At 37.5% G+C, this 72,089-nt stretch overlaps 3 protein-coding genes across 3 annotated transcripts; all 3 read right to left on the bottom strand.

Moving 5' to 3' along the window:
- Positions 1 to 25,820: 25,820 nt before the first annotated feature.
- Positions 25,821 to 28,949, bottom strand: LOC131606495 (uncharacterized). The gene is made up of 7 exons (XM_058878717.1): positions 28,716 to 28,949; positions 28,418 to 28,622; positions 28,078 to 28,168; positions 27,436 to 27,825; positions 27,236 to 27,340; positions 26,745 to 26,927; positions 25,821 to 26,662 (listed from the first exon to the last, which is right to left on the bottom strand). The coding sequence occupies exons 1-7, from the start codon at positions 28,933 to 28,935 to the stop codon at positions 25,970 to 25,972; spliced, it is 1,887 nt and encodes a 628-aa protein (XP_058734700.1). The 5' UTR covers positions 28,936 to 28,949; the 3' UTR covers positions 25,821 to 25,969.
- Positions 28,950 to 35,072: 6,123 nt separating this feature from the next.
- LOC131606493 (uncharacterized) lies at positions 35,073 to 38,201 on the bottom strand. The gene is made up of 7 exons (XM_058878716.1): positions 37,968 to 38,201; positions 37,670 to 37,874; positions 37,330 to 37,420; positions 36,688 to 37,077; positions 36,488 to 36,592; positions 35,997 to 36,179; positions 35,073 to 35,914 (listed from the first exon to the last, which is right to left on the bottom strand). Exons 1-7 carry the CDS (start codon positions 38,185 to 38,187, stop codon positions 35,222 to 35,224), a joined length of 1,887 nt encoding a protein of 628 aa, XP_058734699.1. The 5' UTR covers positions 38,188 to 38,201; the 3' UTR covers positions 35,073 to 35,221.
- Positions 38,202 to 44,291: 6,090 nt separating this feature from the next.
- Positions 44,292 to 47,406, bottom strand: LOC131606492 (uncharacterized). Its single transcript, XM_058878715.1, has 7 exons — positions 47,187 to 47,406; positions 46,889 to 47,093; positions 46,549 to 46,639; positions 45,907 to 46,296; positions 45,707 to 45,811; positions 45,216 to 45,398; positions 44,292 to 45,133 (listed from the first exon to the last, which is right to left on the bottom strand). The coding sequence occupies exons 1-7, from the start codon at positions 47,404 to 47,406 to the stop codon at positions 44,441 to 44,443; spliced, it is 1,887 nt and encodes a 628-aa protein (XP_058734698.1). The 3' UTR covers positions 44,292 to 44,440.
- Positions 47,407 to 72,089: the final 24,683 nt, after the last annotated feature.

Below are 72,089 nucleotides of genomic sequence, written 5' to 3'. Positions count from 1 at the left end.
CAGAGATTCAATATCGAAATTCAAGGATGGAATGGTGATTCAAGGATGGAAGGCAGAGATTTTCATGGTAGGTTTACGTTTGGGGAAGAAGCTCTAGAATGGTATCCTGATTTCTGAAAAACGTAATAACCTGGGAATGTTTTGTTTAAAAAAATTTAATTGTAAATACCCTACGAGAGCGCTTTTGAAAAACGCTTTGGTACCCCAGCCCTATACCAGCGCTTTTTGATAGAAAGCGCTTTGGTAACCTACCCCTTTACCAGTGCTTCTAAAAGCGCTTTGGTAACAAGCCCTATACCAGCGCTTCTTTAAAGCGCTTTAGTAACCAGCCCTATAGCAGCGCTTTTCAAAAGCGCTTTCGTAGGTACCCCCTACAGGAGCGCTTTTTTTCCTTGATTTTTAGTTTTGTTTTTAGCGAAGGCCTATAGCAGCGCTTTTGCCAAAAGCGCTTTTGTAGCTGCGTTGCTAAAACTTAAATTTGGCGTAGTGTGAGTATGTGTTCCACAAGATACAACAAAGTGATAGAATTTTGGGGTCAAAAAAGATTACCTTGCCCTCTGTCATGAGAGGGCTATTTATAGGATGCCCTTGTGCGAAATCGGCTCCGTCTTCTGGGGCGGAGATTTTGGTGACGCGAGGGCTGGCTGTTTACCGGGCACGAGTGTGTCTCGTGGTCGGTTGTCCAAATTGTCTGCCCAGAACGGTCTGGAGGAGGTCGCCACGCGTGGTCCAAGGCGCCTTGGACCGAAGGTTGGGTTGGCCCTATTAGATCAATTGGGTCGGCCCAGAACAGGAGCCCCCTAAGTCGTTACTTCTGCTCGCGGAAGCGACGACTTAGAGGAAGTTGATCCGAGGGACCTGCAGGGGACGTGCGCTCAGGGTTGTAGCGGGGAAAATATGATATCGAAGCCATAGGATTGACTCGAATCAATATTTCGTTTGAAATCGCCACCGCGCTTTATTGTTTCCAAAGGAAAATGGAAAAGAACGTAAAACCCCAAAGTTTGTTTTTAAAACAAGAAAGAGAACTCAGGTTCGGGTGTTGATTATATGAGGGGAAGGTTTAAAGCACCCCTCATATCTGTAGTACTCCACAGGAACCTTTTTGAAAATCTGTGTCGTGTGTGCTAAAAAAAAGGGTTTGTTTTATTTTTAAAAATAAGCTCGGCAAGACGTTAAGCCTTGGGCCTACATACCTCCTCGGTGCAATGGAGAAGTCAGAGCTAATGTAGTTCCGCTTAAAGGGAAAATGGTTTAAAAAAACGAATAAACACTTTATCGTCGTCGGAGAGAAATACTCAGCCATTGATCTTGAGCATGAGAACAAACGAATTCTTTGCATCGCAAATGAAAGAAGGGCTCCAACTCGGATAAAATCAACGAGTATGCCACTAGCTCTCTCACGCGGAAAAGATCTCAATATATCAATCAATTTCAAAATCGTGGGGTATAACCACTCGTTCTGACAATTAACAGTGTCTAAACTTTTGAAGAAGAGCCACTAAGGGCAAAAGATATTTTTAAGAAAAGGTTTTGAAAAGATTGCAAACATAAGAAGGTTTTTGAAAAAGGGAGAAGATTTTGAAAATTTAAGAAGTGGGAGGAGATGAAGAGGCTAACCTAATGCGTAAAATAAAAGCTAAGGAAAAGAACGGTCTAACCAAATAAGAAGCCAACACTTGACATTAAGAGTCAAGGTAGATTTCCCATCCTTTGGAATTATCAATACCAACACATTAACACTTGGGGATCCAGATGAACTTATTATCTTAGCACCACTTTGCATTAAGCACATTAGAATTCTGACAAAAATCGGGCAGAGTAACGGGTGTTTTCGGGTAAAATCCTTATCTCAATGCCTTGGAATTAACCATCAAGGGCTTTCAAGGAAATACCTGCATACACAAACAGACAACATTCCAATGCCAGACAGACAGAATAACAGCAGAGTAATAGCAGAATAAGGGTCCAAAGGCACTGAGTCCATAAAAGTAAAGTATGGTCCAAGTGGACAAAAGAAAATGGCGGAAACATAAACATAGTGTCCAGATGGACAAAGAGAAAATAGCGGAATTATAAACGTCCAAATGGACAAAGAGAAAATAGCGGAATGTAAATATGATGAAAGGATAAAATAAAGCATAAAGCAAAATATAAAGAGCAATATAATAAATTGCGGAAATTAAAGTCAATTGTTAGATGTTAAAGATAACCATCTTGAAACTTGTCAAGTATGTTATCAAAGTTAGTAATGAAGATCGATGGTGAGTGAAGGATGTACTCGGATTTAAAGTCAACGGAAACTTATTAGAAGCTTGATAAAATCATAGCGACTACACGATAAATTTCCATAAGTCATAAATCAACCGCATACAATTCTCTTCCATATTTGATCTTTTTTATTCGGGACACGAAATATTGCGCTATGTTAAGCAGATCGCCAAGTGATTTATGTAGAAATCACCCTACAACGAGGCCGTTCAAAACTTTATGTGCTAATGCATGCGAGAAGAAAGATATGTAGATCGCCTTCCGAAAGCAATACCGCACAAAAAGAAAATAGGTAACGATCTAGTCTTTACTAAGAATCCATAAGAATTCTCAAAGTATTAAGACTTTCATCGATCAAAAGGAAAAAAAGGAGAAGAAGAAGATAAAATGCATAAAGCAAAATCAACTCACACTATCATTAATATCATTCATCTAATATTATGGATTTGGTCCTTTCAAACCTATCAACATCCTAGATCCAATGATATTAATGAAGTGGAGGAAGTAGGAAACCAAAACAAGCATAAAAAAGGCAAAAAACCACATTCTGCCAACAGGAAATCGATTTCATGCAGGGGGAAATCGATTTCCATAGTGCAGTTTTCAAAAAAAACAAGTTACGTTCAGCAGGAAATCGATTTCAGCCTTAAGGAAATCGATTTCCTCAGTGTAAATTTCAGCAAAAACAGCATTTAAAGGCATGAAACTTGACTTGAACAAATATACAAACACCTTATGATCACACATCAATTGGAGCACGAATTTTCCATCAAGTCACCATCAAATAACACCAATATAGCATCAAAGATGCATTGAACACAAGCAATAAAGATCTACATCATGGATCTAGCAAATTACCACTTCTTTGAACAAAATTCTTGGATTAGCTTCAAGAGCAAGCACAAAGTGTGTAGATCCTTCAAGTTTGGGGATGAACAAACAAAGAAAAGAGTGAAATGTAGGAGGTTTAGTTCAAAATTAGCAAGATTCAATGTGAATCTCACTAATCTTATGAAAATGAGCTTTGGGTGAGGGTTTTGGAAAGGGTGAGAAATGAATTTGCAAGCAATTTTTTGGCTCTCCAAGCTTGAGAAATGAGAGAGTAGTGGGCTCTATTTATAGGATGAGAGCAAGAGTAGTGGTAGTTTGGTCTTTTTGCATTTGGTAATTAGCTTGTGTTTAATTGGTGATTAAAGTGGCATTTAAATGGTAAAAATGGTAAAATGAGGTTAAAAGGGAATTAATGAAGGGAATTATTTTGATGAGGTGGAAAATTGGTAAAATGATCAAATAAAAAGGTGCCAAAATGATGTCAAGCTTCCCTCCTTATATTTTTTTAATTTCGCCTTAAGGAAATCGATTTCCCCAGGAGTAAAATCGATTTCACTCTGTTCCAGAAGAGAATTTGGCGCAAAATACACTAGGGAAATCGATTTACCCAGGAGGGAAATCGATTTCATGCTGTCCAGAATGTGATTATGGTGAAGATTGCTGCAAGAAAATCGATTTACCCAGTAGGGAAATCGATTTCATCAGTCAAAGATGTGAAAAATGCCTTGTTTATTGCATGTCTTGGCTTGGTACCTACAAAACAAAAGTCTACAAAGAAACAAAGCAATGTTTTTGGTATTTGGGTTAGTATAATATGCATACAAGATAAACAATCATTGGTGCTTGATGGTCCCTCTTATTGATGAGGTGAGTGCAACACCATAAACAAAACTTCCAAGTGAAGCTCTTGATTAGTGATTGGGATATGAATGATATAGGATCTTAGGGTCAAAAATTGGGGTATGACAAGGGCATTCGGGGGAATAGGCCCGAAGCTTCCGAGGAGAGGAAGGGTCAGGCCGGGAGTCAGGAAGCGTATCGTTTTGGAGAAGTTAGTTGGGGGACGTTTCGCATTTAATGCGAACTGATGGCTACCCTATACCTAGGCCATTAGGGTTAATGATGGCCATGCCGTTTCAAAGTGTTGCACGTGTGGCGCATGTGACATCCTTAACATGCTATAAATACCAGGGTCTGCCATTTTCCCCAAAATTTTCAAATTCTTCTACTTCGTTTTCTCTTCTCTGCCGCCGACCGAGAGTTTTGCTGTTGTGGTTTTCTTCTTGTTCTTCATTTCATCCGTGAAAACCTTACTTGTAAGTTTGTTTTTGACTTTGTTTTATGGCTTTTCATGCTTTGATGTTTGTTACGAATCGTTTGCATGTGGTTAGGGTAGATTTTAGGGATGATTTTTAACGAAGGTATATGATGAAACTATCGAGAGGTGGCGGAGATGGAGGATTTCTCCGTCACTTACGGCGGTGTACGGTTGATTTTTCCCTGAGGATATCGTTTAGCCTTTTGATGGCGGTTTGGGACTATTGATCAATTGTGACCGAGTTTTTAGTGTTTTTATAGGAGAGTAAGCCGTTATGGTGCAGCGTGTGTCTTCCCTTTTCTCGGATTATGTTTTCTGGATAGGGGCAAGGTCGCGGGCTGTTCGGTCTTTGGACCGTTGGTGCGCCATTTCACTCTGAACGGGGGTGGAAGGGTGAATTTGATTTAACTGCCGAATTCACTATTCTCCCCTGTGTTTCAGGTGAAATATGGTCGAAGTGGAACTCCCGTCAGCCTCAGGTTCGTCGTCCTGTACTCTCCCGGCTTGGCAGGAGGTGCCCCTGTCGGCCTGGGTGGTCCAGGAAGCGCTTGACATCGAGAGTTATTTTCTAGAAGATGACTCGGATATCTTCACGGAGATCGGGGGTTACGTGGATCCTTCCGGGGATACCTCCAGGAATGGGTGGACGATTCTTATCCCGGCCGAAGGGGATCGTATATGTGACGTATATACCCCCGATCTGCTCCTCATGTACGAGGTAGTGTTCCGGGAGATGGGGTTCCGCGTACCTTTTTCAGAGTTTCAGATGGCCATTCTTAACCACCTGGAGGTGGCCCCTACGCAACTTTATCCTAATTCGATCGCTTTCATCCGGGCGTTCGAGCTGGTCTGCTCTCATCTGAAGATAGGGGCAACCATCCCTTTGTTCTTTTATATATTTTGCGTGCAGCGCACGGTGAGGGACGGTCACTTTGGATGGGTGTCCTTGAAGCAGTCTAAGAAAATCTTCAAGTCTTACTCGGATTCCCTGAAGGGTTATAAGCCCCGCTTCTTCCTCATCCGCCCTCAGTCTCGGGAGGCCCGAGATAGTGTCTTTGCTAGGGTTCCGACCGTGGATGTCAATGGTCATCCAGTACTTAACGATATTAGGGAGCCAGTCACTACTCGGAGACATAAGTTTAGATTTTTCTGGTCTCGGGATCACTTTGAGTATGGCACTGACCAATATATTACCAAATTTTCGAATTTGGATGAGGATGCTCGGGGGGACTATGCTCTCCTTCAAAACTTCGTGCAGGGCCTTCCTGCGGTCGTCAAGGTGGACCGCTCGGGGAAGCCTGTTGTGGATGAAGATGGGGAGATCATTAGGGAGCCGGGCGTGATCAGTATAAAGGAACTCCTGGCTAGTGGGACTGATGAGGGCGCATTTGCCTATCTGGGTATCTTCCCCTCTCCCCTTTATTTTTTTATTTTAACTTGTCATTTTGTCGTTGTAACTTTTGGTAGTGGTCTTATGACGGACTGATCCTCACGTTTTTATTTTGATTCTTTTTGCAGAGTCGATGGATCGGGCTCGTCACGAACGGATGCTCAGACAGGCGAGCAAGGCTGAGGGGATTGTCAAGAAGAGTGCAGGTCCCAGGTTGGCTGCGGTGCAGAGGTCCCCGGCAACGGGCTCGGGCACTTCGTCTTCCTCCCCTGCTGCAGTTGATTCCCCGGCGCCAGCTTCTGGCCAGGGTGAATCCCTGAGGCTGGTCACGGTGCTTCCTTCCCCTCTTTGTCAACAGCCGAATTCGGACGCACTGGTTCGTCACAAACGGCAGAGGGTTGAGCCCGTGGATCTGAATCAGGAAGAGGCCGGTGATATCTTTACCATCCCTTCATGCTTCTTCCAACCCCAGTTCTTTGAGGGAGGACCCTCCCTGACCATTCCTCGGGCTGAATCTCTTCACATTGAAGGTTTGGAGCCCTCCGTTTGGCAAAGATTCTTTGTGCAGGATGCTTCGGCTGTGCTTCGGGTGCTTGAGCTGGCTACCCTTTATGTTCGTTCGGTGCCCTTATCTGCGGAAGCGGTGAGGCTGCTCGAGGAGGATGTTAAGTTGAAGACGTCTGCTCTGGCGGAACGAGACCAGTCGCTGAGGGAGCAGGGTTAGGAGCTGGCGACCGTGAGGGCTCAGCTGAAAGCGAAGGATGATGCCCTGGTGGACGTGCAGGGTCAGTACACTTTTCTCTCCCATACCGTGTATGGAGTGATGTTATCTTCCTCGGTGAGGGAGGCTTCTCTTCGCCGATCTTAGGCTCCTGCTGAGGATGAGACGAAGGAGGAGAGGATTCTCTTGACCCGGGCAGATCTGATCAAGTACATTAGAGTTTTGGGGGGTGATTGTGTCGCAACTGCCGAGGATACCTACAATTCCATAGTGGCCCAGCTTAGATTGGAGAATCCTGGGGTGGAGTTGGTGACCGAGGGCACCGGACCGTACCATCGTGTGGAGGGTGATCAGATTGTTTCTCCGGTCTTCGGGGATAGGCCAGCGACTCAGGAAACTGAGGAAGTTCAGATGGAGGAAGGTGCTTGAAGGTTTTTTTATGTTTAAGTGTTTAAGTGTTGGGCCTGTGAGCCTTTTGTTTTGTATTGCAATTCTGGGGGGAATGCCCCCCGTTTTGATTCTGTAAGCATATTACCGGCTCGGTCTTCGTGACCGTAGTTGGGCACATTTTCGGGCTTTTTGCCCGTTTTAATTAAAAGTACTTAGTTTTTAACGCCTTTGTTTTTTCGAAGTTTGTGTGCATGCGTTCTGATTTCTTGGGTGGCGTTTCGCCAGTTCCCAAAGTTCATTAATGGCTTGTTTATTTCCCAAGGGCTACCGTTCCTTTTCCTTTTCTATAAATGGAGGTCTCATGGGCCTTCCTTTTTCATTTTTACGCAGGAATGGATGGTGCTAAAGGAGGAAAGGTTTCTTCAGCCTCGAGCTCTCGCAGAGTGAAGAAGGTGAAGGAGAAGAAGAAGGTTTCGACCAGCTCTGCTTCTCGTTCTCAAGGGGCCCGGGGCCCGGACGTTCGAGCTCGGCTATCTGGCGTGAGGGTTGTGGTTGACGCTGATGGCTCCGAGACTGAGTGGAATGAAGAATGGTATCAGTATCTTCATTCGGAGGAATTTGCCCGTCGGGAAGAGTGAAGCGTTTTTTTTCTCTAGTGTCTGTTTTGTAACCTCCGTGAATGATGAATAAAGTGTTGCCGTTGTGTTTTTCGTGTGTTTATCTGTTTTTTATTTTTCTTATTTGGAAGATTTTCTCGATCGTAACGTATTGATTGCCAAGTGTGTGGAACTGTGGTCGATTACCGAGGACTTGTGCCTGGTAGTGGGTGAGTCTTGGATTTCGTTGTGTTGAGTTCCAAGGCTCATGGCGTGAACGGTCCCCTCGCGAGCGGGGTGTTCTGCCGACATGGTACTTATTTACGACGGGGGTGCTCGGTGTTCGTGCCCCTCGAAGGACGAGGTGTCCGCTCGATTAAGAGAGAGGATTTCTGTCTTTTTGTTTCATGAACTTAGGTGCTCAGCGTACCCGGGCTGCACCTGTGTTTTTAGCTGTAATATTGTTTGAGCTTTTCAGCATTCCAAGGTCGAGCAAGTTCTTCTCCTTGCAAGTTTTCCAGATAATACGCCCCGTTTTCGGTATTTGCTCGGACGCGATAGGGGCCCTCCCAGTTGGCGGCCAGTTTGCCCTCTCGGGAGTCTATGTGGTTTCTTTTGAGTACTAGGCTTCCTACCTCGAATTCCCGTTTAATGACCTTTGCATCGTGACGTAGGGCAATTCTTTACTTGAGCGAGGCTTCGTGGAGCGCGGCCCCCGTTCAGATTTCTTCGACCAGATCGAGCTCTTCTCTAATTGCTTCGAGGTTTCCTTCTGTTTCGAGGGGTTACTCAGTGCGCCTGGTGGGCAAGTGTATTTCGATGGGGATCACGGCCTCTGTTCCATATGTAAGTCAGAAGGGGGTCTCCCCGGTGGTGGAATGTGGGGTGGTGCGATAGGCCCAGAAGACGCTGTGTAATTCTTCGACCCATCCTTTCTTTGATCTCGTGTAGTCTTCTTCTAATGCCCCGTAGGATCACTCTGTTGGCGGCCTCGGCTTTCCTGTTCGTCTGAGGGTGTTCGACCGACGCAAAGTGTTGTTTGGTCCCTAATTTTGTGACGAACTCTTGAAAGCGCCCGTCGGTGAACTGGGTACCGTTGTCGGTGATAATGGCCAGATGTACGCCGAATCGGGCGAGGATGTTCCTTTTGTAGAAACGGAGCACGTTTAGGGACGTGATCTTGGCCAATGGTTCGGCTTCGATCCATTTGGTGAAGTAATCGACCGCGACTATGAGATATTTGTTTTGATTGCTCCCGGTTACGAATGGACCGAGGAGGTCCAAGCCCCACCAGGCGAACGGCTAGAGGGACGACAGAGACTTGAGTTCGTTTGGCGGTGCGAGGTTCGTGTCCCCAAAAGCGTTGGAATTTGTCGCATTTTTTTACGTATTCTTTAGCGTCGTGCTGCATGGAGGGCCAGTAGTATCCGGCCCGGAGTGCTTTCCGAGCGAGGGATCTCCCTCCCAGGTGTTGGGAGTTAATTCCTTCGTGTATTTCCCAGAGTATGTGGGGGATCGTGCCCCCGTCGATGCATTTGAGGAGGGGTATAGAAAACCCTCGTCTATAGAGTTGATTTTTGATTAAGACGTAGGAGTAGGCTCTCCTCCGGACCGTGGAGGCTGCTAGGACCTGTACTTTGAGGGCATTTCTCCCTTCGTACTTGATGACGAACTCTGCGAGTTCTAGCAACCAACGGAGCATCCTCCCGGCCATGTCTGGACGTGCTAGCAGTTGTTTTATGGGTTGCTCGGTTCGCACAATTATAGTGTGGGCCAGGAAGTAGTGTCTGAGTCTTCTCGCGGCAGTCACTAGTGCGAGTCCGACTTTTTCGATCTGCCGGTATCTGACTTTGGGTCCTTGGAGTGCTTTACTTGTGAAGTAAATGGGTTTCTGGCCCTCCGGGGTTTCTCGTACTAAAGCTGCACTAACGGCCTCGGCGGCCACGGAGAGGTAGAGATACAAGGTATCTCCGGCTTCGGGTCGGGACAAGACTGGCGGGCTCGAGAGAGCTTGCTTGAGATGGGAGAGCGCGCGCTCGCATTCCTCCGTCCATTCGAAGGCGGTTTCCTTTCGTAGGAGTTTGAATAGGGGCAGGGCATGCTGAGCGGATTTGGCCACGAATCTTGACAAGGATGTGAGCATGCCGTTTAGCGTTTGGATTGACTTTTTTGATTTCGGAGTGGGAAGGTCCGAGAAGGCCCTGCATTTGTCTGGGTTTGCCTCGATTCCCCTTTCGGTCAGGTAGAAACCGAGGAATTTTCCTGCTCAGACACTGAAAGTGCATTTCTCGCGGTTGAATCTCATTTTGCATTTTCGGGCTTGCTCGAAGACTTTCTTGAGATGGGCGGCATGGTCGGTTTCCCTTTGGTATTTGACGATCATATCGTCCATGTAGACTTCGAGATATCGCTAATTTTGGCCTGAAACACCTTGTTCATCATGCGCTGATATGTTGCACCGGCGTTCTTTAGACCGAAGGGCATTACGTTGTAGTAATAGTTGCCCGATTCGGTCATGAAGGCCGTGTATTTCTTGTCAGTTTTAGACATGGGTATTTGGTTATAACCGGAATATGCATCCATAAATGATAGTAATTTAAAACCGGCGGAATTATCAACTAGTTTGTCTATATTGAGCAGGGGATAGGCATCTTTTGGGCAAGCCCTATTAAGATCAGTGTAGTCAATGCACATGCGCCACTTTCCATTTGATTTTTTAACAAGTACAACATTGGAGAGCCAAGTGGTATACATGGCCTCTAATATAGATTTGGCCTCAATGAGGTCTTTTACAGCTAGTTCGGCGGCGGTTGTTTTCTTCTCCTCTAGGCAACAGCCTTGCAAGCGGGGTCGATGGTCAGGTGATGGCAGGCCACCTGTGGGCCGAGTCCGGGCATCTCGGCTGCGCTCCAGGCGAATAGGTCAGCATTCTCGCGGAGGCAAGCTTTGAGTTGTCTTTTGGCGAGTTCCAGTAGGTCTGCTCCGATCTAGACTCCTCTGGTCGCATCTTCCTAGAGGGCTACGAACTCGAAGTCCCCGTCTAGAATCGGCCGGAGGCCCTCCTCAGATGTCGCCGAGCGGGTGCCCTGCTCGGGATCATTAAGGAAGTGGTTGTCTAGGTCGACAGTGTCGATGCGCGGGATTGGTAGGTTGGGCTCGGATGTGGCGATGGCCGCTGCATTGTCTCGAGGGCCATTTTTATCGAGCTTAGGCCTTTGGCGGAGGCTTTGAAGCACCTTCTGGCCGCTTCGATGTCGCCGTTAAGTGTCGCAGCATGTCCCTTTGTTGTGTAGTACTTGAGTTTGAGATGCACGGTTGAGGGGACCGCGATCAGTTCGGCCAGGGTCGGGCGTCCTAGGATGCATTGGTAGATTGAAGGGCAGTCGATGACTAGAAATGAAATTTGATGGCCCTGGCTGTTTCCGCCGATCCGATGGAAACGATGAGCTCAACGAACCCCCATGGTTTCGTCATGGTGCCGTTGAAACCTTGTAGGTCTGATCCCACATAGGGGGTAAGGTGGTTGTCGTTGAGTTGCAGTGTTTTGAACAGTTGGGAGTACATGATGTCCATCAAACTCCCCTGATCGACTAGAATGCGTCGCACGTCAAAATTGGCCATCCGATCCCGGATGAGGAGGGGGATGGTCGCGTTGGGCACTCCATTGGGCAGTTCTTCTTTGTAGAAAGATATAGAGGATGGGCTGCCTTTGGCTTGGTCGAGAGCAGCGGCTTTGCTCGAACTGGCCGAGAGTAGCTCGTCAAATTTTTGTTTTACGGATCTGATGGTGAGCTTGCTGAATCCCCCGCCGGATATGACCATGGCGGAGGAGAACATTTCCCACGGGCTGTGAGGAGAGGGGGCAGTCGCCGATTTGGTCCAATCAGGGAGGTAAAAGTCTTCCGGCCTGGTGATGCTCATGGCTACTTGCATGGCAGGCGTATCTTCCGTCGGTTTTTCCCCAGTGATTGGTTTGGCTTCTTTGGCAGCCTCTTGCTTCTTCGCGTATTGCTTCAGGTGTCTCTCTCTGATTAATATCTCTATGGCGTCCTTTAGGTTGATGCAGTCCTCTGTGTTGTGCTCGTGGCCTTTGTGGAATCGGCAGAACTTCGATTTGTCCACGTTCGGTCGCGCAGGCATGGTTTTAGGGAAGCGGACCTTGCCCGTCTGGAATTCGGCATTCGCGCATTCGTTTAGGATGCGTTCCCTTGAAGCGTTGAGCGGGGTGTATTCTCGGAACTTTCTGGTTGTGGCCTTGTAGTCCTTGGGATCTCGGCCCTTGTCGTCCTTCTTTTTGTCCGTTCCGCGTCGGGAATCGTCTTGGCGACCGCTTTTACTGCTTTCTTCCTGTCTGGAATTGCGTACCGCATGAGCGGCCTCCTTTTCCTCATATTATATGTATGCCTGGGCTTTGAGGAAGAACTCGTCCAGAATGGCTGGTGTTTCGATCCCGACGGCTTTGGCAAAGTCTGAGCGTGGTCGGAGGCCTCGCTCGAGCAAGAACTTCTTCAAATGGGCAGTTGTGGATACTTACACGGCTTCCTTGTTGAATCTTTCTATGTAAGCCCGTAGGGACTCGTGTTTTCCTTGGATGATGGCTTCCAAGGAGGCTTCTGATTTTGGGTGTTTTCGAGAGTCCATGAAGTGTCTGGAAAAAAGTTTGCCGAGCACCTTCCATGAGGTGATCGACTCATCGGGCAAACTCTTATACCAAGTCATGGCTCCTTTGCGCAGGGTGGTAGGGAATAGACGACATTTGATGGCACCGGGCACTCCTCTGTAGTCGAGAAGGGCGTCGATGTTCTTTATGTGTTCGTCTGGATCGGTGGTCCCGTTGTACGTGCCCAGCGGTGGGGTTTTCTTAAGACCGGTTGGTAGGGGCGTTTCCAAGATTGAGTGGGACAGAGGGCCTCTGCGCTCCTCTTCATCGTCGCTGGCGGAAGGGGTGGAAGAGCGTCTCCGACTCCGTCAGTGTCGCCTCCGATTATCGTTGTGCCCCGTCAGGGGTGACCGAGATCTCTTTTTCGGTCGAGGGGACTGTGACCGGTGTCGGGAGCGGTGGTCGCTTGACCCTTTCTTGGAGGATGGATCTGCGTTCTCCCTAGGGGGGGAGACCGAGGGCGTTTCTTGGGAATCACGTCGCGCTGAGAGCGATGTTTGCGACCGGGGGGAGTCTTCGATCGAAACTTTTGCTCGAGCGCCCCGATCCTGTCGTTTTGCTGTTGTATGAGCGCGTTGGTCTGGGCAAGAGCGGCCAAAACAACGTTCATGGTCTGGTCCTGGGGAGGGAGATGTTGTTGCACTGTCACGAGGGACGATGTCCCTGGATGGAGGCACGACGATGGAAACGTCGTTTTTGGTGAGTATCGCAGCGTCTAATGAAGAGGAGTCTTCTTTATTGTCAGCCATGAGTGAAAGTTGATTTGAGCTTTGGTTCCTGGGTTCTTACAAGAGGCAAGAATGGATCAAGAAAGTGCAAGAAGAGGAACGGGGAAGCTGGATTTCCCACAGACGGCGCCACTTATCTTACCAAGAGGATCAGATGGCCAGCAACAATAAAGGCTTGAAGTTCGGACGGTTGAGAGGGAAAAAAAGGGGTTGTACCTACAAGGCACTCCGATGCCAAAGTGAGTATGTGTTCTACAAGGTACAACAAAGTGATAGAATTTTAGGGTCAGAAAAGATTACCTTGCCCTCTGTCATGAGAGGGCTATTTATAGGGTGCCCTTATGCGAAATCGGCTCCGTCTTCTGGAGCGAAGATTTTGGTGACGCGATGGCTGGCTGTTTACCGGGCACGAGTGTGCCTCGTGGTCGGTTGTCCAAAGTGTCTGCCCGGAACGGTCTGGAGGAGGTCGCCACGCGTGGTCCAAGGCGCCTTGGGCCGATGGTTGGGTTGGCCCAATTAGATCAATTGGGTCGGCCCTGAACACCTATATTATCAGTTTAATGATGATAGGATTGATTATGTAGGTTATGTATCTCAATTGAATGTATGTTAGGTTTTGGGGTTTTGGAATTATAGAGTGTGATTTGAAGGATTTTGATGAAATTGATAATTATTGAGTATACTTGATGTTAGATAAACCCCAAGCATGTTAGGAATGTGTTAGAATGTCGAATTTGACACTATTTTGATGATATAAATGTTTGGGCATGTTTTGGTGTGAGTTGGGAAGGTGAAATGCTGTTAAAAATGGGATTTTTTTGGTTCTGGTACAGTGGTAACCGATTACGCTATATGCGTACCCAGTTACCACTCAAAAAATGGTGTTTCTGGGCTTTTTAACACGGCGTAACCGGTTACCAGCCATGCCGTACCCGGTAACGGCTGAGTCTGACAGTTTTTGCTAAACTTCTAATATTCATAACTTTTTAACCGTAACTCCGTTTGGGTTCCCGTTCGAAGCGTTAGAAAGCTAAAGAAATGCTCTTTTTGATGAAAATAAATTGATTAGAACTAGATGACTTAATTATTATATGGTTGTGAAAATGACATGTAATTATATATGTGTATGTCATGGATTAGTGTTATTCAAGAACAAGATGTATTGGTATTGTGTCCTATGTGCTAATTGTGATACATGGAATTGATGAATGCTAATTTCTATGCATTGTTGTAATTTTTACATGATGAATGTATGTTGTACAAGCGGTGGATAATTCAATATGTTGAATTATGGTGATATGCTTAAATGTAAGATTATATGGATAATTCTTAATTGCATATGTTTTTGGTAATTGTATGTATACATTAGGCTTAAATTTATCAAATGTAGATGTTGTTTTTGGTGGTTGTTAAGAATGACATTGGTTGTCTTGTGTGCAATATGTCATTTGTGATATGTCTCACCCTTACTGTTGACCATTTTTCAGATTGAGGAGTAACAGCAATTGTGCTTGGTAAGGATAGCTTGTAGGCTAGTCTAGTTATTCTCGTATCAGTGTCATGCTCTGGTCTTGTAACATTGGGGAACTTTTTTTTGGAGTTATTTTGATAAACTCTTATTTTAATGGTTAGGATAATGTTAGTTGATCGAGACGCTGATTTTTTATGATGATGATAGATGTTTATATTATCCAATAATGAGATTTTGTTCCGCAGTGTTAAACATGTTTGGTTTAAATATGTGATTATGTTCCTCGGAAAAGCATGACAAATATATGGTTTATTTTATTTAAAGAGTTGTAGCATCATTGTACATATTTTTACCCTGAATTTATTTAATATTCCGTCGGGGTTTAGAAAAGTGTTACATCCGGAAAAAGATAGCCTAACTCCCACAGAAGAGTAAGAAAAGGTGTAGATCGACACCAAAGTTTTTAGACTACCCAAATCGGCTCAAACTTGTCTCAAGAGGAGGTGTCGTCATCATTAAAATATTGAGGTACAATATAGATCTCTTCGCATGGACCCCCTCCAATATGCCTAAGATTTACCTGGAGGTGGTATGTCATCAAATTTTCTTAGAACCATCTCTGAAGCCGGTGTCCTAAAGAAAGTGAAAAGATGTCGAGGAGAAAAGGAGGGCAGTAATCGAAGAGGTGAGAAACTAATTAAAGCCGGATTCATCCGAGAGACAAAATATTCGACTTGTTTATCCAACATTGTCATGGTAAAGAAAAAATCCGGGAAGTGGCGCATTGTAATGCCTCAAATATTTTATTTGTTATTTTAATCGGTCGTTTTTTATTTAATTGATGCAATTGTTGGTTTGTCTATGTTTTATGCGAGATAGTTTTGAATAAGAATTTTTGGAGAAATAGTATAATTAAAATAATGTTGTGGAAATTATTGGTTTAGAATATAATTATATAGAAATATAGTAATTATTCAAATAGGATATTATGAGAAAAATGATGAGGACATGATGGTCTTTGCAAGAGGTTTAATGGGGGTAAGATTGGAAGTATGTGTAGCGGCCGACCAAAAATACTCGAACGTTTGCACATTCAAAATATAACAGAGTCGCCACCAAATTTTATTTATTCCAAAAAGGAAAGGGAAAATATCGATAAAACCCAAAAAGATGGAAAAAAGGATAAGATGGTCATCGCAACCACATTTGGGATCAGGAGTCGGTTAAGCAAGGGAAAGGTATTAGCACCCCTCACCTTCATCTTACTCGATGGGACCCATTTAGTTAATCTTGTGATTGATGTTAGCGTGATATTTACTTGCGTTCTTTATTAGGCTGGAAAGAAGAAAGGCACAAAAAAGTTTTTTTTTAATTGTGCTCGCCAAGACATTTGTATCTTGTGCCTACATATTCCCTAGTGCAATGGGAAAGTCAGAGCAATCGTAGTTCGAGGTAAAACTACGAGTTTGTTGGTTGCTTGCATCATTACAAGAATGGATAACTAAATCAAGATTAAAACGAGATTTTGGCTATCATCGCATTCGAGTGGAAAACATTCGATCTTCACATGTGGAAGTATAATTGCATTTGAATTTGACTAAGTATCTCATTTTATAAAAAAAGGTTTTATAATTAAAAGGTCAAGGTGACAAAAGGTGTTAATTAAATTGAAATTGTTTATTAGGAGACAAACAAGCATTCAAACAAAGGCTTAACAGTCATTGCCTAAATGCTTTAAAGAGCAACTTGCACAAGTACGTACAAACCCCTATTGGATGATGAAATGGATTTGATGAGTTGAAAGATATTTAATTGGATCCAAGTATTTAAACAAAAGCTTAACGACCATGCTTAAAATAATTGAAAGAGCATTTGCCAATTTGAGTTTACGAAGTCTTTTAACAGAGTTTACGCACTCAAACAATGGCTTAACGGCCATCGCCTGAACGCTTAAAGAACAACTTGTACAAGTACGTACAAACCCTTCTTCATTATCCATTATAGACTAAAATTATCTGATTAAAAGAAAGTGTTTTATAAAAAAAGGTGAATTAAATTGAGTTTGAAAGAGTCTTTAATGGAATCTAAGCATTCAAACAAAGGCTTAACGGCCATCGCCTAAATGCTTTAGAACAACTTGTATAAGTACGTACAAGCCCTTCTTCACCCATTAAAAACTCAAAATTTGATTCGATTAAAAAGTATTTTAGAGTCTTTGATTACGAGAGAAAAAATTATTTAAAGAAAGAAGACCTAATTAAAAAAAGCTAAATAAATAAATTGATCATTATAAAAAAATTAATAAAGAAAAGAAAATAGTAATTAATATTTTAAACAAGTAATAAGTAAAATAAATAAAGAAATGATAGGCCACGGGGGTGCTAAACCCGGAATTAGAGTGTGAGGCCCAATAACAAAAACAAAGATAGAAACTTATTGAAATAAACACACAAGAAAAACTGGAAATTGTTGGGCCAAGACATAGATCCGGAGCCAGTGTAAGGCCCATAGAGAAAAAAAACAAAAAAATCAAATGCTAAAAAGAATAATGGGCCGGGTCGGATTGAACTGGATCCAAAATATCTCCTTTAACCCATAAACCGGGTTTGATTGAAAGAGGAAAAGAACCATAGCCCCTTTCCTGAGAACGAAAAGAAAGCTCTCCCTCCTCTCTCGCATTTCTCTGCGAAACAACAGTAACAAACAAACACAAGAAGAACTCTCAGCCTCTCTCGATCTCTCGCTCTCTCATTTACCTCTGCTCTCACGATCTCTCTCGGTCTTGTCTCTCTCACTCTCTCTCTCGCGATTCGCGGCTCTGCTTCCTCTCTCTCGATCACGTTTCCGCCATGGATCAACATAACTTCTCTTTCGATCTCTCTCACGCTCGGTTCTCTGTTTCTTATCATCAAGAATAACGCAACAACATTCAAATAATCAAGAAACCTTTATCCCAACATAAATCCCTAAACCCCTCATGGTTCTCATTATATCTGATTACATATTTACAACTACATCATTGATCGGAATAGGCAAAAAATACGAAACAAAAGAAACAAGCAAGATCTACATAGTCGAAATGACACTGAAGGTCTCAACAGTGATTTACCCCGGTAAGTTTTTCAGCCTCTCTTTGTCTTCGCCTGCTTCCTTTTCTTCCTTCCGATTTCTGGGCGCTGTGATTATGCTTCTATAGTTGTGTAACTGCGGTACAGCTGCGATTTGAATATGTTGAGGAGAAGTTTCTGAGTTGCGGTTTTGAGGTGAGGTCTGCTGCTGTGGTTGAGTAAGCGTGGTGGTGATGGTTTTGTTGTGTTGAGTTTTTGTGAGGTTTTGAGTGAAGAAGTTTGTGGCTGCCTCTTGTTGTTTGAGCAAAGTTTCAGCTGAGGTTTTGTATTAGGTTTTTTTGGTAGTAGAATGTGGCTGCCCTCCTCAGTTTTCAGAGATTTGTCTAGGGTTTTTTCGTGGTCAACTGGGTCTGCCAATTCCCTTTTTTTTCTCCTCTTTTTATAGATGGGATGAAATAAATATTGTTTACAATTTTAAAATATGTCTTCATATTGTTAAAGTTTTTATATTTAAATTCCATGATGAAAAATTATTTTGATTATTTCTCACGAAAATCATTTTTACGAGGTTTATTTAAAGAACTATGTAATTTTATGTTAAAATATCTTATAATTAAGAAAAAAAATTTAAATAACTAGGTTTAATAAAAAATATACGAAAAAAACCATGTTTTCAGGGTATTTACGAAATTGTCTAGGTTTAGGACCCCGGGGAAGTGGATGCGCCAAATGAAATGGCGCATAAATGTTGTTATTGGGTGTATGCGCCAAACCATTTGGCTCATCCTAAAACTATAAGTGTTTGCGCCAAATGGAATGGCGCATTAGGCTACTTTTTGCCCTAATAGCCATTGCATTTGGCGCATAAGTGTTGTTCCTTTTTTTTTCATTTTTTTTAGTTAATATTTTGATAATATATATATTATAAAAATTCATTTTTTATTTAATTAGTTAAAATACCTATATAAACAAATTTTCAAAATAATTTTTTACTCTTAACAATGAGGTACACAAAAGGTAAATTGACATTTGTTAACCGAAAATATAAACTCGGTGCATTATATTAAAGGAACGAAACATCGATTACAGATAATTAGAGAAACGATACAGCGACACAATTGATTAAAGAAAATACAACAATATGATCAATGGCGTCCATCGCCAAGATAGCCATCCATTCCACAATTTCGTCTTGTTATGACCTGTTTGCCGCGATCGTTGATCCCGCCGCGAATATTGGCACCACCCCTTTCCCTAGCTCTGCCCCTACCTCTGCCCCTTTGTGCTTCTTGCTGTGTTTGTGTTACTGGGCCCGGAATTGGGATGTCTCATGGATCGCTGTCTATGAATTTGTCGACGCCCCCATAATTATCCGGAAAACCGCTGTTGTAAAGTCGGTTACCCATCCCCTCAAATGTGTTAGGTCGTGGTGGTGGAGTGGGTTGGGAAAAGACTTTGGGTTCATAGCATCCAGCAGCACTAGAACTACCTTGATTAAAGCTGAATTGGTTTGAAGGTGTTGCGAAGCCGGAGGGGGTGCCACGGTAAGAGGATTCACCATGAGGACCATCGTCGGGACTAAGATGAAGGCTAGATGAACCGGGAGTTAGGTTTTGGCCGAATCCCCTTGTGGACCCTAAAAATGCTGCAAAACCGAATGATTGTGAATGGGTCTGATATTGGTCCGAGGAATGATGGTGGTCTTCATATTCTTGTAATGGTTGAGATTGGGATTGGAAAATATTTGATTGGCGGAAGTTGCGTGCGGAACGGGATGGAGTACTAAAAAGATTTTGTTGTTGTTGCTGGAGTTGTTGTTGTTCCTGGAGTTGTTGTTGTTGTTGCTGTTGTAGGAGTTGTTGTTGGCGTTGTTGTAGGCGTTGTTGTTGTCGTTGCTGTTGTCGTTGTTGTTGCCGGAGTTGTTGTTGTTGTTGTTGTTCCTCTTCCGGTTGTTGTTGTGGCAAGTTGTAGTTCTGTGAAAGACGTTGTGGACGTGGATCTAATGTTTTGGACACACAGTGGAGAAGTTAACCGAGGCGTTGAAGATCCCCTTGTTCTTGCAGTGACACTTGAGTAGTTTAGATTAACTGTTGTTTTATTTGTTGCAATGAGTGAGCGTGTACTACCAGTTGTTCTGTGTTCTTTTCTTTTCTGCAACGTAACGTCGTGATTTATCGATGGTTTTGTGTTGTCAACGCATGGTCATTGAATTAAAATAAATGTGGTTGTTGTGTTAGTTGTTTTCGTCATTGAATTAGTAATATATATTATTAAATACATATAATTATTAATTACAAAATTTACATTTATTAAATAAAATATATATACGTAATTATTATTTTGAATATGTATATATATTTATTAATTAATATATATATATATATATATATATATATATATATATATATATATATATATATATATATATACACGTAATTATTAATTATATGTATAATTAGTAATATATATAATTAGTATTTTAGTAACATCATTATTATCTATATATATACACACCTAGATCAGTGTGTCTGTATTTTATAATCAATTCGGAATCTGGTGGCAGACCTAGAACAGTGTGTCTGTCTTTTATAATCAATTCGGAATCTGGTGGCAGACCTAGATCATTGTGTCTGTCTTTTACAATCAATACGGAATCTTGTGGCAGCCCCAGATCAGTGTGCCTGGCTTTTATAATCAATTCGGAAGATAGTGGCAAACCTATACTAGTGGGTCTGTAAGAACCACCATACATTAATATATATATATATATATATATATATATATATATATATATATATATATATATATATATATATATATATATATATATATATATATTTATATATACATAGATAAAGATATATATATATATATATATGTATATATATATATATATACCTAAATAAAAACACACACACACACATGTGTATATATATATATATATATATATATATATATATATATATATATATATATATATATATATATATATATATATATATATATATATATATATATATATATATATTTATATACACACATGTGTGTGTGTTTTTATTTAGGTATATATATATATATATATATATATATATATATATATATATATATATATATATATATAAAATTATTGCAGAACTAGCTGCCAGATAGGGTTGCATGCATGTTCTGCTTAGGGGAATCGTTACAGGAATCTTATCAGGAATCGTCTCAGACGCGTGATGGGGTACAGGACTTAGATCAGCGTGTCTATGTGTTGAGATAATGCAAGGATGTAAGAAGCACAATTTATAAGACATCCAATATATTCCATTTCATTACAACTCACACCAACAATTTTACCTAATCTGACTTGAGCTTACAACACCCACACACTTTCCCCGTCAAAATGTCTTCATCTACCCAGTACCTTGTGCATGCCCATCTAAACGGTGAGACTTACTCTCATGAGATAGCCGGTTTTGTGATGAGAAACACTCAGGTTGTACCATTGTTGTTAAGCAAAAGAGCAACATTTTCGTACTTCATTCAGCGACTATACTCTAAGATTGCAATGGGTCCTATTGCAAGCGTTTTTTTACCAATGTCCCTCTTTCAATGAAGACAACACGCTCAAGTTTTACAAGATGGAGATTGCCACTGACGAAGACCTACAAGATATGTTTATCACCCACGAATACTCTGGGTTGGATTCCATCGAGTTGTACGTTACTCTACAGGTTGAGACACAAGAAACTCATGTTGTCCAGTCACAAGTTATTGACCCACCAGTCAACGAGCAAGACGAGGTTGACGTCATAGACGAGGAAGAAGATGATCTGGAAACTGAATTCGACGACATGGTCAACGAGGAATCCGACGACGAGCAACAAACGTTGGTGCCTCCAGCTCATGCGTACGCACCTCCAGCACATATGAGTAACCTGAACTTGCAAGGTGACGAACCATCATCTGACATCTTCTTCACACCCTACATCCAAAATGACGAAGAATTAAAGGAAGGAGACAAGTTTCCTTCTAAGGAGGCTTGTCTGAGAAGAATAAAAAAATGGCACATGGCCAACAGCGTTGATTTTGACGTAGATCGTTCAAACCTTGAACGGTATGTAATCACTTGTAAAAATCCAGAGTGCGAGTTCAGACTGTTGGCTTCTTATAGGAAGAGAAGTGATGCATGGAAAATAGTGTCGATTACGTAGAAACACACGTGTGTCAACCCTAACAATTCCCAGGATCATACAAAACTCAGTGCCGATCTCATATGTCAGGAGATCTTGCCTCTCATAAGCTCTGATCCGTCTCTGAAGGTTAAAAATATAATATCACACATCGTTACAACCTTCAACTACACTCCATCTTACAGAAAGGCGTGGGTTGCAAAAACAAAGGCAATTGAGACAGTCTACGGCAACTAGGAGGAGTCATACAAAATTCTTCCCTGATACCTCAATGCGCTACATAGTTACGCACCTGGCACTGTTACTATTCTAGAGACACTGCCTGCGCATGCCCCGGATGGAAACCCTGTCCAAGGAAACGGAATATTCCATCGGCTTTTTTGGGCGTTCAAACCTTGCGTACGAGGGTTTGCACACTGTAAACCCATACTTCAAATTGATGGGACATGGTTATACGGCAAATACAAAGGAACCATGCTCATGGCGGTTGCACAAGACGGGAACAACAACATATTTCCAGTGGCGTTTGCTATCGTCGAAGGTAAAACTGCGGCGGCTTGGAGTTTCTTTCTAAGGAACCTCCGAGAACATGTTGCTCCTCAGCCTGACATATGTTTAATCTCTGATAGACACGCTTCCATAGAGAGTGCTTACAATAATCCAGCAAACGGATGGCATGACCCCCCTTCAAAACACGTCTATTGTATTCGCCACATCGCCCAAAACTTCATGCGGGAGATCAAGGACAGACATCTAAGAAAGGCCTTGGTCAATGTTGGTTATGCATTGACCCAACCCACATTCCAGCATTATCGGAGTGAGATTGTAATGACAAATCCAGAGGCAGGTACTTGGGTAGATAATCTTTCCAGGGACAAATGGACAAGGGCTTACGACAATGGTGTGCGATGGGGCCATATGACGACCAATCTCGTGGAATCCATGATTGGCGTTTTCAAAGGCATTCGTAACCTTCCAATCACAGCACTGGTGGAGGCCACATACTTTAGGATGGCTTCACTCTTCTCAACAAGAGGCAGGAGATGGGGTGATGTTAGGCAAGCTGGTCAACTATTAAGTGATAGTTGCATGAAATTTATGCAACAACAATCGGCAAAAGCAAACACTCACCAAGTAACTTCTTTCGACCGATTCAATCGCACGTTCATTGTGCGCGAGACAATTGACCACAATGAGGGACTGCCAAGGCAACAATATAGGGTTCTTCTTGACGAAGATTGGTGCGACTGTGGAAGGTTTCAAGCATTTCGTATGCCTTGCTCGCACGTCATAGCTGCATGTGCGTATGCCCACCGCGACGCTATATCACTACTGTCTCCGATTTACAAGACTCAGACATTGCTCAGAGTTTACAGTGTTGCGTTTCCTGTGGTGGCCAAGGAGGATTACTGGCCTGAGTATGATGGAGAGGTAGTTTGGCACAACGACGCAATGCGGCGAAAGAAAAAAGGGCGTCCCAATAGTACACGGATTAGAACCGAAATGGACGTCCACGCCAAAATGGAACGAAAATGCAGCATTTGTCGTCAGGTGGGGCACAATAGAAAAAGATGCCCTAATCGTGGCTCGACCTCGTCGCAAGTTTAGTATAATCTGTATTTTTTTTAATGCAATGTATCAGTTTCGCTTACCACCTCTTGTAACCGTTCATCAGTCTTTCATCAATAAATTGAGCTTTAGTGAAAAACCGATATCGATAACGCAAACATTATAGAGGGTTACTAAAAATTTTACGAACTCGATTTCTCAGACGTTTTTACGAAAATAAAAGACCTGAATAAAAAACGGTGCGCGAAAATACCCAAAGGGTTTTTTTTTTTAAAAAAATAACCCAACACATAGGAGCCATATGAAATGGCGCCTATGTGTGGGAACCAAAACACATGCGCCATTTGGAATGGCATGTAATCCTTGCCTTAATTTTTTCTTCTTTTGCGCCAAATGATTTGGCTTGCAACACATGAATGCGCCATTTCATTTGGCGCATCCACTTCCCTGGGGTCCCAAACCTAGACAGTTTGGTAAATACCCCAAAAACATGGTTTTTTTTGTATTTTTTTTATTAAACCTAGTTATTTAAATTTTTTTTCTTTAATTAATATATCTAAATTAATAAAATTCAAATTACTCTTTTAATGGATAAAAAATAATATTAAAATCACATGTTAAAAATTTGCAACCAACCAACTTTATAATATATTATTGACAGACCTTTATTATTATTTATAATTTATATTTAACAATCCTTTATAAAATTTTATTAATTCGAGAAAATGAAAACAAGTATAAAAGGCTATCTATTCATATTATTATAATTATTATTGTTATGTATATTAAAACTTTTTATTATTAAAAGAACTTTATATAAGAAAACAAATATCTTTAGAATTAATTCTGAAAATTAAATTGAATTACATGGGGACAATTTTGGCTTATATATTTCATTTCATGATGATAACGTGGATTATCTGAAGGTCTAGAAAATTAATCAGATGGATACCGTGCTAGATGAGTAGGCTTGATTTGGTAAAGAGTTTCAAAAACTAGTAGAAATTTGGGATATTTGCTTATCCTTGAGGTGAAACTTTTTATCTAAAAGAACTCAATATGAGTTTGATGTCCACCATTGACAATGTTTTCTTTTAGATGGTTTATGAACCGGAAGAACTGGAACAGTTCAGATAACTGGTTTAAGAGTCAAACTAGTTTTGATAAACTGGGATTTTAAGGTTAGGAATTGTTCATATAACTGAATTTGAAAACGGTTCAGTTTGGATAATTGGTTTGTGGAATTGTAGTTTAGATAATTGGATTTTAGAGTTGGATTAGTTCGGATAATTGGTTACAAAACCAAACCAATTTGATTTTGGAATTGTAGTTGTGATGTGTGTATTACTAACTGTTATTAACTTATTGGAATTTATTATGGTGATAATTAATCATAGTTCCATTATATTAATATACTTAACTCCGAAAATATTTTAGTTTAAAGATTTTTCTTGATATAAGATTAAAAGTGTTCATATCGAAAAGGAAATTTAGATAGTGAACATGAGTGAGTTCACTTTAAATCATGATTCTTAGATAAATTAATGTATTGGACTTTTATCTCCCGTTGCCAATATCACCGACAACTTAGACTAAAGACGTATATGTGTTTATGTTAGTTTCTCGTCTCTGTTTGTGTTGGGGTTTCATAGCAAGTACCGAATAACTAGATACATATTTTATGTTCTTTCATATCGATCTTTCTTGACCAATTTGTTTTAGAATGTGTCAGAAACTCGGAAATTTGAGAAAATAAAATCTAAATTGAAGCCAATCGATTTACTTAGTATTTTGAAGGGGTCTTCTTACAGGAAAAAATTATTCTGGTAAACATTATGTATGGTTTATTTATCTTACTAGTAGTGAAAAGAAATGTGCAGTAATAGAGGAATAAGCAAATTTATAGCTCCGGAATGAATATTACCTTTAAAACTAAATAAATCCTGGTCTCACGCATTAGAATTCAGCTATATTCAGTATTTGGATTAGCCTCAATTCATCTTTATAAAACTAGCTTTTAAGAAATGCTCAAGATTTATAATCACCTCAGACACCGACACCGACATGAAACTAATACTTGTGTTTGCATTCAATTTATTTGTTATTTATTTTTAAATTATTACCAGTGTCAATGTGTCAATGTTAGTGGCGTGTCCGGTGTCACAATTTGTGTTTGTGCTTCATAGATAAGCATTGAGTATGCTATATCTTTAGTCAATGTGGGGAGTAAACCTACCTCCTCACACCCAACACAATGAAAGTGTTGGAGGATGCAATGAAAACAGCTCAAATGGTGTAATGAGGCGGCTAGAGAATGATAGTAATTTAGGAGGTATTTTCAATATGTACTAATATGTTTTGTTGCTTTAAGTTTATTAACGTTTATTTGTTAATCAAGTGATGGGTTGTCTTTCATGTTTTTGGATATAATATTAGATCTTGTGCAAATACTTGTGTAGTTAAACTATAAGGTGCTTGATAAACTTGTGGTTGGATTAATATACTATATACAATATTATGTAAATATCCAAATTAAGTGTAAATAACATGATAGTTTTTAACTTATATATAATATTCTGCAAACCTTTTAAACTTAACATTGATTTTGGTCGGAATGTAGAACATATGATATTACATGGTTGATTCCTATTTTCTCTGTTGGGGTGCCGTTTTACTAGCTAGGGCATGTTTGGATAACTTATGAAAACTATTGACTTTATTTGATACTTTATTACAAAAATGCACTTATATCATACAACACCAAACAGAGTCTAATAAGTTCTAAGTAGTCTTAAGACCTTGAGTTGTAAGACCAAATCCAAATGGAAACAAAGGATCATAATGGGAATCACCAACATTCATAGGTAACTGATCAACACTCTTAAACCATGTCCTTGGAAGCTTACCACTAAATCCATAATCACCAAATAAAACATCTGTGACACCATAACCTTCACTACCAGGAAGCCATGCTGCAACAAGTCCTTCAATTATGTCGACATATGGTAACATAACGACAGGTCTTCCAGTGATTAACACAACCACACATTTCACTCCACCACATACATTGTTTATTGTTTCTGCTCCATTACCGGATAACGTTAAGTTCAAGCTGTCACCATTTGTTTCTGCATAGGGTGTCTCTCCGACTACCACAATTGCATATGAAAAATCATTTGATTTTACATATTCGAGAGATGGATTCTCCTGATAGACTATCTGAGTGTCTTTGTCAACTGTATTTTTTATTGCACTCAGAATTGTGGTACCACTAGTAATGTTGTTACCGCTAACTCCTTGCCATTGAATCGTCCATCCACCACATTGATAGCCTAGATTATCAGCATGACTTCCAGAAACAAGTATTTTTGGAGCCTTTTTTGGAAGAGGAAGCAACGGCTTATCAGCGTTTTCACAGTTCTTTAATAGTACCAACGATTTCCTTACAGCTTCTCTAGCCAATTCTCTATGCTCCTGTCAAATTATGGTGCAAATATATAGTTTTATAATTTTATAGGGACTAAAGACATATGTAATTTAAAGTTTATCGACTAACCTGGCTCCCGAGTTGGCTGGCAAGACTGTAATCAGCCAATGGATTTTCAAATAAACCCATCACAAACTTGACTCTCAAAATTCTCTCCACTGCATCATCAATTCTTTTCATAGGTACAACATTTTTTTTCACTAGTAAAGTTAAGATATCTATGAATTCTGGGAAGTCACGTGCAGTCATCACCTGGGACATTACAATGTTTAGTATTAAAAAGACCATATTTTTCATCTCTAAAACCATTGATTTATACGCAAAAAGTGTGAGTACTTGTAAGCTTTAGAATATCAAGTTTGATTCTTGACAAATTTAGTGTTGGGTGAATTCATGCAAAACTTTTTCTATGGCTTTAAAAGGGACCTCGGCAATTGGACAGTGAAATTAATGTCCCAGATATTAGTCAATCCTAGGGACGGACACCGAGTTTTCTAAAAGAAAAGTTTCTTTCCTTACTATAAAAATACTAAGCAAAATTGAAAAAAATAATAGTTTACCATGTCAATTCCGGCATTGATTGCAACTTCAATTGAATATGTGTAGTTAGCATGAGGAGGTGAAGTTATCTTGTCAAGTCCAAAAAAATCTGATATGACAAAACCCTGCAAAATATAAACATAAATTTTTAAGCATACATATATTGATAAACACCATCATTTGATATATGAAATGAGAGATTTATGAAGTAAAGTGTTACTCTAAAATGGAGTGTGTTCTTGAGAAATTCTGTGATTAAATCGTAATTACTATGCATTTTTTGTCCATTCAAACTTGAGTAAGAAACCATGATGGTTGAGACACCCTTAATAATTGAGTCATAGTAAGCTGGCATGTGAATGCTAAGCAATTCATGTGTGGTTATAATCGTGTTATTCTCATTGATTCCTTTTGTCGTTCCACCATCACCAACATAGTGTTTTGCACAAGCTGCTACTTTATTATTTCCGGCAACATATGGAACACCCTTGGGTGAATTTGGAGGGAGATCACCTTGTAATCCTAGAATGATCTCGGTCATATCCTGAACTATTTTATGATCTTCGCTATAACTTTCATAACATCTTCCCCATCTTGGATCTCTACAAACCTATACAAACATATACTTTATAAGCAAGACTGTCTTAAGTTTTCTAAGACCATGTATTGGTTAATCATAACTTAAAGGTGAAAAAATAATTAGGGGCACTATTTTACACACCCTTAAAGAAGACCCTAATAAGATATAACAAAATTGTTAAATAGTTGTAATAACCATACTACAACGTAGCAGAATTTGAACAAACGACTATCTTTGGTAATATACGATTGAAATAAATGTAATTTTGATTATCTTATTTACCGCAACGCTAGGAGCAAAGAGATATGAAACTCCGGTCGCTCTGGCTTCAAGAGCAGTTGCATCACCAATCTTCTTCACTAGTTGAGGATCCCTACAGATTCAAAGAAATTAAATCATCAATACAAAGAAACATAAAAAACTAAAATTGTTCCAGGAGGCCCACAAGACCTAAAGGGCAAAGGCCATATAGCGTTGAAGAGCTAATATTGCAAGCCAACTCCTTTTCCATCACATCAAAAGCTTATAATAACACCGCATCAAGCTATAACTCTCTTTTATCGATAACTTTGGTTCCATTACAGAACAACAATAAATATGAGTATAATGGTTATTTATTTACCTTGTAGCTCCTATACCAACATTGTGAGGAAAAATAGTAGCATTATAAACATTGTTATGACCATGAACAGCATCAATTCCATATATTATTGGAATTCCAAGCCTTGTCGACAATGCACCTTTCTGAAACTCATTTATCATATCAACCCAATCATTTGCAGTTGCATTCACCTTAGGAACACTTCCACCGGCACTCAGAAGACTCCCTACAATAATGTTTTCTTGCGGTTAAATATCATAAACCTTGGCGTCGCAATTCAGATTCACAACGAATAATCATATCATTAACAAAATCTTACCAATGTAATACTTGTTCACAATATCAGCAGAAGCAACCGTGCGCTCAATTTGAAGCATTTGACCGATTTTCTCTTCCAAAGTCATTCTATCAACAAGATCCTTAATTCGAGTATCCAATGGTTGCTTTGGATCTTTGTATTTCAAATATTCAGCTTCTGCCATAGCTACCAATGACTCCGACAACAAGAGCACCACCAAAAATATTCTACTTTTCTCCATTTCTTCCTCTCAAAACAACTGCACAATAACATTACAACAATGTTACTTTTCAATATAATACAAACACAACATAAGAGCATATGTTGCAAAGTGTTACATTTGATAATCATCTGAACCATATCTCAATAAAGAACTACAACCTTAATTTTTAATTCGTTTAGACTTTTCAAATTTGATGATCAAATCAATTATGCACAATTTGTAAATATAATTTTCAAATATACATTAGTAATTATCAGATTTTTGTTTTTAACTGAAGAGAAGAAAAGCTTACCTTTTATATAGATTTTACAAATACATTTTTTTTTTATAATTAGTTAATCACTATATTTAATATCCAACTAATCTCTCCAACTCAACACCTATAAGAACTATTCTAAATCATAAAATCTTAACGAATTATATATATATATATATATATATATATATATATATATATATATATATATATTTTAGATAACTTGTAAAGATTTAATTATACATTTGAGTTGGAGATATTAATTCATTATTAAATATAGTAATTAATTCTTTTTTTGCAAATATTTACGTGCTATTTTATAATTAAATAATTTAGAGTTGATAAAAATAAAAGACAAACGGAAAACAAACTCGACCATTTGTAAAATCTATATAAAAGGTAAGTTTATCTATTGTTCAAAAACAAATTCTCATCATTACAAATGTGTGGTAGTTTATATATGTATTTTACAAATTGTCCATAATTGATAAAAATTCAAAACTAACTTGCAAATGTAGTAGTTTATATATATATATATATATATATATATATATATATATATATATATATATATATATATATATATATATATATATATATATATATATATATTTTATATATATATATATATATATATATAAAATTATTGCAGAACTAGCTGCCAGATAGGGTTGCATGCATGCTCTGCTTAGGGGAATCGTTACAGGAATCTTATCAGGAATCGTCTCAGACGCGTGATGGGTTACAAGACATAGATCAGCGTGTCTATGTGTTGAGATAATGCAAGGATGTAAGAAGCACAATTTATAAGACATCCAATATATTCCATTTCATTACAACTCACACCAACAATTTTACCTAATCTGACTTGAGCTTACAACACCCACACACTTTCCCCGTCAAAATGTCTTCATCTACCCAGTACCTTGTGCATGCCCATCTAAACGGTGAGACTTACTCTCATGAGATAGCCGGTTTTGTGATGAGAAACACTCAGGTTGTACCATTGTTGTTAAGCAAAAGAGCAACATTTTCGTACTTCATTCAGCGACTATACTCTAAGATTGCAATGGGTCCTATTGCAAGCGTTTTTTTTTACCAATGTCCCTCTTTCAATGAAGACAACACGCTCAAGTTTTACCAGATGGAGATTGCCACTGACGAAGACCTACAAGATATGTTTATCACCCACGAATACTCTGGGTTGGATTCCATCGAGTTGTACGGTACTCTACAGGTTGAGACACAAGAAACTCATGTTGTCCAGTCACAAGTTATTGACCCACCAGTCAACGAGCAAGACGAGGTTGACGTCATAGACGAGGAAGAAGATGATCTGGAAACTGAATTCGACGACATGGTCAACGAGGAATCCGACGACGAGCAACAAACGTTGGTGCCTCCAGCTCATGCGTACGCACCTCCAGCACATATGAGTAACCTGAACTTGCAAGGTGACGAACCATCATCTGACATCTTCTTCACACCCTACATCCAAAATGACAAAGAATTAAAGGAAGGAGACAAGTTTCCTTCTAAGGAGGCTTGTCTGAGAAGAATAAAAAAATGGCACATGGCGAACAACATTGATTTTGACGTAGATCGTTCAAACCTTGAACGGTATGTAATCACTTGTAAAAATCCAGAGTGCGGGTTCAGACTGTTGGCTTCTTATAGGAAGAGAAGTGATGCATGGAAAATAGGGTCGATTACGTAGAAACACACGTGTGTCAACCCTAACAATTCCCAGGATCATACAAAACTCAGTGCCGATCTCATATGTCAGGAGATCTTGCCTCTCATAAGCTCTGATCCGTCTCTGAAGGTTAAAAATATAATATCACACATCGTTACAACCTTCAACTACACTCAATCTTACAGAAAGGCGTGTGTTGCAAAAACAAAGGCAATTGAGACCGTCTACGGCAACTGGGAGGAGTCATACAAAATTCTTCCCCGATACCTCAATGCGCTACATAGTTACGCACCTGGCACTGTTACTATTCTAGAGACACTGCCCGCGCATGCCCTGGATGGAAACCCTGTCCAAGGAAACGGAATATTCCATCAGCTTTTTTGGGCGTTCAAACCTTGCGTACGAGGGTTTGCACACTGTAAACCCATACTTCAAATTGATGGGACATGGTTATACGGAAAATACAAAGGAACCATGCTCATAGCGGTTGCACAAGACGGGAACAGCAACATATTTCCAGTGGCGTTTGCTATCGTCGAAGGTGAAACTGCGGTGGCTTGGAGTTTCTTTCTAAGGAACCTCCGAGAACATGTTACTCCTCAGCCTGACATATGTTTCATCTCTGATAGGCACGCTTCCATAGAGAGTGCTTACAATAATCCAACAAACGGATGGCATGACCCCCCTTCAAAACACGTCTATTGTATTCGCCACATCGCCCAAAACTTCATGCGGGAGATCAAGGACAGACATCTAAGAAAGGCCTTGGTCAATGTTGGTTATGCATTGACCCAACCCACATTCCAGCATTATCGGAGTGAGATTGTAATGACAAATCCAGAGGCAGGTACTTGGGTAGATAATCTTTCCAGGGACAAATGGACAAGGGCTTACGACAATGGTGTGCGATGGGGCCATATGACGACCAATCTCCTGGAATCCATGAATGGCGTTTTCAAAGGCATTCGTAACCTTCCAATCACAGCACTGGTGGAGGCCACATACTTTAGGATGGCTTCACTCTTCTCAACAAGAGGCAGGAGATGGGGTGATGTTAGGCAAGCTGGTCAACTATTAAGTGATAGTTTCATGAAATTTATGCAACAACAATCGGCAAAAGCAAGCACTCACCAAGTAACTTCTTTCGACCGATTCAATCGCACGTTCAGTGTGCGCGAGACAATTGACCACAATGAGGGACTGCCAAGGCAACAATATAGGGTTCTTCTTGACGAAGATTGGTGCGACTGTGGAAGGTTTCAAGCATTTCGTATGCCTTGCTCGCACGTCATAGCTGCATGTGCGTATGCCCACCGCGACGCTATATCACTACTGTCTCCGATTTACAAGACTCAGACATTGCTCAGAGTTTACAGTGTTGCGTTTCCTGTGGTGGCCAAGGAGGATTACTGGCCTGAGTATGATGGAGAGGTAGTTTGGCACAACGACGCAATGCGGCGAAAGAAAAAAGGGCGTCCCAATAGTACACGGATTAGAACCGAAATGGACGTCCACGCCAAAATGGAACGAAAATGCAGCATTTGTCGTCAGGTGGGGCACAATAGAAAAAGATGCCCTAATCGTGGCTCGACCTCGTCGCAAGTTTAGTATAATCTGTATTTTTTTTAATGCAATGTATCAGTTTCGCTTACCACCTCTTGTAACCGTTCATCAGTCTTTCATCAATAAATTGAGCTTTAGTGAAAAACCGATATCGATAACGCAAACATTATAGAGGGTTACTAAAAATTTTACGAACTCGATTTCTCAGACGTTTTTACGAAAATAAAAGACCTGAATAAAAAACGGTGCGCGAAAATACCCAAAGGGTTTTTTTTTTTAAAAAAAAATAACCCAACACATAGGAGCCATATGAAATGGCGCCTATGTGTGGGAACCAAAACACATGCGCCATTTGGAATGGCATGTAATCCTTGCCTTAATTTTTTCTTCTTTTGCGCCAAATGATTTGGCTTGCAACACATGAATGCGCCATTTCATTTGGCGCATCCACTTCCCTGGGGTCCCAAACCTAGACAGTTTGGTAAATACCCCAAAAACATGGTTTTTTTTGTATTTTTTTTATTAAACCTAGTTATTTAAATTTTTTTTCTATAATTAATATATCTAAGTTAATAAAATTCAAATTACTCTTTTAATGGATAAAAAATAATATTAAAATCACATGTTAAAAATTTGCAACCAACCAACTTTATAATATATTATTGACAGACCTTTATTATTATTTATAATTTATATTTAACAATCCTTTATAAAATTTTATTAATTCGAGAAAATGAAAACAAGTATAAAAGGCTATCTATTCATATTATTATAATTATTATTGTTATGTATATTAAAACTTTTTATTATTAAAAGAACTTTATATAAGAAAACAAATATCTTTAGAATTAATTCTGAAAATTAAATTGAATTACATGGGGACAATTTTGGCTTATATATTTCATTTCATGATGATAACGTGGATTATCTGAAGGTCTAGAAAATTAATCAGATGGATACCGTGCTAGATGAGTAGGCTTGATTTGGTAAAGAGTTTCAAAAACTAGTAGAAATTTGGGATATTTGCTTATCCTTGAGGTGAAACTTTTTATCTAAAAGAACTCAATATGAGTTTGATGTCCACCATTGACAATGTTTTCTTTTAGATGGTTTATGAACCGGAAGAACTGGAACAGTTCAGATAACTGGTTTAAGAGTCAAACTAGTTTTGATAAACTGGGATTTTAAGGTTAGGAATTGTTCATATAACTGAATTTGAAAACGGTTCAGTTTGGATAATTGGTTTGTGGAATTGTAGTTTAGATAATTGGATTTTAGAGTTGGATTAGTTCGGATAATTGGTTACAAAACCAAACCAATTTGATTTTGGAATTGTAGTTGTGATGTGTGTATTACTAACTGTTATTAACTTATTGGAATTTATTATGGTGATAATTAATCATAGTTCCATTATATTAATATACTTAACTCCGAAAATATTTTAGTTTAAAGATTTTTCTTGATATAAGATTAAAAGTGTTCATATCGAAAAGGAAATTTAGATAGTGAACATGAGTGAGTTCACTTTAAATCATGATTCTTAGATAAATTAATGTATTGGACTTTTATCTCCCGTTGCCAATATCACCGACAACTTAGACTAAAGACGTATATGTGTTTATGTTAGTTTCTCGTCTCTGTTTGTGTTGGGGTTTCATAGCAAGTACCGAATAACTAGATACATATTTTATGTTCTTTCATATCGATCTTTCTTGACCAATTTGTTTTAGAATGTGTCAGAAACTCGGAAATTTGAGAAAATAAAATCTAAATTGAAGCCAATCGATTTACTTAGTATTTTGAAGGGGTCTTCTTACAGGAAAAAATTATTCTGGTAAACATTATGTATGGTTTATTTATCTTACTAGTAGTGAAAAGAAATGTGCAGTAATAGAGGAATAAGCAAATTTATAGCTCCGGAATGAATATTACCTTTAAAACTAAATAAATCCTGGTCTCACGCATTAGAATTCAGCTATATTCAGTATTTGGATTAGCCTCAATTCATCTTTATAAAACTAGCTTTTAAGAAATGCTCAAGATTTATAATCACCTCAGACACCGACACCGACATGAAACTAATACTTGTGTTTGCATTCAATTTATTTGTTATTTATTTTTAAATTATTACCAGTGTCAATGTGTCAATGTTAGTGGCGTGTCCGGTGTCACAATTTGTGTTTGTGCTTCATAGATAAGCATTGAGTATGCTATATCTTTAGTCAATGTGGGGAGTAAACCTACCTCCTCACACCCAACACAATGAAAGTGTTGGAGGATGCAATGAAAACAGCTCAAATGGTGTAATGAGGCGGCTAGAGAATGATAGTAATTTAGGAGGTATTTTCAATATGTACTAATATGTTTTGTTGCTTTAAGTTTATTAACGTTTATTTGTTAATCAAGTGATGGGTTGTCTTTCATGTTTTTGGATATAATATTAGATCTTGTGCAAATACTTGTGTAGTTAAACTATAAGGTGCTTGATAAACTTGTGGTTGGATTAATATACTATATACAATATTATGTAAATATCCAAATTAAGTGTAAATAACATGATAGTTTTTAACTTATATATAATATTCTGCAAACCTTTTAAACTTAACATTGATTTTGGTCGGAATGTAGAACATATGATATTACATGGTTGATTCCTATTTTCTCTGTTGGGGTGCCGTTTTACTAGCTAGGGCATGTTTGGATAACTTATGAAAACTATTGACTTTATTTGATACTTTATTACAAAAATGCACTTATATCATACAACACCAAACAGAGTCTAATAAGTTCTAAGTAGTCTTAAGACCTTGAGTTGTAAGACCAAATCCAAATGGAAACAAAGGATCATAATGGGAATCACCAACATTCATAGGTAACTGATCAACACTCTTAAACCATGTCCTTGGAAGCTTACCACTAAATCCATAATCACCAAATAAAACATCTGTGACACCATAACCTTCACTACCAGGAAGCCATGCTGCAACAAGTCCTTCAATTATGTCGACATATGGTAACATAACGACAGGTCTTCCAGTGATTAACACAACCACACATTTCACTCCACCACATACATTGTTTATTGTTTCTGCTCCATTACCGGATAACGTTAAGTTCAAGCTGTCACCATTTGTTTCTGCATAGGGTGTCTCTCCGACTACCACAATTGCATATGAAAAATCATTTGATTTTACATATTCGAGAGATGGATTCTCCTGATAGACTATCTGAGTGTCTTTGTCAACTGTATTTTTTATTGCACTCAGAATTGTGGTACCACTAGTAATGTTGTTACCGCTAACTCCTTGCCATTGAATCGTCCATCCACCACATTGATAGCCTAGATTATCAGCATGACTTCCAGAAACAAGTATTTTTGGAGCCTTTTTTGGAAGAGGAAGCAACGGCTTATCAGCGTTTTCACAGTTCTTTAATAGTACCAACGATTTCCTTACAGCTTCTCTAGCCAATTCTCTATGCTCCTGTCAAATTATGGTGCAAATATATAGTTTTATAATTTTATAGGGACTAAAGACATATGTAATTTAAAGTTTATCGACTAACCTGGCTCCCGAGTTGGCTGGCAAGACTGTAATCAGCCAATGGATTTTCAAATAAACCCATCACAAACTTGACTCTCAAAATTCTCTCCACTGCATCATCAATTCTTTTCATAGGTACAACATTTTTTTTCACTAGTAAAGTTAAGATATCTATGAATTCTGGGAAGTCACGTGCAGTCATCACCTGGGACATTACAATGTTTAGTATTAAAAAGACCATATTTTTCATCTCTAAAACCATTGATTTATACGCAAAAAGTGTGAGTACTTGTAAGCTTTAGAATATCAAGTTTGATTCTTGACAAATTTAGTGTTGGGTGAATTCATGCAAAACTTTTTCTATGGCTTTAAAAGGGACCTCGGCAATTGGACAGTGAAATTAATGTCCCAGATATTAGTCAATCCTAGGGACGGACACCGAGTTTTCTAAAAGAAAAGTTTCTTTCCTTACTATAAAAATACTAAGCAAAATTGAAAAAAATAATAGTTTACCATGTCAATTCCGGCATTGATTGCAACTTCAATTGAATATGTGTAGTTAGCATGAGGAGGTGAAGTTATCTTGTCAAGTCCAAAAAAATCTGATATGACAAAACCCTGCAAAATATAAACATAAAATTTTAAGCATACATATATTGATAAACACCATCATTTGATATATGAAATGAGAGATTTATGAAGTAAAGTGTTACTCTAAAATGGAGTGTGTTCTTGAGAAATTCTGTGATTAAATCGTAATTACTATGCATTTTTTGTCCATTCAAACTTGAGTAAGAAACCATGATGGTTGAGACACCCTTAATAATTGAGTCATAGTAAGCTGGCATGTGAATGCTAAGCAATTCATGTGTGGTTATAATCGTGTTATTCTCATTGATTCCTTTTGTCGTTCCACCATCACCAACATAGTGTTTTGCACAAGCTGCTACTTTATTATTTCCGGCAACATATGGAACACCCTTGGGTGAATTTGGAGGGAGATCACCTTGTAATCCTAGAATGATCTCGGTCATATCCTGAACTATTTTATGATCTTCGCTATAACTTTCATAACATCTTCCCCATCTTGGATCTCTACAAACCTATACAAACATATACTTTATAAGCAAGACTGTCTTAAGTTTTCTAAGACCATGTATTGGTTAATCATAACTTAAAGGTGAAAAAATAATTAGGGGCACTATTTTACACACCCTTAAAGAAGACCCTAATAAGATATAACAAAATTGTTAAATAGTTGTAATAACCATACTACAACGTAGCAGAATTTGAACAAACGACTATCTTTGGTAATATACGATTGAAATAAATGTAATTTTGATTATCTTATTTACCGCAACGCTAGGAGCAAAGAGATATGAAACTCCGGTCGCTCTGGCTTCAAGAGCAGTTGCATCACCAATCTTCTTCACTAGTTGAGGATCCCTACAGATTCAAAGAAATTAAATCATCAATACAAAGAAACATAAAAAACTAAAATTGTTCCAGGAGGCCCACAAGACCTAAAGGGCAAAGGCCATATAGCGTTGAAGAGCTAATATTGCAAGCCAACTCCTTTTCCATCACATCAAAAGCTTATAATAACACCGCATCAAGCTATAACTCTCTTTTATCGATAACTTTGGTTCCATTACAGAACAACAATAAATATGAGTATAATGGTTATTTATTTACCTTGTAGCTCCTATACCAACATTGTGAGGAAAAATAGTAGCATTATAAACATTGTTATGACCATGAACAGCATCAATTCCATATATTATTGGAATTCCAAGCCTTGTCGACAATGCACCTTTCTGAAACTCATTTATCATATCAACCCAATCATTTGCAGTTGCATTCACCTTAGGAACACTTCCACCGGCACTCAGAAGACTCCCTACAATAATGTTTTCTTGCGGTTAAATATCATAAACCTTGGCGTCGCAATTCAGATTCACAACGAATAATCATATCATTAACAAAATCTTACCAATGTAATACTTGTTCACAATATCAGCAGAAGCAACCGTGCGCTCAATTTGAAGCATTTGACCGATTTTCTCTTCCAAAGTCATTCTATCAACAAGATCCTTAATTCGAGTATCCAATGGTTGCTTTGGATCTTTGTATTTCAAATATTCAGCTTCTGCCATAGCTACCAATGACTCCGACAACAAGAGCACCACCAAAAATATTCTACTTTTCTCCATTTCTTCCTCTCAAAACAACTGCACAATAACATTACAACAATGTTACTTTTCAATATAATACAAACACAACATAAGAGCATATGTTGCAAAGTGTTACATTTGATAATCATCTGAACCATATCTCAATAAAGAACTACAACCTTAATTTTTAATTCGTTTAGACTTTTCAAATTTGATGATCAAATCAATTATGCACAATTTGTAAATATAATTTTCAAATATACATTAGTAATTATCAGATTTTTGTTTTTAACTGAAGAGAAGAAAAGCTTACCTTTTATATAGATTTTACAAATACATTTTTTTTTTATAATTAGTTAATCACTATATTTAATATCCAACTAATCTCTCCAACTCAACACCTATAAGAACTATTCTAAATCATAAAATCTTAACGAATTATATATATATATATATATATATATATATATATATATATATATATATATATTAGATAACTTGTAAAGATTTAATTATACATTTGAGTTGGAGATATTAATTCATTATTAAATATAGTAATTAATTCTTTTTTTGCAAATATTTACGTGCTATTTTATAATTAAATAATTTAGAGTTGATAAAAATAAAAGACAAACGGAAAACAAACTCGACCATTTGTAAAATCTATATAAAAGGTAAGTTTATCTATTGTTCAAAAACAAATTCTCATCATTACAAATGTGTGGTAGTTTATATATGTATTTTACAAATTGTCCATAATTGATAAAAATTCAAAACTAACTTGCAAATGTAGTAGTTTATATATATATATATATATATATATATATATATATATATATATATATATATATATATATATATATATATATATATATATATATATATATATAATATATTATTGCAGAACTAGCTGCCAGATAGGGTTGCATGCATGCTCTGCTTAGGGGAATCGTTACAGGAATCTTATCAGGAATCGTCTCAGACGCGTGATGGGTTACAAGACATAGATCAGCGTGTCTATGTGTTGAGATAATGCAAGGATGTAAGAAGCACAATTTATAAGACATCCAATATATTCCATTTCATTACAACTCACACCAACAATTTTACCTAATCTGACTTGAGCTTACAACACCCACACACTTTCCCCGTCAAAATGTCTTCATCTACCCAGTACCTTGTGCATGCCCATCTAAACGGTGAGACTTACTCTCATGAGATAGCCGGTTTTGTGATGAGAAACACTCAGGTTGTACCATTGTTGTTAAGCAAAAGAGCAACATTTTCGTACTTCATTCAGCGACTATACTCTAAGATTGCAATGGGTCCTATTGCAAGCGTTTTTTTTTACCAATGTCCCTCTTTCAATGAAGACAACACGCTCAAGTTTTACCAGATGGAGATTGCCACTGACGAAGACCTACAAGATATGTTTATCACCCACGAATACTCTGGGTTGGATTCCATCGAGTTGTACGGTACTCTACAGGTTGAGACACAAGAAACTCATGTTGTCCAGTCACAAGTTATTGACCCACCAGTCAACGAGCAAGACGAGGTTGACGTCATAGACGAGGAAGAAGATGATCTGGAAACTGAATTCGACGACATGGTCAACGAGGAATCCGACGACGAGCAACAAACGTTGGTGCCTCCAGCTCATGCGTACGCACCTCCAGCACATATGAGTAACCTGAACTTGCAAGGTGACGAACCATCATCTGACATCTTCTTCACACCCTACATCCAAAATGACAAAGAATTAAAGGAAGGAGACAAGTTTCCTTCTAAGGAGGCTTGTCTGAGAAGAATAAAAAAATGGCACATGGCGAACAACATTGATTTTGACGTAGATCGTTCAAACCTTGAACGGTATGTAATCACTTGTAAAAATCCAGAGTGCGGGTTCAGACTGTTGGCTTCTTATAGGAAGAGAAGTGATGCATGGAAAATAGGGTCGATTACGTAGAAACACACGTGTGTCAACCCTAACAATTCCCAGGATCATACAAAACTCAGTGCCGATCTCATATGTCAGGAGATCTTGCCTCTCATAAGCTCTGATCCGTCTCTGAAGGTTAAAAATATAATATCACACATCGTTACAACCTTCAACTACACTCAATCTTACAGAAAGGCGTGTGTTGCAAAAACAAAGGCAATTGAGACCGTCTACGGCAACTGGGAGGAGTCATACAAAATTCTTCCCCGATACCTCAATGCGCTACATAGTTACGCACCTGGCACTGTTACTATTCTAGAGACACTGCCCGCGCATGCCCTGGATGGAAACCCTGTCCAAGGAAACGGAATATTCCATCAGCTTTTTTGGGCGTTCAAACCTTGCGTACGAGGGTTTGCACACTGTAAACCCATACTTCAAATTGATGGGACATGGTTATACGGAAAATACAAAGGAACCATGCTCATAGCGGTTGCACAAGACGGGAACAGCAACATATTTCCAGTGGCGTTTGCTATCGTCGAAGGTGAAACTGCGGTGGCTTGGAGTTTCTTTCTAAGGAACCTCCGAGAACATGTTACTCCTCAGCCTGACATATGTTTCATCTCTGATAGGCACGCTTCCATAGAGAGTGCTTACAATAATCCAACAAACGGATGGCATGACCCCCCTTCAAAACACGTCTATTGTATTCGCCACATCGCCCAAAACTTCATGCGGGAGATCAAGGACAGACATCTAAGAAAGGCCTTGGTCAATGTTGGTTATGCATTGACCCAACCCACATTCCAGCATTATCGGAGTGAGATTGTAATGACAAATCCAGAGGCAGGTACTTGGGTAGATAATCTTTCCAGGGACAAATGGACAAGGGCTTACGACAATGGTGTGCGATGGGGCCATATGACGACCAATCTCCTGGAATCCATGAATGGCGTTTTCAAAGGCATTCGTAACCTTCCAATCACAGCACTGGTGGAGGCCACATACTTTAGGATGGCTTCACTCTTCTCAACAAGAGGCAGGAGATGGGGTGATGTTAGGCAAGCTGGTCAACTATTAAGTGATAGTTTCATGAAATTTATGCAACAACAATCGGCAAAAGCAAGCACTCACCAAGTAACTTCTTTCGACCGATTCAATCGCACGTTCAGTGTGCGCGAGACAATTGACCACAATGAGGGACTGCCAAGGCAACAATATAGGGTTCTTCTTGACGAAGATTGGTGCGACTGTGGAAGGTTTCAAGCATTTCGTATGCCTTGCTCGCACGTCATAGCTGCATGTGCGTATGCCCACCGCGACGCTATATCACTACTGTCTCCGATTTACAAGACTCAGACATTGCTCAGAGTTTACAGTGTTGCGTTTCCTGTGGTGGCCAAGGAGGATTACTGGCCTGAGTATGATGGAGAGGTAGTTTGGCACAACGACGCAATGCGGCGAAAGAAAAAAGGGCGTCCCAATAGTACACGGATTAGAACCGAAATGGACGTCCACGCCAAAATGGAACGAAAATGCAGCATTTGTCGTCAGGTGGGGCACAATAGAAAAAGATGCCCTAATCGTGGCTCGACCTCGTCGCAAGTTTAGTATAATCTGTATTTTTTTTAATGCAATGTATCAGTTTCGCTTACCACCTCTTGTAACCGTTCATCAGTCTTTCATCAATAAATTGAGCTTTAGTGAAAAACCGATATCGATAACGCAAACATTATAGAGGGTTACTAAAAATTTTACGAACTCGATTTCTCAGACGTTTTTACGAAAATAAAAGACCTGAATAAAAAACGGTGCGCGAAAATACCCAAAGGGTTTTTTTTTTTTAAAAAAAATAACCCAACACATAGGAGCCATATGAAATGGCGCCTATGTGTGGGAACCAAAACACATGCGCCATTTGGAATGGCATGTAATCCTTGCCTTAATTTTTTCTTCTTTTGCGCCAAATGATTTGGCTTGCAACACATGAATGCGCCATTTCATTTGGCGCATCCACTTCCCTGGGGTCCCAAACCTAGACAGTTTGGTAAATACCCCAAAAACATGGTTTTTTTTGTATTTTTTTTATTAAACCTAGTTATTTAAATTTTTTTTCTATAATTAATATATCTAAGTTAATAAAATTCAAATTACTCTTTTAATGGATAAAAAATAATATTAAAATCACATGTTAAAAATTTGCAACCAACCAACTTTATAATATATTATTGACAGACCTTTATTATTATTTATAATTTATATTTAACAATCCTTTATAAAATTTTATTAATTCGAGAAAATGAAAACAAGTATAAAAGGCTATCTATTCATATTATTATAATTATTATTGTTATGTATATTAAAACTTTTTATTATTAAAAGAACTTTATATAAGAAAACAAATATCTTTAGAATTAATTCTGAAAATTAAATTGAATTACATGGGGACAATTTTGGCTTATATATTTCATTTCATGATGATAACGTGGATTATCTGAAGGTCTAGAAAATTAATCAGATGGATACCGTGCTAGATGAGTAGGCTTGATTTGGTAAAGAGTTTCAAAAACTAGTAGAAATTTGGGATATTTGCTTATCCTTGAGGTGAAACTTTTTATCTAAAAGAACTCAATATGAGTTTGATGTCCACCATTGACAATGTTTTCTTTTAGATGGTTTATGAACCGGAAGAACTGGAACAGTTCAGATAACTGGTTTAAGAGTCAAACTAGTTTTGATAAACTGGGATTTTAAGGTTAGGAATTGTTCATATAACTGAATTTGAAAACGGTTCAGTTTGGATAATTGGTTTGTGGAATTGTAGTTTAGATAATTGGATTTTAGAGTTGGATTAGTTCGGATAATTGGTTACAAAACCAAACCAATTTGATTTTGGAATTGTAGTTGTGATGTGTGTATTACTAACTGTTATTAACTTATTGGAATTTATTATGGTGATAATTAATCATAGTTCCATTATATTAATATACTTAACTCCGAAAATATTTTAGTTTAAAGATTTTTCTTGATATAAGATTAAAAGTGTTCATATCGAAAAGGAAATTTAGATAGTGAACATGAGTGAGTTCACTTTAAATCATGATTCTTAGATAAATTAATGTATTGGACTTTTATCTCCCGTTGCCAATATCACCGACAACTTAGACTAAAGACGTATATGTGTTTATGTTAGTTTCTCGTCTCTGTTTGTGTTGGGGTTTCATAGCAAGTACCGAATAACTAGATACATATTTTATGTTCTTTCATATCGATCTTTCTTGACCAATTTGTTTTAGAATGTGTCAGAAACTCGGAAATTTGAGAAAATAAAATCTAAATTGAAGCCAATCGATTTACTTAGTATTTTGAAGGGGTCTTCTTACAGGAAAAAATTATTCTGGTAAACATTATGTATGGTTTATTTATCTTACTAGTAGTGAAAAGAAATGTGCAGTAATAGAGGAATAAGCAAATTTATAGCTCCGGAATGAATATTACCTTTAAAACTAAATAAATCCTGGTCTCACGCATTAGAATTCAGCTATATTCAGTATTTGGATTAGCCTCAATTCATCTTTATAAAACTAGCTTTTAAGAAATGCTCAAGATTTATAATCACCTCAGACACCGACACCGACATGAAACTAATACTTGTGTTTGCATTCAATTTATTTGTTATTTATTTTTAAATTATTACCAGTGTCAATGTTAGTGGCGTGTCCGGTGTCACAATTTGTGTTTGTGCTTCATAGATAAGCATTGAGTATGCTATATCTTTAGTCAATGTGGGGAGTAAACCTACCTCCTCACACCCAACACAATGAAAGTGTTGGAGGATGCAATGAAAACAACTCAAATGGTGTAATGAGGCGGCTAGAGAATGATAGTAATTTAGGAGGTATTTTCAATATGTACTAATATGTTTTGTTGCTTTAAGTTTATTAACGTTTATTTGTTAATCAAGTGATGGGTTGTCTTTCATGTTTTTGGATATAATATTAGATCTTGTGCAAATACTTGTGTAGTTAAACTATAAGGTGCTTGATAAACTTGTGGTTGGATTAATATACTATATACAATATTATGTAAATATCCAAATTAAGTGTAAATAACATGATAGTTTTTAACTTATATATAATATTCTGCAAACCTTTTAAACTTAACATTGATTTTGGTCGGAATGTAGAACATATGATATTACATGGTTGATTCCTATTTTCTCTGTTGGGGTGCCGTTTTACTAGCTAGGGCATGTTTGGATAACTTATGAAAACTATTGACTTTATTTGATACTTTATTACAAAAATGCACTTATATCATACAACACCAAACAGAGTCTAATAAGTTCTAAGTAGTCTTAAGACCTTGAGTTGTAAGACCAAATCCAAATGGAAACAAAGGATCATAATGGGAATCACCAACATTCATAGGTAACTGATCAACACTCTTAAACCATGTCCTTGGAAGCTTACCACTAAATCCATAATCACCAAATAAAACATCTGTGACACCATAACCTTCACTACCAGGAAGCCATGCTGCAACAAGTCCTTCAATTATGTCGACATATGGTAACATAACGACAGGTCTTCCAGTGATTAACACAACCACACATTTCACTCCACCACATACATTGTTTATTGTTTCTGCTCCATTACCGGATAACGTTAAGTTCAAGCTGTCACCATTTGTTTCTGCATAGGGTGTCTCTCCGACTACCACAATTGCATATGAAAAATCATTTGATTTTACATATTCGAGAGATGGATTCTCCTGATAGACTATCTGAGTGTCTTTGTCAACTGTATTTTTTATTGCACTCAGAATTGTGGTACCACTAGTAATGTTGTTACCGCTAACTCCTTGCCATTGAATCGTCCATCCACCACATTGATAGCCTAGATTATCAGCATGACTTCCAGAAACAAGTATTTTTGGAGCCTTTTTTGGAAGAGGAAGCAACGGCTTATCAGCGTTTTCACAGTTCTTTAATAGTACCAACGATTTCCTTACAGCTTCTCTAGCCAATTCTCTATGCTCCTGTCAAATTATGGTGCAAATATATAGTTTTATAATTTTATAGGGACTAAAGACATATGTAATTTAAAGTTTATCGACTAACCTGGCTCCCGAGTTGGCTGGCAAGACTGTAATCAGCCAATGGATTTTCAAATAAACCCATCACAAACTTGACTCTCAAAATTCTCTCCACTGCATCATCAATTCTTTTCATAGGTACAACATTTTTTTTCACTAGTAAAGTTAAGATATCTATGAATTCTGGGAAGTCACGTGCAGTCATCACCTGGGACATTACAATGTTTAGTATTAAAAAGACCATATTTTTCATCTCTAAAACCATTGATTTATACGCAAAAAGTGTGAGTACTTGTAAGCTTTAGAATATCAAGTTTGATTCTTGACAAATTTAGTGTTGGGTGAATTCATGCAAAACTTTTTCTATGGCTTTAAAAGGGACCTCGGCAATTGGACAGTGAAATTAATGTCCCAGATATTAGTCAATCCTAGGGACGGACACCGAGTTTTCTAAAAGAAAAGTTTCTTTCCTTACTATAAAAATACTAAGCAAAATTGAAAAAAATAATAGTTTACCATGTCAATTCCGGCATTGATTGCAACTTCAATTGAATATGTGTAGTTAGCATGAGGAGGTGAAGTTATCTTGTCAAGTCCAAAAAAATCTGATATGACAAAACCCTGCAAAATATAAACATAAATTTTTAAGCATACATATATTGATAAACACCATCATTTGATATATGAAATGAGAGATTTATGAAGTAAAGTGTTACTCTAAAATGGAGTGTGTTCTTGAGAAATTCTGTGATTAAATCGTAATTACTATGCATTTTTTGTCCATTCAAACTTGAGTAAGAAACCATGATGGTTGAGACACCCTTAATAATTGAGTCATAGTAAGCTGGCATGTGAATGCTAAGCAATTCATGTGTGGTTATAATCGTGTTATTCTCATTGATTCCTTTTGTCGTTCCACCATCACCAACATAGTGTTTTGCACAAGCTGCTACTTTATTATTTCCGGCAACATATGGAACACCCTTGGGTGAATTTGGAGGGAGATCACCTTGTAATCCTAGAATGATCTCGGTCATATCCTGAACTATTTTATGATCTTCGCTATAACTTTCATAACATCTTCCCCATCTTGGATCTCTACAAACCTATACAAACATATACTTTATAAGCAAGACTGTCTTAAGTTTTCTAAGACCATGTATTGGTTAATCATAACTTAAAGGTGAAAAAATAATTAGGGGCACTATTTTACACACCCTTAAAGAAGACCCTAATAAGATATAACAAAATTGTTAAATAGTTGTAATAACCATACTACAACGTAGCAGAATTTGAACAAACGACTATCTTTGGTAATATACGATTGAAATAAATGTAATTTTGATTATCTTATTTACCGCAACGCTAGGAGCAAAGAGATATGAAACTCCGGTCGCTCTGGCTTCAAGAGCAGTTGCATCACCAATCTTCTTCACTAGTTGAGGATCCCTACAGATTCAAAGAAATTAAATCATCAATACAAAGAAACATAAAAAACTAAAATTGTTCTAGGAGGCCCACAAGACCTAAAGGGCAAAGGCCATATAGCGTTGAAGAGCTAATACTGCAAGCCAACTCCTTTTCCATCACATCAAAAGCTTATAATAACACCGCATCAAGCTATAACTCTCTTTTATCGATAACTTTGGTTCCATTACAGAACAACAATAAATATGAGTATAATGGTTATTTATTTACCTTGTAGCTCCTATACCAACATTGTGAGGAAAAATAGTAGCATTATAAACATTGTTATGACCATGAACAGCATCAATTCCATATATTATTGGAATTCCAAGCCTTGTCGACAATGCACCTTTCTGAAACTCATTTATCATATCAACCCAATCATTTGCAGTTGCATTCACCTTAGGAACACTTCCACCGGCACTCAGAAGACTCCCTACAATAATGTTTTCTTGCGGTTAAATATCATAAACCTTGGCGTCGCAATTCAGATTCACAACGAATAATCATATCATTAACAAAATCTTACCAATGTAATACTTGTTCACAATATCAGCAGAAGCAACCGTGCGCTCAATTTGAAGCATTTGACCGATTTTCTCTTCCAAAGTCATTCTATCAACAAGATCCTTAATTCGAGTATCCAATGGTTGCTTTGGATCTTTGTATTTCAAATATTCAGCTTCTGCCATAGCTACCAATGACTCCGACAACAAGAGCACCACCAAAAATATTCTACTTTTCTCCATTTCTTCCTCTCAAAACAACTGCACAATAACATTACAACAATGTTACTTTTCAATATAATACAAACACAACATAAGAGCATATCTCAATAAAGAACTACAACCTTAATTTTTAATTCGTTTAGACTTTTCAAATTTGATGATCAAATCAATTATGCACAATTTGTAAATATAATTTTCAAATACACATTAGTAATTATCAGATTTTTGTTTTTTGCTGAAGAGAAGAAAAGCTTACCTTTTATATAGATTTTACAAATACATTTTTTTTTATAATTAGTTAATCACTATATTTAATATCCAACTAATCTCTCCAACTCAACACCTATAAGAACTATTCTAAATCATAAAATCTTAACGAATTATATATATATATATATATATATATATATATATATATATATATATATATATATATTTAGATAACTTGTAAAGATTTAATTATACATTTGAGTTGGAGATATTAATTCATTATTAAATATAGTAATTAATTTTTTTTGCATATATTTACGTGCTATTTTATAATTAAATAATTTAGAGTTGATAAAAATAAAAGACAAACGGAAAACAAACTCGACCATTTGTAAAATTTATATAAAAGGTAAGTTTATCTATTGTTCAGAAACAAATTCTCATCATTACAAATGTGTGGTAGTTTATATATGTATTTTACAAATTGTCCATAATTGATAAAAATTCAAAACTAACTTGCAAATGTAGTAGTTTATATATATATATATATATATATATATATATATATATATATATATATATATATATATATATATATATTGAATTATTAATTGACTTGGATGTTATAGTGCTAACCTTAAGGTCCACTCTCGCACAACCATATCGAAGATCAACACAATCAGATTAAGATTCTTCACTATTAATGTATACCTAATTTTAGTTCCACAAAGAAACATTGGCTCCGTCTGTTGGACAGACTCCTTATTTCTGCGAAATTCCAAAAAGAGGTCATATTCGTTCCAAAGTCAGATCCCCGCCAAAAAATGGAGACAGAGACAGCAAGTCTATTGGTCGTATCAAAGGATCTTGTTGAAGCTTATGGATCCATCTTGCCACAATCATAAACTATTGACGAGATCCGTAATGTCGCTACATCCAACTTAAAATCACCATCAGAGTGCCTCCTTCGAACAACAATTGATGCAAGCTAGAAAAGAAAAGATAAATTGGTGAGAGGATTTCTAGATCAGGAAAAAATCGATGGAACTTTTAACACTCACTTACCATTAATATAGGAAGTTAATATCATTGATTGTACTCTAACAGTATTGCTCGTAGATGATCGAAGCTCTTAAAATATATTCTACACTAATAATTTGGAGCAACTATACGTACCAAAACCATATCTGAATTTACATAGCGACAACGATTTGCTGACCTTCAATAATTCGACAACTTACCCTTATAGAATGATAGATCTAACATTGTTGTTGGTAGAAAGAGTAAGTGAGAGAAATTTAACCTTATGCTTTCATGTAATTCCATCTAAGAACATCTTTAAAGAGATTATGGAGATATCCTTCTTGACAAAACTAGATGCGATAGCATCCCTGGTCCACCTGAAGATAGTGTATCATGATACAGAAGGAAATCATAAAGTTACCAACATCTTTAAAGAAATCAACCTTAAGGACCTCATTTCTTTGTGGGGGATGTACACAATATGAAGCTAAGTTCATCCCGAATGGTAAATTCGAGGTTATCCAGCTCAATGACTGTCCTGCCCAATCAGGGAAGATAGGATCCAAGATTCCCTTTGAGGTGAAATCTACATTTATCGCGTGTCTCCAGGGCAACACAGATCTCTTAGTTATCTTTTCACACAAAATCCCTGACATCGATCCCACATTGGCCTTTCAACAGCTAAACATCGATGCATGCGTCTATTATGTCTCTTAGTGCAGAAGAAGGTAATCTCTTGAGAAAGTTGAAGCCACCAAAAATACACTGAAGGTTATGTCAAACACAAGATTCATTTCCTAGGTGAAGTATACATAATGAATTTCTGACTTAATTCTGGTGAAAAATGCCTCGAGGAAGTGGAAGATATATGTGGACTACGCTGATCTTAGTAGAGCGTGCCTGAAAGAATATTACTCGCTCTAAAACATTAACAAGCATGTAGATAATTATCCGGATACAAGTTACTATCATTCATGAATGACTACTCCAGATGAAGACAACATTCATGAACGAGCAAGCCAACTATCAGTATAATGTTATGCATTTCAGATTGTAAAACATTAACGCATTATATTAGATAATGATGAACAAGGTTTTTCATGAAGAGACATGGGAGATTCTTGAGGTCTACATGGATGACATGATTGTAATATCTGATTAAGAGGAATGCCAAGGTCGTTTGGATCTTGAACAAGCTCTTTCTAGGGAAGAGCTCTTCTAGATGGGAAAGGCTAGGTTAAATTGGCACAAAGATGAGGACATAAAAATGGATTGTTTTCATAGATTTGGAAAAATCAAGGGAACTAGAAACATGATCACATCATTGAGAGGCGGGGATACTATCTTTACAGATGTTTATGAGATGGCAGCTTTAGCTGTCAATTTTTCACTAATGTTTTTGGTTTTTCAGGTGTGGAGCACAACTCTAACCTCTTATATATCATTCCTCAACTAGTTAGTTATTTTGTGAATGTTATTATTACTTCTATTCCATCTGAAGAGGAGATCAAAGCATCTAATTTTGGTGTTAAGAAGGATTATGCCTCTGGCCCTAATGGCTTTAGGGTTGCATTTTTTAAATCTAATTGGACTCAAGAAAAAGTTAACAACTGCTCCAGTATTGATTTTGCCTAACCCGAGTGAACCTTTTGTTGTGAATTGTGATGCGTCGAACATGGGTGTCGGTGGTGTGCTGATGCAGAATGGATAAGTTTTTGCTCGTGCTTTTAGACAACTGAAAATCCGTGAGTGAAATTATCCTATACGCATGATATGGAGTTGGCAGCTGTTGTATTTGTGCTGATGATTTGGAGACATTATCTGTTTGGCTCTAGATTCGAAGTGTTTAGTGATCACAAGAATTTGAAGTATTTGTTCGATCAAAAGGAATTGAATAGGAGATAGAGAAGGTGGCTTGAACTTCTTAAATAGTATGACTTTAACTTGAGTTTCCATCCCGATAAGGCTAATGTTGTGCCTAGTGCTTTGAGTAGAAAGTCTTTGCATATGTTGATGCTTATGGTTAGAGAGTTTTAGCTGATTTAACAGCTCAGGAATACGAGTATGCAAGGAAACTCCTAATAGTGTGAAGCTGGGTATGTTGAAATTGACCAGTAGTATTCTGGATGAGAAATGAATGAAACAATGTGTTTTCTTGAAGATGCTTTGGCAACAACAGATCCATTTATAGAGGTTGTATAGTTAATTTTCTAAGATGGACCTCATTGTCATTAGGTCATATATATTATAATTCTATTTGTCTAGTCTTGAATTGAAGCACAACAAACGAGAAATCCTGACTTGGAACATGAATAGGGAAATAAACCCTAATTCGCACACTTTACTAGTTGCAGCAAAAATCTGAGAAATCAGACTTTATTGAACATATACACCTCAACTGTTGTATAAGCCGGATATTACTGATCTTTTGAACCAAAGATGTTTCATGAATGCATGTATGTTATGCTGAAGAAATGTGAAACATAAGCCAGATAAACGCAAGATAGGAGGGAAAATTTTTGGGTGCAACAAACCTTATGCTTTCTTATAATTCCATCTAAGAACGTCTTTAAAGAGATTCTGGAGAGATCCTTCTTGGAAAAAATAGATGTAGTAGCATCTCCAATCCACCTGAAGATAATATATCATGATACAAAAGGAAATCATACAGTTATCAACACCATCCCCAAGGAGGATAAACGTATTAAAGAAATTAACATTAAGGACCTCATCTCTTTGTGGTGGATGTACACAAATATGAAGCTAAGTTCATCCTGGATGGAGAATTCGAGGTTATCCAGCTTAGTGACAGTCCTGCTCAGTCAAGGAATATAGGATCCAAGATTCCCTTTGAGGTGAAATCCACCCTTATCGAGTGTCTCCAGGGAAACACAGATCTCTTTGTTATCTCTTCACACAAAATGCCCGACAATGATTCCATGATGGCCTTCCAACAACTAAACATTGACCCATCCGTCTATTATGTCTGTTAGCGCAGGACAAGGTAATCTCTTGAGAAAATAGAGGCCACTAAAAATACAGTGAAGGGTATGTCAAACACAAGATTCATTTTTGAGATGAAGTATATATAATTAATTTCTAACTTCATTATGGTGAAGAAAACCTCGAGGAAGTGGAGGATATATGTGGACTACGCTGATCTCAATAGAGCGTGCCTGAAAGAAACTTACTCGTTCTCAAACACTAACAAGCTTGTAGATAATTATCACGATACAAGTTTCTACCATTCATGGATGACTACTCCATGCATAATCAGATACCCATGTTCGGACCCTAGCAGATGAAGACAACATTCATGTACGAGCAAGCCAACTATCAGTACAATGTTATGCCTTTCATATTGCAAAACACTGACGCAACATATTAGAGAATGATGAAAAAGGTTTTTCATGAAGAGACAGGGGAGATTCTTGAGGTATACATGGATGACATGATTGTAAATTCTGATCAAGAGGAATTCCATGCTCTGATGGATCTTGAACAAGTTCTTGCAAGGTAAGAGCTCTTCTGGATGGAAAAGGCTTGGTTAAATTGGCACAAAGATGAGGATATAAACATTGCTTGTTTTCATAGATTGGGCAAAATTAAGGGAACTAGAAACATGATCACATCATTGAGACACGGGATTACTATCATTACAGACCCTTATGAGATGGCAGTTTTAGCTATCAATTTTTCACTACTGTTTTTTTGTTTTTCAGGTGTGGAGCACACCTCTAACCTCTTAGATATCATTCCTCAACTAGTTAGTTATTTTGTGAATGTTATTCTTACTTCCATTCCTTCTGAAGAGGAGATCAAAGCAGCTATTTTTGATGTTAAGAAGGATAGTTCCCCTGGCCCTAATGGCTTTATGGGTGTATTTTTTAAAACTAATTGGACTCAGGAAAAAGTTGACGACTGCTCTAGTGCTGATTTTGCCTAACCCAAGTGAACCTTTTGTTGTGAACTATGATGCGTTGAAGATGGGTCTCAGTGGTATGCTAATGTAGAATGGACAGGTTGTTGCTTATGCTTCTAGACAACAGAAATTCCATGAGTGAAATTATCCTACGCATGATTTGGAGTTAGAAGATGTTGTATTTGTGCTGAAGATTTGTAGACATTATCTGTTTGTCTTTAGATTCAAAGTTTTTAGTGATCACAAGAGTATTAAGTATCAGTTCGATCAAAAGGAATTGAATATGAGACAGAGAATGTGGCTTGAACTACTGAAATATTATGAATTTGACTTGGGTTGCATCCTAGTAAGGCTAATGTTGTGGTTGGTGCTTTGAGTAGAATGTTTTTGATTGTGTTAATGCTTATGGTTAGTGTACAAAACAAGTCCTAACAGTGTGAAGCTAGGTATGTTAAAATTGACGAGTAGTACTCGGATAAGATCAGAGAAGCTCAAAAGATTGATCCATAATTGGTTGGACGGTTGTTTCTAATCAACCAAGGTAACAGAGGCGGTTTTTGAATCGATGAAAATGGCGTGATGAGGTTCAGAGATAGAGTATATGTTCCCGACGTACCATAAATGAAGAAGAGTATTCTTGAAGAAGGATATAAAAGTAACCTGATTTTTCATCCCGTGTTTACCTAGAAATTTGGTTGTCTAATGTTGTTTGTTCCTTAGTACGTGACATGTGTGTGAAATACTATCGGTGCTTGCTTGTTTTCCTAACCACTTGTTTGCAGGAGTGAGATTGAAACAAGTGGAGGAGAACCTTTTACTTCTTTGAGATATTTCGGGTGTGAAGAGTTGGTTCAGTGTGCTACTGATTGCAAGAGTGCAAGCGTTGTTGAAACCGTATTGTTTCTCGAACCAGAAGAGAGCATGGAATGGAGATTCTTGTCTTCCAGTCAAGTTGGGATATCTTTGAGGGGGAATAATTAGGTATTGTTGATGTTTTCTTCTCGGAGAGTAGAGAGAAGTGTGAAAGATAATGATATGCCAGTGGTATGATATTCCTGATTTTTTTCTTGAAGATATCTGCGACTTGCCTCTTGAGTGTGAATCTAAGATCGAAAAAGGTGTGGAGGTGATGTTTATATCTGCTAATAGAGTAGAAGAAAACTTAGAAGAGGACATTTTGATGTTTGCAATGTTTTCATCATTGCAAGTTGATCGTGAAGCTACAAGCGTTGAATTTCTTGTCGTCAATGAATTTCCAAAGATATTTCCAGATGACATTAGTGATATACATCCAGAGCGTGAGATAGAGTTTTTTTATAGATTTGGTGCCAGATACATGTCCGGTGACAATGGCCCCTTATAGATTACCAGCTTTAGATTTGGGTGAACTGAAGAAATAATGGGAATAAATAATAGAGAAGAAGTTTGTTCTACCAAGTGTTTCTCTGTGGGATGCGCCTATGTTGTTAGTTAAGAAGAAGGATGGTAGTATGAGGTTGTTTTTTTACTACAGGCAGTTGAATAAATTAACTATCAAGAATAAGCATCCACTTCCGAGGATTGATGATTTAATGGATTAATTGGTTGGTTCCTATGTTTTCAACAATATAGATTTAATATTTTGAAAACAGCGTTCAGAACAAGGCATGGTCACTATGAGTATACGGTGATGTCGTTTGGCGTATCTAATGCATATTGTGTTTTCATGGAGTATATGAACATAATCTTTCATCCGTACTTAGATGAGTTTGTGGTGGTCTTCATCGACGACATTTTGATATATTCTAAATATGATGAAGAACATGCGGAACATCTTAATATTGTATTGCAAGTATTGAGAATGAAGAAGTTGTATGCCAAAATATCGAAGTATGACTTTTGGTTGAAGGAAATGAGTTTCCTTGGCCATGTATTTTCAAGTGGCAGAATTTTTGTATATCCTTCTAAAGTTGATGTTATGTTACAGTCCGAAACGTCAAAGTCTGCTACTGAGATTCAAAGTTTTCTTGGTTTGGCTGGTTATTACCGCAGGTTTATTGAAGGTTTTTTGAAGTTAGCCTTGCCTTTGACTCAGTTAACTCGAAAGGGTCAAGCATATGTGTGGGATGTAGCTTATGAAGAGAGTTTTGTTGAACTCAAGAAAAAGTTGACGACTGCTCTAGTGTTAATTTTGCCTAACCCGAGTGAACCTTTTGTTGTGTACTATGATGCATCAAAGATGGGTCTCAGTGGTGAGTTTACGTAGAATGGACATGTTGTTGCTTATGCTTCTAGACAGGTGAAAGTCCATGAGAGAAATTATACTACGCATGATTTGGAGTTGGCAACTGTTGTATTTGTGCTGAAGATTTGGAGACATTATCTATTTGGGTCCAAATTTGAGTGTTTAGTGATCACAAGAGTTTGAAGTATTTGTTCGATTAGAAGGAATTTGAAATGAGACAGAGAAGGTGGCTTGAACTTCTGAAAGATTATGATTTTAGTGAGCGAAGAAACTCCAAACAGTTGTCATACCCCAAAATTTACCCGATATACTTTACATCTGTCAATTTATTAAGGGCGTTAAAAATTAGGAGCCATAGGGTTTAGTATACCTATTATTAAACTCGATATCTTATAAAATGCCCTTTTAAATTGATTAAAACAAAATGGAGGTATGAATAGGAAATAGTTAAGATCTAATTTGATATTGGGCCATTTGTTTTATTTTTATTCTCCTCATTTGTTTATTTTATCATTTTTTCATTTTATCAAATAATACTATTGTTACTAACTAAGGATTAATTATCTATTATCAATTATTATTAATATTTTGATATTATGGTCATTAAGTTTTTTTTAGAGCAAAAATACTTACTTCATATCATTAATAATAAGAGAGAGAATACATGTTGGTACATCGGTAAAAACATGAAAACTAGCTAAAGATGTAGCCGCCCTAGCTAAGACATGAGAAACATCATTGGCCTATCTTCTAATGAACTTAACATGAGAGTTCCTAAACAAAGATACTAGAATGCGCTTACATTCTGAAGTAATAGCACCACAATCCGAATTGTTTGGAAGGGTCCTATTCACATTATCCACAACACTTTTAGCATCTAACTCAAAATCCACGTTATCGTAACCAAGCTCAAGCACCCATTTGATAGAAGAAAGGAGCCCTATAGCTTCCCCTACGACAACTTCAGTAATGGGGGAAACCCACTCTGTTCTGGCTGCGATGAAAGACCCCTTATCATCTCTAATACATGCACCAATACCCACTTTGTTGTTAGAAAAGGTGGCATCAATGTTACATTTGAGACGTCCAAGTACCGACTTGCTCCCAGACAAATCAGCAGAAGAGATAGATTGGGATTTTAAGGAGTTCCTTGTAGTCTGAGCATTTCTCCAGCCGGATAAAAGATTCATAGCTCGATTACATATGTTTTCTTTGGATTCTTCCGTTTGATTCCATATCAGATTATTCATGCACTTCCAAAGACTCCATAAAATTGTAGAGAAGGTGGCTTGTTCCTCTTGGTTGGCAACCTGCAAAAAAGAGAACACAATTGAAGCTACAGGAATTTGAGCATTCTGCATAGGATTTAATTTCGACCATAACCCCACACTTTTCCAACACTCCAAGCTTTTAGGACAATGGAAGAAAAGGTGGTGATAGCTCTCCTCCTCCAAACCGCAAATGCCACACGCATTCGGACAATCAATACCTTTATCATTAAGTCGAGCTCTGGTGGGAATTGAGTTCCTACAAAGCCACCACAATTTTTTTTTAACTCTTGGCGGAATCTTCATACTCCAAAGTAGATCCCAGTTCCCATCTACTGTAAGGTGAGAGGAATCTATAATCTCGTTTATACAATAACAGTACGCACTCCTTACGGAGTAAATACCATTTCCTTCAAACTTCCAAGTCATTCTATCCAAGTGGACCGCTTCAATTAAAGGAGTATGAAAGATTTTGTCCGCAGCCGCCCTCCCTACTAAAGGAAAAATCAGATCGGGAGACCAGGACTTAGAATTTGTGCTCATTAAGTCCGCAACTTTCAGCCTGGAAATAACTGGGTTGTTTGGCCACGGATTTATCAAAGAAGTGCCATCATGTAACCAATTCTGACCCCAAACAGGAATATTATCTCCCAACCCAATGCTCCATTTATACCCTCCTCGAATCACAAATTTATAGCTCCATAAACTCCTCCAAACATATCTTGGGTTGTGCCCAATACCTGAATCCATAAAATCACAGTTTGCAAAATATATCGCTTTAAACAGTTTAGTAACAAGATTATCAGGATTTGTCATGATGTTCCAAGCCTGTTTACCTAACATTGCATAGTTGAATGCACTGAGGTTTCTAAAACCCATACCACCGTTTCTCTTAGATATAGAAAATTTATCCTAGGACGGCCTATTAAGACCTTTGCCTTGTGAATACAAGATCACAATCACAAAGATGTTTTTGATTCATGGCAAACTCAATAAGCATACAAGCCACAAGGCACAAGCAGAAGAACTTAAAGAAAAGCAAGCATTGGTCATTTGGATCAGAGCAGGTCGACCTACTATGCATATAGGTCGACCCAACACAAGCCAAATAAGAAAAATGCAGAAAAGCAGCAGTTAGGTCGACCTACTCCCAACATAGGTCGACCTAAAATGAAGAAAATTACATATCATTCTGCTAGGTCGACCTACACAACAACTAGGTCGACCTAATCTGAGGAAATGTCTCCAAAACGCATCTGAAGTGGATTCTGGTCGACCTACTTCCAAATCAGGTCGACCTAACTGGGAGCAAAATCATTTCCAGTTAATGCACCTCTGCTAGGTCGACCTAAGCTCTACAAGAGGTCGACCTAACTGATCAAAAATGCCAAAATTTCTGTTATTCTTGGCTCCAACTGATAGGCACTCATATATATTATCAAGTGTTCATTCATTGCATGAAACACCAACGACTGAAAGATACACAAAGTCTTCTCATCTTCGTTCTTCGTCATCTCCAACACAATTACACATAATCATTCTTGCGTTGAGGGTTAGTGACGAGTTCGATAACGTCCATGGAACGGAATTGAAGATTCCTAGTGGGTGAAGATTTGTGGGGTTTTTGGTGAATAAAATCTGCGGGTTTTGTCCTCCACGACAGGTGGTTCTTGGGGGTTTTTATCAAGAGGTTTTCATTGAGGATTCGGCTGAGTGTAACGATTGAGGAACAAGGGTTCAAGGAATCAAGACACTGCAGAAATGAATCAAAGTGAAACTCTTGGATAACCTTGATCTTGCTCAAGATTAAGGGGGAAGAAGATTCAAAGGATCGACATAAGTGGTTTATCGTTTATCGCTTTGTTATCTTCTTTGTATAAACTGCTTTCAACATTAATGAAAGTTTTCCCAATTTCGATTTGGAATTGGGGGCAGAAGTAGTCGTAGCGAGGACGATCGACGAACTGCCTAAACAAATATCGTGTTCTTGTCGCTTTTACCTTTTCATTTACATTCTGTTCATAATTGGTATAATTGCAAAATTGATTAACGATTCAAGTGTTAAAATTGTGAATTAAAGTTCTGCATAAACATCACAATTCACCACATCTTGAATTAGCATCAATTTGAATATTATCACCAAGTGTTTGTCTTTTTGCTTATTCCACTTTTACTGCATTGCAAATCAAAGTTTGTCAATATAGAAGTTAATTGACTTTCAGTTGTGACACGTATTGATTCGATAGCATATCACTTCATCGGTAAACTCAATTATATTGTGGTTTTGTAACATATACGACCCTTTGCAATAGCGGTCCGGAAAAGATGCAAGTCGATTCAGAACCGCTTTCGCTCTAGTTCGTAATAATTCTGGAAAAACTGCGTAGGATCTATTCACCCCCCTCTAGATCCTCAGGCCAGCGTCTAACAAGTGGCATCAAGAGCTTGGTTAATTCCGTGCTACGTGAAACACTTATTGGAAAGATGGCTTCCGGACCTAAAGGGGCTCATAATAGAGCTCCAGTTTTCAACGATGAAAACTACGGCTATTGGAAGGATTGTATGTGTGTCCATATCAATGCAATTGATAGGAACATCTGGACAGCTATTGTCAATGGTCCATTTCAGATCACCATGACAAATGAAGCTGGTGCAGTTGTTCCAAAACCAGAAAATAATTGGGATGCTGAAGATGAAAAGAAATATGCATACGATTGGAAAGCGAGAAACATTCTAATCTCAGCTCTAGGAGTTGATGAATACTATCGCGTTTCCCATTGTAGATCCGCTAAAGCTATGTGGGACACATTGCAAGTTGCCCACGAGGGAACGGATGATGTCAAACTAGCTAGGATCAATACGTTAACTCAAGAGTTCGAACTCTTCCACATGGAAGATGGTGAATCCATCAAAAACATGCAGAAGAGATTCGTTCACCTGAAAAATCGGTTAAATTCTCTTGATAGACCTGTTTCCAATGCAGTTGCTACTAACAAAATCATAAGATGTTTGAACAGGGAATGGCAACCCAAAGTTACAGCAATAAAGGAAGCAAATGATCTAAACACTTTGGATATTACCACTCTTTTTGGTAAACTAGGGGAACATGAACAACACCTTAAATGCCTTGACATGCATGAGAAAAGGGCAAAGAAAGAAAAGAACATGGAGAAGGAGGTAGAGAAGAAGTCAATAGCTCTAAAAGCTTCAAGCTCCAAGACCTCAAGACAAGAGCTAAAGGATAGTGATACAAGTAATGACGAAGACTCCGATGATGAGGATATGGGACTGTTTGTGCGAAGATACAACAAATATCTAAAGAAAAATGGAGCAAAGCATTCTAACAAAGGCTTGATCAACTATAGAAAGCAATCAACCAAGTTCAAACAAGATGACAACAACAAAGGAAAAATCAAAGGGCTGTGCTTTAATTGTGGGAAAGCCGGTCACTACAAACCGGATTGTCCATACCTTGGGAAGGAAAAAGAGAAGAACCAAAGCAAAGGTCATAGCAAATCCAAAAGAGCCTACATAGCATGGGAAAGTGATTCATCTAGTGAAAGCTCATCAAGTGATGAAGAAGAATTAGCAAACTTATGCTTTATGGCTCATCAATACAAGAGAAAGAAAGCTGTAAGTCATCTTAAGCCTGAACTTGTAGATAAGGTATCTCATGATCAATTGAAATTAGCTTTTGAAAAACTACATAGAGATGCAATTGAAGCTTTCAAACTTTTGGCCTCAAATAAGAAAATTTTTTCATACCTTGAATCAAAAGTTGAGAAGACCGAAAAGGACATGGAAGCTTTAAAACAATCTATGCTAGACATTCAAAAGGATAAAGTTGATATCGATCCTACGTCATGGTTTGGTTGTGAGACATGTCACATTTGGCAAAAAGAAGTGAGAAATCTAAAAACCAAATTAGACAAGGCTCTACAACCAAAAGTGACCTTCGCGGTTGATCCAATCAAATTCAAGAGATCTTATACTCCGCCATATAGCAAATACACCTTCGTACCTAAAGCATCAACCGGTAAAACGGTATATTCTCCTCATATTACATGTCACTACTGTTGCAAAAAGGGGCATACCATTGAAAAATGCAAGTTTAGGAGAATCTTAGTTCCTAAAGGCGTATTTCAATGGTTGCCTAAGTGTAACAATGTCTTTACTCACCATCTAGGACCCAATGAAGATTGGGGACCTTCCACTCTAAATTAATTTTTGCAGGAAAAGTGTCTTGACATCGCCGAAAGGTGGTGGTCCCTTGATAGCTGATGCTCAAGACACATAAAGTAAGACATATCACTCTTGGTATGTCATCTATGAAGACAGAAAATCGAAGAACTATACTTGGCAAAGAAATGTAGGTGACCTGGCCACCACAAATGTATAAGATACATCACACATACAAGCTAACTCGAAAAACACAAAGGACGCATTACTTGATGAGCAATTGGCAAATTGCATTGCAAGGAAAGTTAAACCTATTCTTATCAGAAAAATGGTTGGGACCCTGTCCCACATCCGGGAGAACATCAAGTAATCGACACTAGATGAGTTTTTCGCAAAATCAAGAAACCAAGACATGAAACACTCTAACAAGACAAATTCATCATCAAGTCTAGGATTGTGGCACACTGACAAGAGGACTCCACACAATGATGACAAAACACATACACATTTAGAAAGCGGTAACATGTTTATTGTTCACTTCCAAAAATTTTATTGATGCTATAATATGCTTTCAATTAATATGCTTATAGTGACTTCATGTATGTTTATCTATACATCTCAATTACATATATGTGTTCATCATCTTCATTCATAACATATCATGTTTTGGGGATACAAGCAAGTAACCAAGCAAAAATACATCATATAGTAACATTTCTAAGGCATTTCAAACATTTATGGCAACTTAGGTCGACCTACCCTATATCTGAGTCGACCTACAGAAGAAAACTTTCAGCAGAAATCAAAAATGCTCAGTTACGTCGACCTACCCACATCTTAGGTCGACCTAAATTGATCATTTTTTACACAACTTCTGTCAGGTCGACCCAGTCTTCATTTAGGTCGACCTACTGCTGTTACATTTCCAAATTTGGGTCTGTTGGTCGACCCGACCCAGCCCCACTCATTCATAATCATTCATCTTTTCATTCCATCTCATTTTCATATCATTGTGTACGGCCAGCCCTAATTCCTCAAGCTCAAAGGTTGTCAAAAATCATCCTTCTCACACAAAATCATCAACAAGAATGCCTCCAAAATCAAGAAAGGGAAAGGAAATCACATCCGGATCATCCTCTCAACCGGTAAGTGCTGTAGCTCTTGTTCATCCTGATTGCAAAGAAAATTTTGAAAAATGGCAAATGAAGAGGAAGATACTCAAGCAATACATCTTTAATCTACATGTTGCGAAGCACATGCATATTCCTGATGTTGTCAATCTTGTTCAACATCAAAATGTTCACCCACTTTTGGAATGTGCTACACCGTACTGTGAGAACACCGTTAGGGCTTTCTATGCAGGGTTCACAAGAGAGGAAGGTTGCAATTTTAGATTTAAGATGGGGTCTAGATCCCATATTGTTGACAAACGTGCCTGGATAAGTATCTTCGGTCTTACACTTTTGGGAGATGAAGTTCGTATAGAAGACGGTGATTTTCCGGCCAATTATGATCATGTCGCCTACATGAAATCTATTCTCAAAGACCCTGCAGTCCTTGACAAGCAAAATGAATCAATCACAGCCGGGCACCTAAAAAGAGATCCTAGGCTTCTCAACTGGATTATCTCAAGAGTAATTCGACCACGAGCAGGCGGATTCTCAAGAATTGAACGAAATGAGGTTGTGTTAATGTACCTGATCCAAAACAGGACACGTGTGCACTGGCCACACTTTCTAACTGCCAAGTTTGAAGAGGTAAAGCAGAAGACTACTGCTCTATGCTATGGCTCGATCATTCAAACAATTGTGAACCATTTTGGCATGAAACTCGATGGATTGTCATACATTCACATGAAACAGAATCAAGATTTTTCCCAAACATCCTTAACCCTCATGGGATACCACTGGGATCCAAATAGGAAAACCTACTATCCCATTCAAAAGGGAACTGGAAAAATCATCTACAACTATGATAATCCTACGAAATTTGGTCACATTGCAGAGAATGAAGAAGAAGGACATGACCAAGAAATAGCCAATGATGAGGATCATACCATGGAAGATGTAGCTCATGACATGGATTCAAATTGGCGATATGTACCTCCTCAAGAGGAAGAAATTCCTTGGGGATACACTGCTCCACCTCCTCCAGATCAGTCCAACATCATCTCCATGCTTGAAGCTATGCAACTCCAACAACAACAACATTTCGAAACGCAGCAGCTCCAGTTCCAAACCATGCAGCAGCTTCAACAAGATAGGTATGATGAACAACAACGTCAATATCAATCACTATACAGCTTGGTTCAAGACCACAAGAGCGATTTTGAGACTTTTGCGTCCAATTCAACCCTAAGGCAGAATCAGTTTGAAGAAACTGCTCTGAATCGTCATGCCAACATAAGTCAAAGCTTCAACACTCTCAATCTATCTGTGCTGGATCTGTTGGAACAGGTTGAAGAAGATCGCCCTCATACATTTCAGAGAGGACGAGGAAGAAGGGGCAGGCGTTAGGATGCATTCTCCATCATATCAGCATTTCATTGCATTTCATTTCATCATAATTATGTCAAAAATCCTATATGTTGTCGTACTTGCTTTTGTTTCTTGTTAATCTCTTGGATTATTATGTATGTTGCAGTGTTCTTTTAAAAACATGTTTGGTTCTTATGGTTTAATTATTCACATGTTATCTATTACTATGAATGCCGATATTTTCTTTATATTTCTCTTGCTACTCTCCTCTTCTGTTTCTTTGTTTCTCTTTTGATGTTGTCAAAGGGGGAGATAGAAGCTGAGTGTACGGGGGAGCTTTGTTATAGATGCTGAGTGTACGGGGGAGCGCCTTGTTGAGATCACTTACCGCCAAAGCTTCTACTATCGGTTTGCCATCATCAAAAAGGGGGAGTATGTGAATACAAGATCACAATCACAAAGATGTTTTTGATTCATGGCAAACTCAATAAGCATACAAGCCACAAGGCACAAGCAGAAGAACTTAAAGAAAAGCAAGCATTTGTCATTTGGATCAGAGCAGGTCGACCTACTATGCATATAGGTCGACCCAACACAAGCCAAATAAGAAAAATGCAGAAAAGCAGCAGTTAGGTCGACCTACTCCCAACACAGGTCGACCTAAAATGAAGAAAATTACATATCATTCTGCTAGGTCGACCTACACAACAACTAGGTCGACCTAATCTGAGGAAATGTCTCCAAAACGCATCTGAAGTGGATTCTGGTCGACCTACTTCCAAATCAGGTCGACCTAACTGGGAGCAAAATCATTTCCAGTTAATGCACCTCTGCTAGGTCGACCTAAGCTCTACAAGAGGTCGACCTAACTGATCAAAAATGCCAAAATTTCTGTTATTCTTGGCTCCAACTGATAGGCACTCATATATATTATCAAGTGTTCATTCATTGCATGAAACACCAATGACTGAAAGATACACAAAGTCTTCTCATCTTCGTTCTTCGTCATCTCCAACACAATTACACATAATCATTCTTGCGTTGAGGGTTAGTGACGAGTTCGATAACGTCCATGGAACGGAATTGAAGATTCCTAGTGGGTGAAGATTTGTGGGGTTTTTGGTGAATAAAATCTGCGGGTTTTGTCCTCCACGACAGGTGGTTCTTGGGGGTTTTTATCAAGAGGTTTTCATTGAGGATTCAGCTGAGTGTAACGATTGAGGAACAAGGGTTCAAGGAATCAAGACACTGCAGAAAGGAATCAAAGTGAAACTCTTGGATAACCTTGATCTTGCTCAAGATTAAGGGGGAAGAAGATTCAAAGGATCGACATAAGTGGTTTATCGTTTATCGCGTTGTTATCTTCTTTGTATAAACTGCTTTCAACACTAATGAAAGTTTTCCCAATTTCAATTTGGAATTGGGGGCAGAAGTAGTCGTAGCGAGGACGATCGACGAACTGCCTAAACAAATATCGTGTTCTTGTCGCTTTTACCTTTTCATTTACATTCTGTTCATAATTGGTATAATTGCAAAATTGATTAACGATTCAAGTGTTAAAATTGTGAATTAAAGTTCTGCATAAACATCACAATTCACCACATCTTGAATTAGCATCAATTTGAATATTACCACCAAGTGTTTGTCTTTTTGCTTATTCCACTATTACTGCATTGCAAATCAAAGTTTGTCAATATAGAAGTTAATTGACTTTCAGTTGTGACACGTATTGATTCGATAGCATATCACTTCATCTGTAATCTCAATTATATTGTGGTTTTGTAACATATACGACCCTTTGCAATAGCGGTCCGGAATAGACGCAAGTCGATTAAGAACCGCTTTCGCTCTAGTTCGTAATAATTCCGGAAAAACTGCGTAGGATCTATTCACCCCCCCTCTAGATCCTCAGGCCAGCGTCTAACAAGTGGCATCAAGAGCTTGGTTAATTCCGTGCTACGTGAAACACTTATTGGAAAGATGGCTTCCGGACCTAAAGGGGCTCATAATAGAGCTCCAGTTTTCAAAGGTGAAAACTACGGCTATTAGAAGGATTGTATGTGTGTCCATATCAATGCAATTGATAGGAACATTTGGACAGCTATTGTCAATGGTCAATTTCAGATCACCATGACAAATGAAGCTGGTGCAGTTGTTCCAAAACCAGAAAATAATTGGGATGCTGAAGATGAAAAGAAATATGCATACGATTGGAAAGCGAGAAACATTCTAATCTCAGCTCTAGGAGTTGATGAATACTATCGCGTTTCCCATTGTAGATCCGCTAAAGCTATGTGGGACACATTGCAAGTTGCCCACGAGGGAACGGATGATGTCAAACTAGCTAGGATCAATACGTTAACTCAAGAGTTCGAACTCTTCCACATGGAAGATGGTGAATCCATCGAAAACATGCAGAAGAGATTCGTTCACCTGAAAAATCAATTAAATTCTCTTGATAGACCTGTTTCCAATGCAGTTGCTACTAACAAAATCTTAAGATGTTTGAACAGGGAATGGCAACCCAAAGTTACAGCAATAAAGGAAGCAAATGATCTAAACACTTTGGATATTACCACTCTTTTTGGTAAACTAGAGGAACATGAACAACACCTTAAATGCCTTGACATGCATGAGAAAAGGGCAAAGAAAGAAAAGAACATGGAGAAGGAGGTAGAGAAGAAGTCAATAGCTCTAAAAGCTTCAAGCTCCAAGACCTCAAGACAAGAGCTAAAGGATAGTGATACAAGTAATGACGAAGACTCCGATGATGAGGATATGGGATTGTTTGTGCGAAGATACAACAAATATCTAAAGAAAAATGGATCAAAGCATTCTAACAAAGGCTTGATCAACTATAGAAAGCAATTAACCAAGTTCAAACAAGATGACAACAACAAAGGAAAAATCAAAGGGCTGTGCTTTAATTGTGGGAAAGCCGGTCACTACAAACCGGATTGTCCATACCTTGAGAAGGAAAAAGAGAAGAACCAAAGCAAAGGTCATAGCAAATCCAAAAGAGCCTACATAGCATGGGAAAGTGATTCATCTAGTGAAAGCTCATCAAGTGATGAAGAAGAATTAGCAAACTTATGCTTTATGGCTCATCAATACAAGAGAAAGAAAGCTGTAAGTCATCTTAAGCCTGAACTTGTAGATAAGGTATCTCATGATCAATTGAAATTAGCTTTTGAAAAACTACATAGAGATGCAATTGAAGCTTTCAAACTTTTGGCCTCAAATAAGAAATTTTTTTCATACCTTGAATCAAAAGTTGAGAAGACCGAAAAGGACATGGAAGCTTTAAAACAATCTATGCTAGACATTCAAAAGGATAAAGTTGATATCGATCCTACGTCATGGTTTGGTTGTGAGACATGTCACATTTGGCAAAAAGAAGTGAGAAATCTAAAAACCAAATTAGACAAGGCTCTACAACCAAAAGTGACCTTCGCGGTTGATCCAATCAAATTCAAGAGATCTTATACTCCGCCATATAGCAAATACACCTTCGTACCTAAAGCATCAACCGGTAAAACGGTATATTCTCCTCATATTACATGTCACTACTGTTGCAAAAAGGGGCATACCATTGAAAAATGCAAGTTTAGGAGAATCTTAGTTCCTAAAGGCGTATTTCAATGGTTGCCTAATTGTAACAATGTATGTACTCACCATCTAGGACCCAATGAAGATTGGGGACCTTCCACTCTAAATTAATTTTTGCAGGAAAAGTTTCTTGACATCGCCGAAAGGTGGTGGTCCCTTGATAGCTGATGCTCAAGACACATAAAGTAAGACATATCACTCTTGGTATGTCATCTATGAAGACAGAAAATCGAAGAACTATACTTGACAAAGAAATGTAGGTGACCTGGCCACCACAAATGTATAAGATACATCACACATACAAGCTAACTCGAAAAACACAAAGGACGCATTACTTGATGAGCAATTGGCAAATTGCATTGCAAGGAAAGTTAAACCTATTCTTATCAGAAAAATGGTTGGGACCCTGTCCCACATCCGGGAGAACATCAAGTAATCGACACTAGATGAGTTTTTCGCAAAATCAAGAAACCAAGACATGAAACACTCTAACAAGACAAATTCATCATCAAGTCTAGGATTGTGGCACACTGACAAGAGGACTCCACACAATGATGACAAAACACATACACATTTAGAAAGCGGTAACATGTTTATTGTTCACTTCCAAAAATTTTATTGATGCTATAATATGCTTTCAATTAATATGCTTATAGTGACTTCATGTATGTTTATCTATACATCTCAATTACATATATGTGTTCATCATCTTCATTCATAACATATCATGTTTTGGGGATACAAGCAAGTAACCAAGCAAAAATACATCATATAGTAACATTTCTAAGGCATTTCAAACATTTAAGGCAACTTAGGTCGACCTACCCTATATCTGAGTCGACCTACAGAAGAAAACTTTCAGCAGAAATAAAAAATGCTCAGTTACGTCGCCCTACCCACATCTTAGGTCGACCTAAATTGATCATTTTTCACACAACTTCTGTCAGGTCGACCCAGTCTTCATTTAGGTCGACCTACTGCTGTTACATTTCCAAATTTGGGTCTGTTGGTCGACCCGACCCAGCCCCACTCATTCATAATCATTCATCTTTTCATTCCCTCTCATTTTCATATCATTGTGTACGGCCAACCCTAATTCCTCAAGCTCAAAGGTTGTCAAAAATCATCCTTCTCACACAAAATCATCAACAAGAATGCCTCCAAAATCAAGAAAGGGAAAGGAAATCGCATCCGGATCATCCTCTCAACCGGTAAGTGCTGTAGCTCTTGTTCATCCTGATTGCAAAGAAAATTTTGAAAAATGGCAAATGAAGAGGAAGATAGTCAAGCAATACATCTTTAATCTACATGTTGCGAAGCACATCCATATTCCCGATGTTGTCAATCTTGTTCAACATCAAAATGTTCACCCACTTTTGGAATGTGTGTTACACCCCAATTTTTGACCTCTGAGATCCCATCATTTTCTAAGTGTTATGATCATTATTGTTATACCCCAAAATTCGCCCGCGTTCTTTTTTTCAAAAAAAAGAAGTCAACAGACTTCTGTCTAAAAATTTGGATTTTTATACAATCTTGGATTTTTATTTCATAAATATCCTGATTTTATGAATACTCAATTTTTAGAATTTTTTATACAGTATTTTGGTTCGCTGTTAAATTTATCCTTTCATAAACGCCAAATACTGTTTATCACTTCATACACTGTTTATTTGAGATTTATTTTCAGATAAATAATGCTGACGCAGTTCGTGCAGAATTAAAATTTGCAGGCGCGGAGTCCGGGTTTCGGATTATACTGTTAACAATTAAATTATTATTGGTTTTATTTCCCACTAATTTTTATTTTTATACTATATTATTTTTTTCAAAATCTCTTTCTTTCTTTTCAAATCTTTTTTTTTTCAAAAATCAAATCCTAGCTTTATTCTATACCCTTTTTCTTTTCAAAACCTACCATACTTTTTTTTTCAAATCCTACTACTATTCAAACGGTACACTCCACTCCCAACGTCTCTATCTCTCTCTTTTCACTCTATAAATACTCCTCATTTTTCCATAAATTCTCACATCAAATTTCACTCATCTCCCAATTTTCTCAAACTTCTATCTCATAATTATTTTCTCTTCTTCCTCGGCAAAAATGGCAAAGTGGATGGATACACTTTTTCTTATAGTCATCACTATTTTTACGGTGATCATGTCCTTCTTCTGTCTGCATAGTCCTGAAAAATGCGGACCTGCGATGGTTACACTTCCGATCATCTATTTTCTGTTGTTCATAGCATGGATTATTAATCGTCATTTTTAAAGTTTGTTGTATCTGTCGCTTTTAAATAGTGTACCGTTTATTTTATTTGTCGTACTGTTTATTATATTATGTAATATTTGTACTGTTAGTATTAAATGTTGTACTATCTGTCGTACGGTAGTTTAATTATCAAGATAATATTATGTGTGTTAAATATTTATTTTTCTGTGCATTAAATATTTTTTTTCAAGGTTATTATCGGTATTTTCGTTCGCGTACAGTATATTTTATTTATTTATTATGTTTGTGTTTTTCTAACAGCTCAGGTAAATAAATTTTTCACCATTAACACAACAAAAACAAAAAAAGAAAAAAAATTAACTTTAAACTGTTGAATTTTCACTTTAACTGTTACGTTAATACCCGGACAGCTAGTTACCAGTCAAACCCGCTATCAGCGCAATTCTCCGTGTTTGTACCATCAGTCAAATCAATTTTTTTGCACTTCAAATTTCCAAGATTTTGTTCTAGAAGTCTTCTGATAATCACGTGGTCAACAGAGACTCAACACTGCACAAAAATCAGGTACGCCTAACTGTCTCCTACACAAACAGTCCCTAACTAGGGTTTTTGTTTTTTTTCAGGAGAACGAGTTTTTGAGACCTCAAATGGATTTCATGGATCTCCATATGTCTCAAAATACCACCAGACAAATTTTCAAACTTCGATTCGCTCAGACGCACAGTCAACAGCTCAAACAGTCAACAGACGACCAGTTTGACCAAAAAGTCAACAGACAGTCAAAAATGCAATTTTTTGTCAACATCCATATTTTTTTCAAAAGATTCATCATGTGATCAAAGGTTGATCATAATTCATCAAGAAAAGTTCAGAAATCGACAAAACTCAAAATTGCAAAATTAGAGTTTTTTAGCTAAAAGTCAACTGAACTTTGACTGACCATAACTCTCTCATAATTTATCAGAAAAATTCCAACCAAAGCTCATTCTCAAGCAAATTCAATTCTCTACAACTTTGATGTTGGGACCAAGGTCAAGAAATGCTTCCGCCTAAGAGATATAAGCCAAAACATTACGGGTCATTTTGAAAGTCAACAAAAAGCAGTTTTTTGTCAAAGCCCATATCATCAAAATAACTTCTCCAAATGCAAAAACGCTTCCAAAGTGGCTTGTAGAGGACATCTTGGGCTTTCCAAAAAGTTAAAGAACACTTTCATAGGATCAAAATTGAAGGAGATATGCCTTGATGAAGTTGACCTTTTTTGGAAAAATGCATGAAACAAGTAATGACCAAAATTTTATTTTTTTTCAAAAAGGCCAATTCTTTTGTGATTCAATCTTGATTCTCATATGTTTAAAGGGCATCCACGACCCATCCATGATTCATGACATTTTTATTTCATTTTAATTAAATTTTATTCATTTAAAGTTTAATTAAAGTGAGATAATTCAAAGATATTATCAAAGATGCTTATGGTTGCCAATCAAGACCAATTCAAGATGCTTAAATATATTATTGCAAGGTTGAAGAGAATAATACTTGAGCGTTTTAACCATGGTTAAGAGATACACTCATTGAAAATATTCCATTATCATATTTTTTCCACAAAATCAATCATGACAATTTCCACTTGCAAGGCTTCCAAGATCAAACTCTTTGCCTATAAATAGAACTTCATTTTCTTCATTCAAGAAAAAAAAAAGGGAGAAACAAGAGGAGAGCACAACAACAAACACCAAAGCCATAGCATAAGTTTTATATTTTCCAAAAGTTTCAATAAACTTGTAAAAATCAAGGCTCATTCAAATAGCCACTTTCAATCAATTTCAATCACTCTTTTCCACTCTTGGAACATCATAGAGTAAGTACAATGTAATTTTTAATATGTAGTAGTGTTAGGAGTTCATGAATTAAAAACTCCATATTTATGCATATTTTCAATTTCTCAAAAAAAAAAATGTTTTAATTTTAGTTTTAAGTTGATAAAATGTTTATTTAATTTTTAACATAAAAATATTTTATTTCTTTTCATAATTAATTTATATTGCTTAATTAATTAGTAATTATGTAAATATTGCTTTTTAATTATTTTTAACCAATCAAAAAAACTCCAAAAAATATTTTCCTTTTAGATTTAGGTTTATATTTTTTATAATCTAATTTTTGACATATAAAATAATATTTTTCTTGTTAAGTTTAATTATTTGTATAATTATTTGTTTAATTAGCTTGTTAATTAACTTAAAATCAATTCAAAAAAAAAAATCACAAAAAGAATGAATTAAGTTTAATTTGTTTTATATTTATTTTTATATATTATTTGATATTGTTTCTTATCTTTTTCCTTTGTCCCGAATCAGAATAAAAGATCAAATATGGCAGAGATTGTATGTAGTTGTTTTAAGACTTTTGGAAATTTATCGTGTAGTCGCTATGATTCTATCAAGCTTCTGATAAATTTTCATTAATTTTAAATCCGAGATCATCATTCACTCACCATCGATCTTCACTAACATCGTGAATATACTTGACTAGCTTCAAGATGATTCACGTGCTAACATACTAACAATTGACTTTAAATTCCGCATTTTATTATATTGTTCTTTATATTTCTTGCTTTATGCTTTATTTTATTATTTATTATTTATATTTCTGTTATTTTTTCTTTGTCCACTTGGACATATTATTTATATTTCTGTTATTTTTTTCTTTGTCCATTTGGACATATTATTTATATTTCTGTTATTTTTTCTTTGTCCATTTGAACATATTATTTATATTTCTGTTATTTTTTCTTTGTCCACTTGGACATATTATTTATATTTCTGTTTTTTTTTCTTTGTCCATTTGGACATATTATTTATATTTCTGTTATTTTTTCTTTTTGGACATATTATTTATATTTCTGTTATTTTTTCTTTGTCCACTTGGACATATTATTTATATTTTTGTTATTTTTTCTTTGTCTATTTGGACATATTATTTATGTTTCTGTCATTTTTTTTCTTTGTCCATTTAGACATATTATTTATGTTTCTGTCATTTTTTCTGTGTCCATTTGGACATATTATTTATGTTTATGTTATTTTTTCTTTGTCCACTCGGACATATTATTTATATTTCTGTTATTTTTTTCTTTGTCCACTTGGACATATTATTTATATTTCTGTCATTTTTTCTTTGTCCATTTGGACATATTATTTATATTTCTGCTATTTTTTCTTTGTCCATTTGGACATATTATTTATGTTTCCGCTATTTTCTCTTTGTCCATTTGGACAAATTATTTATGTTTCCGCTATTTTCTCTTTGTCCATTTGGACATATTATTTATGTTTCCGCTATTTTTTCTTTGTCCATTTGGACATATTATTTATGTTTCTGTTATTTTTTCTTTGTCCATTTGGACATATTATTTATGTTTATGCTATTTTTTCTTTGTCCATTTGGACATATTATTTATGCTTCTGTTATTTTCTCTTTGTCCATTTGGACGTATTATTTATGTTTATGCTATTTTTTCTTTGTCCAATTGGACGTATTATTTATGTTTCTGTTA

This window comes from Vicia villosa, linkage group LG5 (assembly GCF_029867415.1).
Source record: "Vicia villosa cultivar HV-30 ecotype Madison, WI linkage group LG5, Vvil1.0, whole genome shotgun sequence".
In the NCBI taxonomy this organism is placed as follows: domain Eukaryota; kingdom Viridiplantae; phylum Streptophyta; class Magnoliopsida; order Fabales; family Fabaceae; genus Vicia; species Vicia villosa.
This window is presented reverse-complemented; position numbering and strand designations above follow the sequence as displayed.

Bases quoted from the DNA above. Each gene is read 5' to 3' on its own strand.
- LOC131606493 (XM_058878716.1), bottom strand. From the start codon at position 38,187: ATGGAGAAAAGTAGAATATTTTTGGTGGTGCTCTTGTTGTCGGAGTCA. The intron at 37,875-37,967 runs GTAAGATTTTGT...ACATTATTGTAG, and splicing joins TGTGAACAAGTATTACATTG to GGAGTCTTCTGAGTGCCGGT. The intron at 36,180-36,487 runs GTAAACTATTAT...GTAATGTCCCAG, and splicing joins TCAATGCCGGAATTGACATG to GTGATGACTGCACGTGACTT.
- LOC131606495 (XM_058878717.1), bottom strand. From the start codon at position 28,935: ATGGAGAAAAGTAGAATATTTTTGGTGGTGCTCTTGTTGTCGGAGTCA. The intron at 27,341-27,435 runs GTAACACTTTAC...TATATTTTGCAG, and splicing joins AGAACACACTCCATTTTAGA to GGTTTTGTCATATCAGATTT. The intron at 26,663-26,744 runs GTTAGTCGATAA...ATAATTTGACAG, and splicing joins CCAGCCAACTCGGGAGCCAG to GAGCATAGAGAATTGGCTAG.
- LOC131606492 (XM_058878715.1), bottom strand. From the start codon at position 47,406: ATGGAGAAAAGTAGAATATTTTTGGTGGTGCTCTTGTTGTCGGAGTCA. The intron at 46,297-46,548 runs GTAAATAAGATA...ATGTTTGTATAG, and splicing joins TCTTTGCTCCTAGCGTTGCG to GTTTGTAGAGATCCAAGATG. The intron at 45,134-45,215 runs GTTAGTCGATAA...ATAATTTGACAG, and splicing joins CCAGCCAACTCGGGAGCCAG to GAGCATAGAGAATTGGCTAG.